This window comes from Microtus oregoni, unplaced genomic scaffold, assembly GCF_018167655.1.
Source record: "Microtus oregoni isolate MIOR12 unplaced genomic scaffold, Mior012 000001F_ref0000356, whole genome shotgun sequence".
NCBI classification, from domain to species: domain Eukaryota; kingdom Metazoa; phylum Chordata; class Mammalia; order Rodentia; family Cricetidae; genus Microtus; species Microtus oregoni.
Genome location: NW_024543060.1, coordinates 85,575,179 through 85,632,901, shown reverse-complemented (window position 1 = coordinate 85,632,901; position 57,723 = coordinate 85,575,179). Strand labels below are relative to the sequence as shown.

Genomic DNA, 57,723 nt, shown 5'->3' with positions numbered 1-57,723 from the left:
TACCAGGCGGTCCCTAATATGAAGGGGACCTCGGGCAGGGAAGGATGGAGCTGAGACGCGGGGTCTTGGTTTGGCGCCTCTGTCTGCTTTGTCCCTACAGCCTTCGTGAAGCATAGGTCTCAACTGTGATCCAAACCCGTTGAGGTAAAATCAGATTTGAACTGGGTGTCTGCCACATCCACTCCACCCTCACCCACTCCACCCGAGTCTGGTAGCCTCTACACACGCTGCGCTCAAGGTTGTGGAAAGCATCTGTTTTTTTTTAATTAATTTATTATGTATATAGTGTTCTGGGCACCAGATCTCATTATAGATGGGTGTGAGCCATCATGTGGTTGCTGGGAATTGAACTCAGGACCTCCGGAACAGCAATCAGTTCTCCTAACCTCTGAGCCATCTCTCAGCTCTCCGGTTTGTTTAAGAAAGGCTGGCAGGCACTTTTGAATCAGATTTGTTCCAATTCACTTTTTAAAAATATTTTCTTTTTTTTTTGAAATTATAATTATATTATTTCCCCTTTCCCCTCCCTCTTTCAAAACCGCCCTTGTTCCCTTTCAAATTCATGACCTCTTTTATCTTCTTGTTACATCCATATGTGGTATGTGTATTTCTAAATACATAAATACAACCTGCTTAGTCTGTATAATGTTACTTGTATGTATATGTTTTGGGGACTTTTTCCTCTTTCTTTTCTTGAGACAAAGTCTCACACTATGTAATCCTGGCTGTCCTGGAGCTTTCTATGTAAACCAGGATCTTCTAACTCAGAGATCCAACTGTCTCTGGCCACCCATCCCCCCCCCCATACACACACACACACACACACACACACACACACACACACACACACACCAGGGCTGGGATTAAAGGCATATACCACCAGACTTCTTTTATTTGGTTTCTATGGTACCTTTCAAGCAAAGACAGGAATGTGACTTCCGTGCTCAGCAAACACGACAATAGAAAGAAAGGGGAAAAAAATGACAGAAAGCTATACCATGAAAACAGGCTTATTCTGCAAAACACAAAACACAAAGGTTGATTTGGGGTCGCCTTAAATCCACTATAAAGCAGTCAACAAAGTGTCTTTACATGAGCAAGTTAGTAGTCAACCTCCTTTAGCTCCACCCCATGTCCTATAATAAAAAGGAGATGGGGTAGAAAACACAAAAAGAAGTTAGAAAATAGGGAGACAATGTGAGAGGAAGGCCCAAAGGCTACTCACGAAGTAGAAACACAACCACAAACACTCATGATGAAAAAAAATTGAAATTAGCCAGGTGTGGTGGCACACACCTTTAACCCCAGTACTCAGAAGGCAGAGGAAGGCAGAACTCTGGAGTTTGAGGCTAGCCTGGTCTACATAGTCTGACACTATCTAAAAAGAAAAAGAAAGAGAGAGAATGAGAGAGAGAGAGAATGAGAGAGAGAGAGAGAGAGAGAGAGAGAGAAAGAAAGGGAGGAGAGAAAAAATAGAAATAATGGAGGAGAGAAACATCGTCACATGCATAGGGAATTACTGAATTTTTATATTGTAAAATTTCTGCCAACTTGTTGCATTTGGCAGACAAACCACACTGGCAGATATAAGCCATTACAGATACAAAGGAAGGGTTCAAATTGGGGTTCAACAAATGTGTCTTGCTCCTACTTTTGTTATTTCTCGTCTGAGCTGACCTCAGGAAATCTGTTTAAAATTTTTCCCCAGGCGCAGTTTTCTTAGCCTTAGGTAGGCGCACCTGTTTCTAGCTTGTGGGTTTCCTTGTCCTTCAGATAAAATGTAAGTCACTTGGGCCAGCACTCACCTATAAAAGAGTTGTGGACATTTTCATTGTTGCTAGTGGATTTTAACGCTGTTTGCCTTGATTGTCAGTGAAGGATTGGACTTCAGGCTATAGTACAGTTTCTCCCCTGGCTTCACAGAGTGTACCATGTACTGTGTTTATTATGGCTTGCGCATTCCTGGGACGCGTTAAAAGAAATTATACAACTTTTCCACGGGTATTTATGTCAAGGGGTCGCTTGAATGTATCTGATTCATAACCATCGAAAGAGGCATCGGGTATTTTTGTCAAGGGGTCGCTTGAATGTATCTGATTCATAACCATCGAAAGAGGCATCACCTGAGAGGGACTTGCAAACATGGGTTTGCAGACACGGGAAGCTTAAGGATCAAAAAGCTGAGCATTAGAGAGACCCAGATGCTAAGAGCCCTTACTGTTCTTCTAAAGGGGCCAAGTTCAGTACCCAGCGCCCTCATCAGTCCGCCTGTCACTACACATAACTCCAGCTCCAGGGGATCTGACACCCTCTACAGACACTGCACTTCGCTGACTTTCCGAAGTTGCTCTCACACCACCTGACACACATGGGGACTCCCTTCCACTAGCCTTCCTTCCACCTGACCCTTAGTTAAGCGTTTCAGTTTGCCAGAGGGGCCATCAGAAACGTCACCAGAAAAGTCCACACACACGAGCACCGTCCTGACGCCAGCGGGCGAAGAGGTCAAGCTGACAGGCATTTCCTCATCTTTCTGCCCCAGTTCTGACCTAATTAAAAGAGGCAGCCCGGGAGAGTCGGCCAAGGACCTGTGGGTCCCTGGCCTCTGGGCAAACAATGAACTGCTGGCTCAGGTAGAGCCACACCATTCAAGGCCACAGTTCACAGCTTTTCCTCCTAGTATTTGCCCAAGGTGGGTGGGGAGAAACCTGGAAAGGTATTGGGTCGGGGAGAATTGATCTGATCCTTATATGAATGTGGGGGAGACACACACAGTGTGTGTCTGGGTACGTATATGTGTATCTATGCTGATACATATGCTTTAAAATACAATCTATGTAATATGTATGCTCATCGTGCACTAAGGGGATCTGAAAATTCATCTTCACTGGGTTAATAGGCATAGTTATGAAATCTCAATGCAGGCTTGCTCCCAGCAGTGAGTGTCTGGTAATGAACCCTCTGGCTAATTGTATTTGAAATTAGTCTAGAACTCTATGGTTGGACCTATGAAACTCACTTCCCGAGAGTCTTTTTTTTTTTTTTTTTTTTTTTTTTTTTGGTTTTTCAAGACAGGGTTTCTCTATGGTTTTGGAGCCTGTCCTGGAACTAGCTCTTGTAGACCAGGCTGGTCTCGAACTCACAGAGATCCGCCTGCCTCTGCCTCCCGAGTGCTGGGATTAAAGGCGTGCGCCACCATCGCCCGGCTCCCGAGAGTCTTAAAAGTAGAGAATCTGCACATGGCTTTGCACTGCCAGTCCAACCGGGCTTCAGGGACGTCACTCAAGGTGTCTCACAAAGGCCTGTTGCCCCGACTCTTCTGAAACGTTGTCAGACAGGGTGCGGCAGAGACAGACCTAGACAATTATCTACATTGGAGCACACATGAGTCATCAGTTCCCACTCACCTCCCACAAGCGCGTGCTGTGTAAGAGCCGTCGTGTAAAAGGATCTACGCGGAAGGAAGGGACTTGGGGCTAGTTCTAGGCTTAGGTTTAAGAGTCCATCTGGAGTCAGACCTCCCGGCCCCCGGGGCTGTGGTTTCCCCCTGTGCTTTTCCGCTGTCCTTGGGAGGCTGTTCATCCAAGAATAAGAATGTGACTGCATGGGATTGTGTGCCGGAGGAGCGACTGGATAAGCCAGCGTGGTGCTCCTTTGAATACCAGTATATCATGTCCCTGTGCTCCTTGGGTGCCCCATGGATGCCTTGAATGGACCACGCTCCAAACAGAAGCTCTGCACTGCCCAGTTGCCCCTGCCCTAATCTTCTCTGTCTCCCTCTGTTCGTGGCCTCGGCTCTCTGTTTGACACAGTACGTCTGTGCCACCAGCGAGGCCGCTAGATGCTTGTAAAAGATACCTAGAATTCTTGCACTTCTACTACCTTCCCAAGGGACCCTGCTGACTCCTAAGAATTCTCTGTGTGAATTGAGCCAAATTTTATGGTTCCTCCTTAGCTCAGCAGTCAGAGTGAGTCACTGACCAATTATTTCCCCATTTCTCGAGGTAAAAATCTTGCCCATGCTTCATAACCTAGAACTTGGCTTCCTTGTTTCTCCCTGGCCTCATCTATCCATCGTCCCTTTGCTTGCTGTGTCCAAGTACCACGGACCTCCTTACACACACACACGCACGCACGCACGCACACACACACATCAGACACACCTGCCATCTTCTTAGGACATTCTTCTCCATGTGCACACGTGTACGTGAGCCTTCGTTCGCACTTGGCTACCACGGACTGGAAGCGTTAACTTGTGAACCCCGTAAGGACGCCACTGTTACCGTCCCTTTTCAGTGGTGGGGAGGTTGGTGAGTGTAAGAAGACTCCACGTTCTTCATCGGCTCACCTGTACCACCTCTAAAGGATGATGGCCCCTCATCCCACTCCTCAGCTGTAAGCGGCAGGAAGTTCTGATCTCTTGGTGTTTCTTAGCCTTTAGAGTCGTGGTTCTCAACCTTCCCAAGGCCACGACCCCTTAATATATTTCCTCGTGTTGTGCTGATCCCCAACCATACAACTGTTTTCATTGCTACTTCATAACTGTAATTTTGCTGCTGCTATGAATCATGCTTCCCGATGGTCTTAGGTGACCCCTGTGACAGGGTTCCTTGACCCTGTCAAGGGGTCGCGACCCACAGGTTGAGGACCGCTGCATTAGAAGTCAGCTGTGACCTGAAGACATGCATTTCCAAGCATTTGCTTTCCAGGGCAGTCAGTTCCCTCGGCACAGAACCTTCGTTCAGCTACCATGGTTTTTCTTTTTACACAGGACATTGCCCTGTTCCTAGGTGGAGCTGATTGGGTTTCTTCTACCTCCCTTTGTTCTTCCTCAGACATTCAGGAAAAAAATCCGAAGGAAAGGCAGGTGCTTTGGGGCTTCCAAAAACCCATCAATTTGCCGTCAATTTTCCTGTATTTATGTGAGATTTAAATATAAATATATCATTAGCATGTTATTAATCTTCACAACTGAGCTGCTTTCTCAATTTTTTTTTGTTTTCACTTTTTATTTTATAATTTTATTTTTTGGCAATTCTTTGACAGCTGAAGTAAGTGCCTCTCACCCAGCCTCACCCTGAGCCTGGCCCGAGTGGAAGGAGAGAGTGGTAAATCCGTTGCCACAGACTCTGCCTCACCAGTGTTAGGATACCCAGACACTACACACAGTTTTCTCCACCCACACCATCCCTACACCTTGGAAGCATATTGGTTGGTTGGTTGGTTGGTTGGTTGGTTGATTGATTTTGCATGTGCACCTGTGTGGAAGTCGGAGGGCAACCTGTGGGACTCACCTCTGTCCTGTCCTATCGTTCCTGGGATTCGAACTCCAGTTGTCCAGCTTGCTGAAAAGCGTCTTTATCTTTTCAGTCATCCCAACTGCCCTATTTTTTTTGACTTAACAATAAGGGGCGCCAAGTGAAGAGTGACCCCAACATCATGCTAAAGATCACGTGACAGTTTAGCTTATGGTGAGCCACAGCTATTCCAAGTTATTTTTTTTAAAGATTTATTTATTAAGTATATAATATTCTGCCTTCATGTATGCCCTCACATCAGAAGAGGGTGCCAGATCTCATTGCAGATGGTTGTGAGCCACCATGTGGTTTCTGGGAATTGAACTCAGGACCTCTGGAAGAGCAGCCAGTGCTCTTAACCACTGAGCCGTCTCTCCAGCCCCTCCAAGTTATTAAATGGTACCAAACACACACTCTGGCGCATATGGCGTTTTTGCTGTCAGGGTTGGTTATTTTCCGGAGTGTGAATTCCTAGAACTGGAATTGCTGGGCACAGGAGTCTGTGAGGTCATGGTTTTAGAAGCCAGGAAAGTTGCTGAGAAGCCGCTGGCAGCTGAATTTAGTCACATCTATGCAGTGTATACAGGTTTTGTTTTGTTTTGCTTTGTTTTTAAAAAATTGTCTTTGCTTTTCAGGTTGGAGGAATGGATCAGTCATTAAAAGGATAGGCTCACAACCTAAATGTTGCAATATTTCTTTTGTTTTTAAGTGTGTGCTTGTGTGTGTGTGTGTGTGTGTGTGTGTGTGTGTGTGTATGAGTGCACGCGTGCATGCGTGCCTGTAAATGAAGGTGGCTAAAGAGGCCAGAAAACGACGCTGGAGCCTGTGACACTGAAGCTCCAGGCGGTTGTAAATGGCCCAACACGGATGCTGAGATCCCAACTCAGTTCTTCTGAAAGAACGGTTCAAGCTCTCAGTGGATGAGTTGTGGGTCCAGCCCCTATAGACAGACTATTTATGACTTTATTCTGGGAATATACATTTTACGTGGAGTCTGTTCGCTTGAGTCTGAAGGGTTTCTAAATGGTGTATTTCGTTTTCTTTGGACAGGACCAGGAGACAAAATGACATCCCAGTTTTTTCAGGCATCGAGTACTGGAGGTAAGAATCAAGCAATCAATGTGTGCTCGCTATATGCCTGGTACTGTTGGGCTCTGTGCTGGCCAGAGGGTAAGGGGAAAAGCTACAGGCCAGCATAAGAAAAAAAAAAAAGGACTTGTACGTCCTGCTGAGAAGTTTTGGTCAGGGCTAGGGTTACTTGTATTATAAAACCCCTTACTTGTTATGTGTATTTTTTATCTGTTACCCCTCCCTCCCGCCTACCAATTCAACTCAGAGTAAGGGCAGAGTCTTTATTTTGTTCACTAGTGTGTGTTGCGTGGTGCATAGCAGACACCCTTCAGGGGTATTTGTTGAAGGAATGACTGAATTAGAACCAGGTAAGCAGAAAGGGAACAAACAAAGAAGGGAACAAGTCTGCGTGTCACAGACAGACTCGTAGTCCCCAAATACGCACACGTTACATTCCTTGGAACCTGTGAATATGTTACTTTGCTTGATAAAAAAATAAACTTTTAAAATGTGGTTAAGTTAAGGAGCTTGACTTGGGAAGGATATTCCGGATTATCTAATGGGTCTGGGATAACCCAAAAGTCTGCACGGGAGGGAGGCAGGTGTGTCTTAGACCTGGCAGGCAGTGTGACAGTGGAACCTGAGGGTGGATGAAGGGGCGGCAAGCCAGAGCATGTGGGCAGAAGGTGTAAACAGATCCTACCTAGAGCCTGCCGAGACACCCACCCCTTGTAGCTCGTTGTTAGGGGTCTTATTTTAGGCTCCCCATCTCTAGAATTCCCAACCAAGGGGTTTTGTTGTCCTGCCACGGCCTCCACGGGACACTAACAGTCAAGCCCCGCAAGACTGTTTGTTAGCCATGACGTGGCTCTTCAGAGCAGCCCAGAGGAAAACACAGCTGAGCTCGGAGTAACCTTGGGTGCAGCGAATGCCTCAGATGCCCAAGTGACAAGCTGTAGACCCAAGGTTCACGTTGCTCTATAGCCTGCAGTAGGATTGGGCAGGAGGCTAAGGGTGGATTCTACTGGACCTTGTGGGTACGGTGTTATTCAGGGTTTTAATCTCGCCCCCAAAGATCAGTCTACCCAGAACCTGAAAATAGGAACATGTTTTCAAAAAGAAAAGGGAAATAAACAAAAGAAAATATTGTGGATTTATGGTCCGTCTCAAATGCCGTTTATGGTGGTGCAAGCCTTTAATCCCGGCACTTGGGAGGGAGAGGCAGGCAGGTCTCTATGAATCTGAGATTAGCCTGGTCTATATGGCGAGTTCTACAATAGTCAGGAGCTGCATTGATAGACTGTCTCAAAAATCAAAATGGTGTCCCCCCAAAAAATGCAACTAGTAGTCTTATAGGAGACCAGAGAGGAAGAGAGTGTGGGTGGCCTAAACCCAACCTGCCAATTACTTTCCTCTGAGCATTCAAATTAGTATCAGCAGGTCCATTGGGTATCTGGGATCCATCCTTACTCTGTGGTAGGGGACACAGGATGGGCTCAGGCAAGCTCATGGTCTTTGATCCAGAATACAGCATCAGTGGGAAGGCAAAGTATGAGATAAAGGGGCTCGTGTCACTATAGAGAGCGCTACAAGCCGGAGACTCAGAAAAGCTGGTGGTAGAGCCCATCCCAGTGTGAAGGCCAGAGCAGTATGCAGCTGCGCTCCACCTTCTCAGAGACCCCTGTGTCCCGTTTCCCTATCCCAGCACATGGGAGACTTAATAAGCCTACTTACTTATTAGATGAGCTAACAAATCCTTCCTTCCCTCCCTCACCTCCTTCTCCCCTCTCTTTCCCTCCTTTCAGATAGAATAAAAGATGATACAATCAAAAAGGAACGACCCTACAAGATCTTTTTCAAAGATCTCTTCCTTTTCAAAGAAAATGAGGTGGCCGCGAAGAAAAAGGTAAGGGTCCTATTGAGCTCAGGGTCCCACAAAGGTTAGGGTCACGTGCTTTGAGCCATAGCTCTTATCAGTTTGTGTGGGTTAAGACACGGTCTTAGGGCCAGGCTGGGTGACACATGTCACTTGAGAGGCAGAGGCAGGCGGATCTCTGAGTTCGAGGCCAGCCTGGTCTATAAAGTGGGTTATAGGACAATTAGGACTTAAAAAAAGATATTGATGTTCCTGGTATGTGGTCATCCGGACCATTCTGGGAAGACTGGGCATGCAGAGGACAGGGGTAAGCAGGGACCTTCAGAGATCGCCACCTAGTGGGGGAAGGCAGCTACGCCGGTACCCGCTAGAAGGACAGGCAGGATCTACCCTACTTCACAGGTCTGACACACACACACACTTTTCATATTATTACATTTCTGAAACCGGGACTAACCTGCACAGATGGCATGTCGTGCATCATTGGCCAGACACAAAATAAAAGTGCGTCTCACCACGGGTGACACCTTAGAACTGACAGACAGGTCACAGCATCAGAGACGGGTAAAGGAGACAGAGCAGTCTGCCCTGTTGAGAAAAGAGAGGACGGGAGGGGGAGAGGCAGAGAAGTCACTGTGGTGACAGGAGTTGACCCTTATGGATATGACCCTTATGGATAAACAAGTCTATACGTGCTTCAGGAAGAGAAGAGAAGAGAGAAAGGGTGGAGAGGGGAAGAGGATCATTTTTAGAGTAATTTGCAGTGAAGTTTAATCAGCAGTGAGCCTGAGGTTCACATTTTCTTCCCAAGGGTCACTGGTTAAAGGACCCTCCTAACCCTACATGAAATGAGTAATCTAGAAACACTGCAGTATCTTCATCTGGTCTGGCTTTTCTCCAGGTGTTGGCGAGCCTTTGTTGAGCGTAACATAATATTAAACTGAAAGAACCTGAAGGAAATCCAAGGGGTGGGCTCTCACCACCTCCGGTGGAGCTGGGTCCCCTCTTGTGTTTCCAGTCCCGACAAGCTAACCTCTTGGGATTTCCCTGGAAAGACGTTTTCCTGTCTCGGAGGTAGTTTATTGAAGGCCCCACCTTTCAAACACGGTCTTCCTTGTCTCCACCTAACAAGGAAAGGGCTTCCAGGGCAGCTCCCAGGCTGCCTAAGGCCAAATGTCTTGGCTGTTTGCCTACGATCCCGATCGTAACAATGTAGTGCTTTGCCATACCAAAGCTCCTTCTGCACTCTTGCGCCTTGGGCAGGAAAGACTCATGAGCCGCAACATGAAAATCCACCAGAAGACGACGTTTTCATCTCGCATGAAGAGCCGCTCGCACCTCAGCCAGCTGACGTTCTACGCGGAAGGAGGCGGCGGCTCCTTCGAAGACCTGGGGCTAGACCCCACTCTTATTCTCAGACTGACAGAAGGTAAGTCCACGCTACTCTTCTCTTCGCTTTAAAATGCGTGCGTCATGGGTTGGGGAGATTTACTGGTGGTTGAGAGACAGCAAGCTATTTCGAGATAAGACCGCCAGAGGGCGCATCACGGACACTCTGTTTGATGGGGAGATAGGGTTCCTCTGTGTGACCCTGGATGTTCTGAAGTTCACTCTGTAGACCAGGCTGGCCTCAGACTCAGAGATCCCCGTCCCCCGCCTCTGCTGGAATTAAAGGCATGTGCCGCCACTGACCTGCCGACACAGATATTCTTTTTTATTAATTAATTTTAATATATGTATACAATATTCTGTCGGTATGCCTGAAGGCCAGAAGAGGGCGCCAGACCTCTTTACAGATGGTAGTGAGCCACCATGTGGTTGCTGGGAATTGAACTCAGGACCTTTGGAAGAGCAGGCAATGCTCTTAACCACTGAGCCATCTCTCCAGCCCAGACACAGATATTCTTTTTTTTTTTTTTTTTTTTTTTTTTTGATTTTTCGAGACAGGGTTTCTCCGTAGCTTTTGGTTCCTGTCCTGGAACTAGCTCTTGTAGACCAGGCTGGTCTCGAACTCACAGAGATCCGCCTGCCTCTGCCTCCCGAGTGCTGGGATTAAAGGCGTGCGCCACCACCGCCCGGCTGACACAGATATTCTTAAAGCCAAAAAGAAAGTGTTTATTGCTGGCCTGCAGCTGCATGGGGGAACTTGCCCAAAGCAGATGAAAATGGCTCAATGAGGTTGAGGCACCCCAAATCTCTAAGCAAATGCAGAGTTCGAGTCCAAGCCTGCCTGACTCCATTGTATAATTAGTACTGCTTTTATGATTGATTGCAAAAACGAAACAATTCATTCCAAGGGCGTTGTCTGAATAATAGCCGCTAATAGTTATCGAGAAACTACTGTGTGTTTTATATTCTGCGGCCCTGTTTTCTTTTCCCAATGCCTCTGTGGGAAAGAGGGATGTTCTTACAGGGGCCACCCTATGCTTTCATAACAAATACAAGCCATGTTGAAATTTCAGGGGCTTCCAACCCCAGAGGTTTACTTCTCGGTCGCTTTCTCTTTGAGTCCCGGCCGAAGGAACGGTCACCATCTAGAATATCACAGGGGCTGCAACTCAGGGCTCATGAAGCTTCTTCTTGAAAGCCACATAGCTCCATGCCTGTTTCATGGCCAGACCATGAGCTGAGGGTAGAAAAACAGTTTTCACACAGACGAGGAAACTGAGGCACAAAGAGAGAGCAGGCTTACTCTTCTCTCCCAGTTAGAGGTGGGAACCAGGGCACCTTTGGAGAGACGTACCCCTGGGCGGTACAGACCCATTGTCTGTTTAGGCAGTATTTTCTGTCTATGTCGTTAGCGAGAGACTTCATTCTGTACCAGATTCCATCGGTTTCACACATGTTTAAAATCCCTAACCAGCCCTCCGAACTGTTCGAAGATACACAATAAGGGGTAGCCACTCTTGTGGCAGCTCTGGAGTGCCAGGGAAACCCTACTGTCTGGATGCACAGCATATATGATGACTTGGCCAGCTCGCGTTCTGTGCGGTATTGCTGAGAGCTAGCCAATGAAACCTATGTCTGTTTCCATGTTCTCTCCAGGTGCGGACAGAAAGAGGACTGTGCATGAGTTTATTAATGACCAGAGAGACAGATTTCTACTGGAGGTATTAAATGTAACATTTTTCTCCCATTAACCAGGAGGCTTCTTGCATAGCCTTGTCAGATACTTAGCCCGGCGCTGTGCTTTTCCATAACATGTTCTAAATCTATTATTGGCTGAACAGAGTGGCTCGTTCCTACGCTTATTCTCCTGAACAATATTTATTGAGTATTTATTATGTGCTAGGTCATTACCAAACTCCCTCCCAGTGGAGAACTTATATTTAAATAATCTATGCTAGTAACTCAGGAAGTGGATTGTATTTCTAGAAGACATTGGGCTCCATTAGCTCTTTCTCCCTTCAGTCCGAGAGTAGCCCCAATAGCCCTCAAGAAGCCTATTTGACTTAGAATTTTCTGATATTCGTGTTGACTATGATGGAAACCAGAACATTCTGGAATCTCCCAGCTGTCTCTATACCCACTCAATACCAGAGAGAAATGACTTGTTACAAGGAAAGGAAATATTAAAGTCAGCTGGAAGAGCCCCCACGAGGCAGGGTTTAGAAGCACGAGCAAAGGTGTTTGGTCAACCAGCCCCTCAGCTCTGTGGAGTCCACCTGTGGTACCAGCTGCAGCTGTAACAATAAACACACAGCCTAGCCAACCAGGGAAGATCTTGAAGCGTCTTATAAAATAACAGAGGGTTTTTATCCTGTCATCAGTAACCTTGAACTGGAACCCAGGTCACATGACAATAATATTCTTTATTAGTCATATATCCATGTTAATTTACCATGGATAGAGCGGAGACACTGTACTCACGACAGTCTGTTTCTGTTAAGGTCTTGAACGCTAATGAGTAAGGGAAAATATATCTGATCTTTCCTAATTTCATAGCACACATTTTGGGATACAGGGATGCTTTCCTATGAGACCAGCTGCAGTCAACAGAGCTCACATAAGCTATATCCTACGGCTGTGACGAGAACCCCACGCCTTTGTTTGCTAATATCAGTTCCTGCCTGGGATCTCATCCTCAGCATGAAACCTTGAGGATGGAGCTAATGTCTTGGCTAGGTACCCGGAGATGGCACTTGGCAGTTTCTCTAGGATTTCAGTGTGGTTATAGTAAATGGGCTTTGTCCACGGCTCTGGTATTTTTTTCTAACCCCCCCCCCCCCCAAGCAGGTTGATAACATGTTCCCCAAGTGATAGAATAAAGTCAACTTATCGCTCAAACCGTTGCTGGGAAAAAAAAAAAACTGACCTTGCCCAAGAAATGTCTGGCTCTGGTCTTGTTTTCTAGAAGGCAGGGCCAATGTCACATCTCCTAAAGATGTCTTTAAGGTGAAGGTGGCCACGCCTACCAGTCTTAGGATGACCATGCCAGAAAAACCAACACTGTGGAGGTTTGGGGTCATACCGAGAGGTCTGAGGACTGAAAACAAGTCAGTCAATCAATCATGTCTGTGGAACGAAGCGTCATTGGAAACTCCAGCCAGTGAGGCTCAGTTGATTCCCTGGTTGGCTATAGCCATGTTTATCGTTACAGGTGCAGGAATGGAACCGGAGGCCGACTCCGTGGGGGAGGGGGTCCCCGAAGAAGCTTTGTATCTGGAGCATCTCTAAAACCGTGGTTCTCAGTATGTGGGTCACGACCCCTTGGGGTCACATGTCGGATATTTACATTACAATTCGCAATGGTAGCAAAACTGCAGTGATGAAGGAGCGTTGGAATAACTCCGTGGTTGGCGGTCACCCCAGCACGAGGAGCTGTGTTAAAGGGCCTCAGCATTAGGGGGGCTGAGAGGCACTGCTCTAAACCTTACCTCAGGGGCCTCTTCTTCGGACCCAGGGGTTTTGTGAGATGTCCCAGAAACCTGAGACTACTTGAGGGGCTCAAATTTGCTGTTGGTGTCAGTAGTGAGGGTGGGCTTGGGGATGAGTAACTAAATTTCCAAAAACTGAATTGGTCCCATGGCATCTTGCCTTGTTCCTTTCACCCCCTTTTCTCTGCCCCCACCCCTTCCTTTTTTAAAAAATATTTATTTATTATGTACACAATATTCTGTCTGTGTGTATGCCTGCAGGCCAGAAGAGGGCACCAGACCTCATTACAGATGGTTGTGAGCCACCATGTGGTTGCTGGGAATTGAACTCAGGACCTTTGGGAGAGCAGGCAATGCTCTTAACCTCTGAGCCATCTCTCCAGTGCCCCCCTTCCTTTTTAAAGGTTTTATTTGTGGCAGACTTAGGGTGTGAAAGCCTCATTTAGAATGTATGTGCTCCTGTATTGTGATTTGTATACTATGATTTTATGTCAATAATTTGACATGGATGGAATGAATTTCTGCAAAGTTACAAGCTAACAAAGCTTATCCAAGGAGAACGTAGATAAACAGCTTCATAACATTATAAAAATTGTGCTAGTTGGCAAAAGAAAGAAAAAAACCCACATTCTCGGGCTAAGTGTACCAGACATTTTAAGAGAAAACCATTCTAATTTTACAGACCCTATTACATAAAATTGAGTAAGAAGGAGGCACATTCCCAGCACTCGGTATGACAAGAACAGGTGCACAGGATGGCCTAGTGGGCTAGGCACATGCTCCAAGCCTGGTGACCTGAGCTCAGTATCTGAGACCTGCATGGAGGAAGGAGCAGCGTCTCCCAGTTGTCCTCTGACTCCCATGTGTCCCTGCCCCATGCACTTAAACTAACCAACTAACCAACTAAATATAATAAATGTTTAAAGAGGAAGAAAGGTAGAGGCAAGCACTCCAAGCAATTTTTAACAAATCCAATAATACACAAAAAGGATAATCCATTATGGCTAATTGGGGCTTATCCTAAGCATGTAAAAGCAGCTTAACATTTGAAAATGGCTAAGTACAATACGTAGCAACAGATTAGAAATGAAAAGCCATGGAATCATCTCAACCAACGTGGAAAGAGCATTTGCCTATATCCAAAATTTATCATTTTCAATAGCATGACTGTTATCCTTTGAGACTTTCTCACAATGGATTTTGATAATGTCACACCCCCCAACTCATTCCAGATCAGCTTTCACCCCCTTACTCCTCCACTTTCACCGTCTTTCCTTTTTTTGCTTTAAACCTGTTGAGTCCGATTTGTTTTGCCCAACTGCTCTTGGATGTGGGGCCTGCCCTGGATATGGTTGACTGATCAAGAGTCACACCTTTAAAGAAGAATCCCTCTCCCTGGAGCTCTGGTCCTCCACGCTGTGGTTGTACTTTGTTTGCATTTGCAAATGTCTTGTGCCTGTTGTCGCAATTGCTGGGAGTCCATAGGTGTGCTTTGCCAGTTGTGTCTGGAAAACACTGTGTTTTTGACATCATCTACACCGCTGGCCCTTACAATGTCTCTGCTCTTGCACAACGATCCCTGAGCTTTGGGAAAATCGACGTCGTAGAGATGCTCTATTCAAGGCTGAGAATTCCATAGTCTCTTGTTCTCAGCTGGTTGACCAGTTGTGGGTCTCCATGTCTATCATCATCTATTATAAGAAGTCACTTCTCTGATGACAGTTGAGAGGCGCACTGATCTCTGGGATAGCAATATGACATTAGGACTTATGCTGGCTGCTTCCATGTGAATTGACACACATGCTAGACTCATCTGAAAGGAGGGAGTCACAGAAAAAAATGCCTCCATAAAATCTGGCTGTAGGTAAGCCTGTAGGGCATTTTCTTAATCAGTGATTGACGTGTGATTGGTGTGGGAGGGCCCAGCTTGCCTTGGGTGGGGCTACCCTCAGACTGGTAGTCCCGGGTTTTATAAGAAAGCAGGCTGAGCTAGCCACGGGAAGCAAACCAGTAAGCAGCATCCTCCATGGCCTCTGCATCAGCTCCTGCCTCCTGGATTCTGCCCAGCTTGAGTTCCTGCTCTCACTGCTTTTAGTGATGAGCTGTTATGTGGAGGCATAACTGAAATAAATCCTTTCTCCCCAAGATGCTTTGGGCCATGATATTTCATCACCACAGTAGTAACCCTCACTGTCTTAGTTAGGGTTTTTATTGCTGTGGAGAGACACCATGACCATGGCAACTCTTATAAAAGAAATAGTTAATTGAAGGGGCTCTTTTACAGTTTCAGAGGTTCAGTCCATTACGATCATGAAGGGGAGCATGGTGGCATGCAGGCAGACATGGTGCTGGAGCTGAGAGTCCTATATCTTGACTCAGAGGCAACAGGAAGTCTACTGACTGTCATACTGAGTGAAGCTTGAGAAAAAGACTCTCAAAGCCCACCCCCACAGTGACACAGTGATGCCACACCCACTCCAACAAAGCCACACCTCCTAATAGTGCCACTCCCTATGAGATCATGGGGGCCAATTATATTCAAACTATCACACTAAGACAGGAGTTTTTTAATGCTATATCTACTTAACAGAATAATAGTAGTAACTTCTCCCCTAGGTCCTATCTTGTCACAAGTGCTTGACCCCAACAGCAGGGCTAGTCAAGGGTTCTCTACCAAGTGAAATAGACCTTAGGTCCAATCAGAAAGTGGTTAGTTACTCAAACAATATCCATGCCACTATTGCACCAGTAAGCATATCTTGCCAGGCCAGTCATTATTGTATCTCCTAGGGTTCATAGCTGGATAAGAGTGGTGGTTGTTTCTCTCCTCTGCTTGCATGCATAGCTCTTTCCAACGTTATGAAAGTTATCTAGAAGGGGTGAAACTTTCGGGTCTGTACCAGCTGAATTTCTCCACAGTGGTGTCTTCAGTGATACTGTCTGAGTCAGGTTTCTACTGCTGTGATAAGACACCATGACCACGAGAAAGGAAAGGGTTCCTCTCACCTTGCTCGTCCAGGTAACTGTCCATCACTGAGACTGAGGGAAATTAGCTTGGGAACTGGGGCAAGAACGGGAGCAGAAGCCATGGAGGAGTGCTGCTTCCTGACTTGCTCCCCAAGACCTGCTCAGCATGTTCTTTTATACCATCCAGGACCACCTACGAGAGGTGACATCACTTACAGTCAGCTGGGTCTTCCCATGTCAATTATTAATCAAGAAAATGCTTCATAGGCTTGCCCACAGCCAATCTTAGGAAAGTTTTTTTTTTTTTTTTTCGAGACAGGGTTTCTCTGTGGCTTTGGAGCCTGTCCTGGAACTAGCTCTGTAGATCAGGCTGGTCTCGAACTCACAGAGATCCGCCTGCCTCTGCCTCCCGAGTGCTGGGATTAAAGGCGTGCGCCACCACCGCCCGGCTAAGCTTTTTTTTTTTTTAATTGAAATTCCCTCCTCTCCGATAACTCTAGCTTGTCCCAAGTTGACAACAACCTAGCTAACACAGGGACTTAGTTCTGGAGGGTAACCAAGGGCAACGGCAATAGCCCATAATATTTGAGGGGTCAATGAGACCCCAGTGATCAACAACTCAAAAAGAGTAGCACACTCCTGGCGTTGGGCTTTTATTTTCTAACATGGGGTGTCTAGCGGCGGGGGTATTAACACGTAAGGCCTTTAGAGGAAGTCATATTGAAATCTGCCACTGTAGAATCTTCCTACAATATATACATGCATCTATTGGGGAAGGGGGACAAGTCCATGTGGCATCAGATCTCATATGCTGCACTAAAAAAAGAAAAAGGTAGTTGTCAAAATTCACACTTGAAAATCTAAACAGATCTCTCTGGGTTTGGTTGAATAACCCACACCCTCAGGCCCACTTGGAGAAATCCATCATTGCACCCCAAGTTGAAACTTACTTCTCCTGTCAGAGGAAAAGATGGGGGGCCTGGGAGCTATAGACAGCCTGGTTTCTTTGTAACAGATGGACCTACTCTTTGAAAAACACCTGTGTTTTGGCAGGTAGGGAGCAGCCATTTTAGAAGAACACAAAGTCTCTTCATGAACACTAGTAAGAAGACTTCACTTCCCTCCTGACTGCCCGCAAAGCAATCTTCCAGCATGAGATAAAGTCCCAGCTCTGTGCACGTCATTATGACTTCTAAAGCAAGTGGCCATCTTGCGGCAGGACCCACTCCCTAGCCTTCTCAGAGGTTCTATTGATGCCTATCGGTAACATGTGACGGAATGTTCTTGACCCGCTCTTGTTTTCGATATTCCTAGTACGCAGTGTCAACCAAGAAAAACACAATTCAAAGGTTTGAAAAGCTCATCGTCATGAAGGAAAATCAACTCAGGAAAGCCGAGAAAAAGCTCCAAGCTGACGCCGTAGCCTTTGAAGAGTTCCTCCGTGAAAATGACCAGAGATCTGTAGACGCTCTTAAAATGTTAGTGTCTCCACCCTAGCTGCCCCCCCCCCCCCGAGTCTTTGCTTGCTTGTTTCAGTTTTTCGGAATATAAATGAATAACTAATAGATGCGCGTTCCCTTTCAGGGCAGCACAAGAAACATTAAACAAACTCCAGATGACAACGGAGCTCAAGAAAGCAAGCATGGAAGTCCAGGCGATAAAGAGGTGAGAGGGGCCGCCTTTTCCTCAGCCTGTTCCCACGTCCTATCGTGACTTCTTGTGCCCAGCAAAGGCCGAGTGGGAATATTATTCCTTACCAACAGGTAACTCAATATGGACAGATTTTAAAGCGAATGACATGGCTGTCAAGGATTGCGCCTGTCTAGATTTCAGAGCATAACCTCTCTCTAAAAGGCTCTCTCACTTGTAGATGCAGAAGTTGAGGAGTTAGCTGAAAAGAAGAAAAACAATGTCAGGAGTAAACAAGGGTTTTTTTTTCTATGTGCCTCCCGTTTGCTCGTTGTAAGAAACCCTTCACCCCCTTCACCCACATTCAACATCTCAGCTGGGATGCAGTTGACGATCAGCTGGCATTCATCGTTGGCAGTTTTTGTCCTCAAACTCCGGAGCAGAATCTCATGGCACTAATAAATGTAAGCTCTGTACTGAGAAAAATCACAGGAGCAGGGATGGGGCTCATATTATTATGTGCTCAGTCGTCCCTTCTCGGACCTTCTGTGTTCAAGGAAACTCGGCTGAATGAGTTTCAATATCTAATATCTAAAAGACTCTTGTGATCACTTGAGACACTAAGTTCATAATCCAAATTATGTGTTTCAAACAGATTCTGGCTCTAGTCGCCTCTTCTACTTAAAAGTTTAAGGTTGAAGGTGCTTCATAATAGGAGACCCCTCCCCACTTCCCCAGGTATGAAATTCTTGGCTACGTCCCCAGCATTTGTTTTTCTTACTTTCCGTGTCTAAATTGTGCCTTGCTTTATTGCTCAGGCTGGGCTGGAACTCTCTCTGTTGTTCCAGCAAACCTTCAATACCTTGCTTCAGCTTCCCAATCAGCAGGGATTTCAGGGGTAAACTACCAGAACCATTTAGATGACCCTATCCATATACATATATGTGTCCATTAATCTATCAATTAATATTAATGTGTGATTATATAACATTATATATTATATGCAATATATTCATTAATAAATAATATATAATTGTCCATTACCCTGTTCATCTGGTTCCATGAGGAACCTAAGCAGTGGCCAGGGTGCTGGTATAACTACTAGGCTCTGCATAGTGCCCATTTGGTTACACCTCTAAACAGCCTTGCCAGAGACCTTGCTCAGTGCCTGGGTCTCACCCTTCTAGAAGAGTAAACGAGATGACGGAGCAGGCACATGGGTAGAACCAGCCAATGGGAGCCCCTTCCTTTTGTGGTAAGATGGTTTGAGAATGGAAAGTCTTTGAAAAGGAGAAAGGACTTTCTCTGGATACCTTTCCATCGAAGGTGTCCAATCCCAGCCAACGTTTACCACACCATCTCTGTGACACTCTGGGAGGAGAAATGAGGGGCTCCCACAAGCTCCCAACTACTGAACGTGAGGAATTGTGTGCTCACCCTTAGAGACTACGGATGCGGGGCTGAAGGATGAAGGGTTGAGGCTGGGCGTTTGAGACGATGCAACCGTGAGAAGGGAACTAATGAAGTTCTAAATGAGGACGGTGGCTTGGGCCTTGCTGTTCTGTTTTCAACTCTGCGTGTGCGTCTGTTTGAAACAAGACTGGAGTAGAGCAGTACGAAGCTGGGGGAAAGCAGAGAGCCCAAGACTCTAGGTAATGTTGGTGAAAGCATAGGCATCTGTCAGACGTCTGTCATTGCTAGAAGGATACCAGTAATCTATTTCTTTTTCCCTAAGAGGAAAATAACAACATCTGTTGTTTAAAGATTTTCAGTTTATTTTTATTTTATATACTTTGCTGTTTTGCCTCGGGTGTCAGATCCCCTGGAACTGGAGTTCCAGACAGTCGTGAACTGCCTAGTGGGGGCTGGAAATCGAACCCAGGTCCTCTGGAAGAGTAGTCAGTGCTCTTAACCACTGAGCCATCTCTCCAGCCCCTGAAGATTTAGTTTTAATTAGGTGTTGTAGTAGTTTGAATATATGTGGCCCCCATAATCACACAGGGGGTGGCACTCTTTGGAGGTCTGTCACCGTGGGGTGGACTTTGAAGTTTCTTAATGCTTGATACCACCCAAGGTGTTAGTTGATTTTCTGTTGCCTGCCAGATGTAACAGCAGCCTCAGCTCCGCCTCCACCCTCATGCCACCATGACCTCTGCTAGGATGATAACCGACTGAACCTCTGAAACTGTAAATGAGCCCTGTTAATTAAATGTTTTCTTTATAAGAGTTGCCATGGTCATGGTGTCTCTTCACTGCAATAAAAATCCAAAGTGAGACAGATTTGTGTTTGCGGATATGTGCACTAGTGCCAGGGTGGAGACGGAGACATTGGATCTCCCTGGCAGGTGTGAGCCACCCAACATAGGCACGAGGAATTAAACTTGGGACCTAACCCACAAGAGCTGTAAGCATTCTTAATCTATGCTCCAGCGCTCTGGTTCCAAGGACACTGTACTGACTGGTCTCGTGTTTCAGCTTGACACAAGCCGGAGTCATCAGAGGAAGGAGCCTCAGCTGAGGAAATGCCTCCGTAACATCAGGTGTAAGGCGTGTTCTCAATTAGTGACCAATGGGGAGGGCCCAACCCATGGTAGGTGGTCCCATCCCCCGGGGCCAGTGGTCCTGGGTTGTATGAAAGAGCAGACGGAGCAAGCCAGGAAAAACAGACCAGTAAGCAGCTCCTCTCCGTGGCCTCTGCATGGGTTCCTGCCTCCAGGCTCCAGCCCTGCTTGAGTTCCCGTTCCTCCAGTGATGGACAGTGATCTAGAAGCGTAAGTCAAATAAATCCTTTCCTCCCCAACTTGCTTTTTGGTCACAGCAGTAGAAACCCTAAGACTAATTTGTAGCAGCGTAGTGGGGTATTGCTGCGACAGACCTGACCATGGTTTTGTTGTTGTTGTTGTTTTGGGTTTTTTTGTTTTGTTTTGTTTTTGGAGGATTTGGAAAAGACTTTGGAATTTAGGATTAGAAAAGTCATTGAGTGTTGAGACCTCAGTGGGGTGTTCTGTGGGAGCTGGAACGAGAAGAACATTGAGAGCAGTGCAGACAACGGAGGCCTGGCCTGTGAAATTTCAGGGAGAAGTTTAAAGACTCTATCCGGGCCATTTGCTATTTTGAATTAAGATTCTATGGTTCCTGTTAGTGGGGGTTGAAGAATGAGCCGTGATTAACAAGACACCAGAAACTACTGAAGCAAATCACGTTACTGGGACCATTGCTGCTGCTCAGCAGGAGCTAAGAAATTAGCAGTGATCGTCTTAATAAGGAATTAAGAAGAGATATCAGCACCGGCGAGGTGAAATCCTCTGGGAAGAGTTTCCTGGGAGCAGAGAGGAGCTGTGTCCAGAGGCGGTCGTGATTGTACCTTATGCTGGCAGCAGGATTTGATAATGTGTCCATGTCACCCAGGTGGCGCTGGTTTTGAAGGCACGAAGGGTTCATGGAGAGCAGCTGAGCCTGGGCACCGGGAGAAGCAGGGAAAGGCCATCGTTGAAGGCCCAAGACTGAAGGGGTCGTGCAAAGAAGAAGTTGAGGCTTAGCACCATGAAGAGAGCCTTTGAGAGGCTATTGGTGAATGTCCAGGCCAGCGGCAGCAGAAGACTTCAGGATTTTGGAGACGCCAGTAGGGTGGGATGATCACCACGAACGTTAGCAGCTCTGGAATGGAGCCAGCCAGAGCCTAGAAGACACGCTGCGCACGCAGCAGAGGGCGGGGCCGGAGAAATGACCCAAGCCCTTTGGCGGAGTCTAGAAGAACCGGAGTGAATCCCGGATAACTGAATATTGAGTTATTTATACTGCTGGAGTTCGGTTTTGCTTGGTTCAGATTGTGACGTTGCCCTGGTTCTTCCCTCTTGAAGAAGGTATTCGATTTACTTTTGGTTTGTAAAGGTTAAAGACTCGAACTTTTAAAAGACTGGGTATTGACGTAGAATGGTACTGCGGGGAGCAGATGCGTCTCGCTGTCATGAAAAGCCTTATGCTACTAAAACATCTTAAATCCCATATTCAAGAAAGATTTCTACAGAATATTTTAAAGAGCCTAAATTTTTTTTTTTTTTTTTTTTTCGAGACAGGGTTTCTCCGTAGCTTTTGGTTCCTGTCCTGGAACTAGCTCTTGTAGACCAGGCTGGCCTCGAACTCACAGAGATCCGCCTGCCTCTGCCTCCCGAGTGCTGGGATTAAAGGCGTGCGCCACCACCGCCCGGCCAAGAGCCTAAAATTTTAATGTGGTTAAATTTGTAAAGATTGTGGGGGCTTTTAAAGCTATTTATGATTTTAATATGAGATCTTGGGGATGAATAAGAAAGGAAGGGTTGTGGCTTAATAGTGATGCGTTTGTGTGTCGAGTTGACAAAGGGTCATTTGTTCTGGCTGGTTCTGTGTGTCAACTTGCCACAAGCTAGAGCCATCAGAGAGGAGGGAGCTTCACTTGCGGAAACACCTCCATAAGATCCAGCTGGAAGGCACTTTTTCAATTAGTGATCAGAGGGGGAGGCCCCGGTCCATGGTGGGCAGTGCTGTCCCTGGAATGGTGGTCCTGGCTGAGCAAGCCAGGGGAAGCAAGCCAGCAAGCAGCATCCTCCGTGGCCTCTGCATCAGCTCCTGACTCCAGGATCCTGCCCTGTGTAAGTTCCTGTCCTGACTTCCTTCGTTGACGGACTACGATCTGGAGGTATAAGTCACATAAACCCTTCCCTCCCCAGCTTGCTGTTTGGTCATGGTGTTTCTTCACAGCAATAGAAACCCCAGCTAAGACAGACCTACTTTTAAATGCTGCGCTGAGTGTGCAAGAACGCATGTCGGGTATTCTGCACACTGCTTCCGCGCGTCAGGCCTCTGTGAAACGGTAGTTCCCTTTCTTCCCCTCATACACCCAGTCTTTTTCAGCTTCCAGTTCCCCCATAGGGCCCAAGCTCACTAGAATATGATGTTTCTGATGGAGACCAGCGGAGCTAGCCTGTCGCCCGCCCGCCCACTCCGAATGTGCGTGTCACTGGGCTGTTTCAGGCAAAGACCAGCCTCTGGGTTTCTTTCCGCTCAGATCTTTCAGAAGGCCAGCGTCTGTGGCTATGTTTACAAGTTGTGCTGTTAGAGGCAGGCGGATGTCTGTGAGTTCGAGACCAGCCTGGTCTACAAGAGCTAGTTCCAGGACAGGCTCCAAAACCACAGAGAAAAGGAACCCTGTCTCGAAAAACCAAAAAAAAAAAAAAAAAAGTTGGGCTGTTGGGCTGTTGTGCCAGCAAATGATGGTGAGAAAAGTGCTTTCGCAGCTGTGTAACCCATCCTTGTTTCTTTTGAAGTGAAATAGTGAAAACCGAATTCCTCCTCAAGGAGTACATGAAGTACGGGCTCTTCCTGCTGAAGTTGTCCCCGAAACACTGGCAAGTGCAGCAATCACAAAAAAGAGCCCAGGCGTCAAAGAGTAACCCCATCCTCCCAAGAATCTTGGAAAGTAAGTCCCGGATCTTAATTCACGCTAAGCGAAAACCCCCTGATTCTAGAGTGTTCTGCCCGAAGTTTGTTATTTATCTCACAGTCAGAATTTAAAAGTCAAAACTTGGACAAGGATTCCGCCTATGTTTTTTTTTTTAAGATTTGTTTATTATTTTTACGTGGTGTTTGCCTGCATGTATGTCTGTGTGAGGGCGTCAGATCCCCTGGAACTGGAATCACAGCTGTGAGCTGCCATGTGGGTGCTGGGAATTGAACCCGTGTCCTCTGGAAGAGCAGCCAGTGCTCTTAACCACAGAGCCCCCTCTTGTTGGGAGCAGTGAGACCCCAGATCCTGGATTTCTTGTAAACAACTTGTTCTCCCCTGATCTGAGTGCCTACAGCTGCTCTGAGCATGAGACCTTCAGGAGTTCCTGATGGCAGGAGAGTGGTTTCTGGTGGGTTTGGCTGGGGCGTGGCTATCTCTACATAGTCTGCGCCTGAACACAATAAAGGGGGCATTCTTGGGGAATTCAAGGATGACCCGTGTCTCTGTCTCTCTGTCTGTGTGTGTTTGTGTCTCTTCTCCCCGTGTAGAGAGGGCTGTCCTCGCCCTCTGCCTTGTAAGATTGCAGAAGACGGGATCCCCGTCTGGGATCCCCATCCTTGGAAGCTTTGATGGCAACTCTGGCATTACACAGAGGCAAAGCTTTTGCTCTTGGGAAGGTACCCCACCACTTCTATCTCCCACAAATACTCTTTCCATTTCTAGGATTCTCGCTAAGTTCAAGTAAAAGAGATAGCCCCAGCTCGGACAGGCTGTCTCTTTCCGATGAGCACAGTACAGGAAAAACAAGCCGAGGTAAGAGCTAAGGCTGGTGATGGCGCCGGCCAGAACCTCCAAAGTGAAGCTGTACTTAGAAGGGGGCTCTGCTGGAAAGTGGGGGTGGGGGAGTGATGCCCACATCACCCCTGATCCCGGAAAGCCAGCCGGTTCTGTTCTTTGTGATGTTATCGCAAAGACATGTCCAAGTTGACAAGAATCTCATCCTAAATGTTCTCTTAGATAAGACCTCCCCCGCCCCTGGAGTTGCCAGCATAGGCATTGAGACCCAGAAGCTATGCCGCCAGGGCAAGGCGGAGCCGGAGGAAACTCTGGTGGAGGTCCGTAGTGGTCCTGACAGGCAAACTGGTTGTCCAACCTGGGTATCGGGGTGAAAGACGAATGGAACCATCTAGTAGCTGGTTTCCCTCTGAAGTTTCCCTCAGGACAGAGGAGAGGGGAGGGAGAATTGCTGTTCACTAGTAGAAACAGGGAATGCATTTTTAGTCTCTTGGACTAAGAAATCCTCGGCAGGAAGCAGACTCAGCCGAGTGACGGGTCCTCGCCATCCTGTGCCGTGAGTCAGGATTTAAGGGTGGCAGCCGCCATTACACCAGGTGGAAGGGGTGTCCCCTTGCCGAGCTCGCTCTTAAAACTCCAGACAGAAAACAGGTTCCCCGCGGGCAAACATGAAGCAGTGCCAGAGTCCTGGTGTGTGAGAGGAGTGCGGTGTGTCGGAGAAATGTGTGCTTCTAATGTGTTGGGAGCTGGAGGCAGAGAAGGCTTCTGGATTGTTCCTAACCAGAACAGTGTGAGAACATTCGAAACTGAAAAATGCATTTGACCTGTGATCGTTTTTAGTAGGTTCCTGTTACTAAAACGACTATCCTGGGTTTCTTCGGTGTTATAAAGGGTTAATCTTACTTAAGGCAGTTACGTAATATGATTTTTTTTAAAAAAAAATATTTATTTATTTATTATGTATACAATATTCTGTCTGTGTGTATGCCTTTAGGCCAGAAGAGGGCACCAGACTTCATTACAGATGGTTGTGAGCCCCCATGTGGTTGCTGGGAATTGAACTTAGGACCTTTGGAAGAGCAGGCAATGCTCTTAAACTCTGAGCCATCTCTCCAGCCCCTAATTTTTTTTTTTAAAGAAAACCCTTTAAAAAGGGTTTTAAAAAGGGAGATACAATTGCGAATGGCACGGAAGTATTTCCTTTCTCCTGAGGAAAAGTGAATTTCTTATCAGAATATCTGGCTGGCCCTGTAATTTAAATTAAAATTAAAAAAAATTAAAAATATTTTAAAAAGTGGGTGGAGGAAGACACCAAGTAGCCACTTGAAGGAGAAAGATGCCAGAACATTGCCAGTGGGCCACAGCCTCGTGGTGATACATAGAGTAATAGAAATGGGTTCTTTCAAGATGTAAGAGCCAGCTAGGAGTACACATGAGTCTTTGGGCAAATGGTGCTATAATTAATATAGTTTCTGTGTGATTATTTGGGTATGGGCTGCGAGAAATGAAAGCATGGTCTCCCTTTACATCCCTCCTCCCCAATTCTTTGGTTCAAGTCTGCCTTCTGTAATGACAGTCCCTTACCCTAGCCTGAGACAGGAGGGCCACAGTGACTGACTGAGGATGCTCTACCACGGTCAACCCTGAGCACTCTCCATCACCACCACACACCAGGGGTCTGGACCCGGCGTTTTAACATTGTTTGACTTGGAAATCAACACTTAAAAACCATCAAATGCCATGAAAATATCTGAATCTCCGTGTTCCCTTGAAAACCGCCAGACCTGACGTCCTGGCTCTAAGGATGTTTCCTGTGGGTCAGTTTTCCCCGCGGGATGGTCCTTCTCTGGGGGACGGTCCTCCCTATTGAGTGATTCTAGTTCCCACCAGGCCGCCTTCCTTCCTGCATCTGGCCCCCTGTGGTCATCTGAGTTTGTGATCCCCAATCCAGGCCGACTCTTGGGACCCCTTTCCCCACTTGATCTTGTCACTAAGCAGTGGGTGTATTTTGGAGTTAGGGCAAAAGCAGCAAGATTTGTCTGCCAGAAATAACCATGCTATATGAGCCTGGATGGCTATGCATTCTGCCAGAGAGTTAAAAGTGGGAATTTTTTTTTTTTAAGGTATGAGCCAACTGGAGCCTACACACACCATATTACTTTGCCCATTTGGGGATCTGGGGTAGTGTGTAGGGGTGGGGGAAAGGAGGGCTGAGTCTCAATGGTACATTCTGAAATGTTGAGTGTAGGTGTTACTCAGTTTGAATAGCACCTCCTAAAAATGATTTCAGTAAAATGTGCTCAGACACTGTTCTAAAAGCAAAAACATTGTATGATGAGATACTTCATCTTTGCCCTGCTTCCCTCCTCTCTTCTTCATTCACTTCATATTTATCAAAGGCAGACAATGAATTTCAGGTGCTATGAAATAATGCTCTTGTGTACTGTAAAGATTTGTCGTTCGTATTGGTTTAATAAATGCTGATTGGCCAGTTGCTAGGCAAGAAGTACAAGCAGGGCAACCAGACTAGGAGAATTATGGGAAAAGGAAAGGGCAGCCAGACACAGAGGAAGCAAGATAAGAATGCCTTACTGAGAGAAGGTACCAAGGCACATGGCTAAATATAGACGTGAATTATGGGTTAGTTTAAGTTGTAAGAGCTAGTTGGTAATAAGCGTGAGCTAATAGGTCAAACAGTTTATAATGTAAGCCTCTGTGTGTTTCTTTGGGACTGAACGGCTGTGGGGCTGGGCGGGATAGGAACGTCCATCTACATTCAGGCACTTCTAAAGACTTAGGGTACCATACGATACAAGGAAGACAGTGGCACAGTAGGAATAGGGAGTGAGGCCTCAGTGGAAAAGGCCCAGCGTGAAACCCCCACCAGGTCACAGTAGGAGCCTGCCAGGGAGTAAGTGGCAAGAATGAGGCCCACTGTGGACTCAAAGCAGCATAAATAAAAAGAATAACGGTGAGCCGTAAAGATGTTGGTGGGTCCCGGGCAGGTGGATGAAGATTCTCCGGGCCAACAGATGTGGAGCAGGTAAGTACAAGAGGCCCACGACCAGGAGGCTGGTCTCTTCTGGTTAAGAAGGGAGCTGAGCATCGTTTTTGTTTCTTTCCTTAGTTCTTTTAAACCCTGTGATCAGAACTAGAGATTGCTAATATAGGAAAAACAGAACCGTGGCGCTCACCTTATTGTTGTCCCTCACTTGGGACTTACAGTGGTCAAGCCCCACTTGGCCACTGTGTTTTCAGTTGGACACTTATGCTTGGAGTCGCATTTCAGTGCAACGAAAGAGCTCCGTTTTCTCTCTATGGTCACCATTGTGATAATAATGTTGTTTTTTTTTTTTTAAAAAAAAAAAAGAACGGGCACAGAGTACCTCACACCAAGAGACCAGGGCTCATCTCTAATAGCGTTCTCCTTCTTTCCCTCTCCCATCACCTATGGCACGGACCTCACCTGGACATTTTGAACAGGACGGGAACAGAAGAAATCTGCTTTTGGCCCAGACACGAAGAAATCCTCCATGTTCTTCAAGTACGGTACAAACTTACTAAACTCTGACGGAAACCACTAAAGGCTTTTTAGAAAATAACTCTTCTTAACCTATGCTCAACACAGAGACCTCGTCTCCAGGCCTGCGGGCACATACAGTGGAGACAGTGGTGGCTAAGTCTGCACTCCCGTGGTGCCCCAAAATTCTGCTCTTTGAGTAGGACCACAGCCACAGAAGCCACCAGATCCCAGACCCCTGGGATGTTCCCCCTCGAGCTGTTCTGCTAGAGGCTGCAGTAGGACCATAAAGCGTTTTCATTTCCTCTTTTGTTTCTTCCCTAACGTGATTGTTAATTCATTTCATACATTCTCATCCCTAACTACCCAAGAGGTTTTGAGGAGATAAATGACTGTCTGAGTCAGACATGCTAGCCTTGAGGAAGGGCTCTGAGCCGAGTGCCCTGTCCATGACACTCCCTGAGGGCCACAGGGACATTTGACTCTGAATTCTGGGGATCCTGGGGCCCCCCACTTCTGTGACATTTAGTTGGCCCTTGCTATTTTTTCTAATTATTACTTTGTTTTGTTTTGTTTGGTTTTTCAAGACAGGGTTTCTCTGTAGAGCCTGTCCTGGAACTAGCTCTTGTAGACCAGGCTGGCCTCCAACTCCCAGAGATCCGCCTGCCTCTGACTCCCGAGTGCTGGGAATAAAGGCGTGCGCCACCACTGCCTGGTTTAAAATTTTATTTTTGAGATGATTGTAGATTTAGACGCAGTCCCTGGCAGGTCCCCTTTGACTCTTGACCCAGTTTCTGGTAACAGGAATCCTGTGCCAAACCGAAGGGCAAAGCCACAGCCAGGATATCAACCTTGGCCCTACCAAATGCAAAATGTTACCCCTGGATTTTTCATGTCTTTTTATCGTCACGCCCACTTCTACTCTCCCCCCACCCCCGCAGCCACTAATCTGTCCATTGCTGATGGTGTCATTTGATGTAAGCAGGGTCATGCTGCGTGTAACCCTTGGGTTTTAATAATAACTCCCAGGAGATCCAGCCATGTTAGACCATGAGCAGGTGGTTCTCTTGTTGTTGAACTGTGCTCTGTAGTCTGAATGCTGTGTACTTGGACTGTTCACCTACTGTAGAATGTCCACCTTGTTTCTAGTGTGGGGCTCTCAGGAATAAAGCCACTATACGTTTTATTTGTTCAACCTAAAAAAGTATTCTACCAGACTAGAGAGATGGCTCAGAGGTTAAGAGCGCTGCGTGCTCTTCCAGAGGTCCTGAGTTCAAATCCCAGCAACCCCATGGTGGCTCACAACCACCTATAATGAGATCTGACGCCCTCTTCTGGCCTGCAGGCACACATGCAGGCAGAAAACTAGTATACATAATAAATAAATCTTTTTTAAAAAAATATTTATTTATTTATTTATTATGTATACAATATTGTCTGTATGTCTGCAGGCCAGAAGAGGGCACCAGACGTCATTACAGATGGTTGTGAGCCACCATGTGGTTGTCAGGAATTGAACTCAGGACCTTTGGAAGAGCAGGCAGTGCTCTTAACTGCTGTGCCATCTCTCCAGCCCTAATAAAGAAATATTTAACAAATATTTTACATATATGGGTGTTTGGCACGTTTTCCCCATGTGCATGCAGGCTCCACGAGGCCAGAAGGTGGCGCTGGATCCCCTTGGAACTAGAGTTGGAGACAGTTGTGAGCCACCATGTGCAAAAGCACAGGGTCTCCTAACTGCTGAGCCGTCTCTTTAGCTCCTCACACAGCGTTCTGTGTCAAGATAGTTCTTATGTCTCCGGATGATTGTCTAGAAGGCAAGAGTGCACTAGACGGTACAAGTCAGTTTGTTTCCAATGTCTGTACCATTTTACACTCCCACCAGCTGTGCGTGTGACGTCTAGTTTCTCAACAGCTTCAGCCTTTGATCCGGCGTGTGTGTGTGTGTGTGTGTGTCTGTCTGTCTTCAGTGCCCGTGGAGGTCAGAAGAGGGCACTGCTGGATCCCTTGGAGCTGGAGTTATAGGTTATTGTGAGCTGCCTGACGTGGGTGCTGGGGACAGAGCTCAGGTTCTCAGAAAGAGCAGCAGCAAGTGTTCTGAACTGCCGAGCCATCTCTGTAGTCCCATCGGCTGTTTCTCATTGTCACTATCCTGACAGGTATGTACCTCACTCTCCTCCCTGCCCTCATTTATTCGTTTTTCTCCCCACGCCAGCCTCCGTCACCACCTCCCTCCCTCTCTCCTTTTTCCTGGTGTACTAAAATTCTAATTGTTTTTGGTTTATCTTTTATAAAGGATTTTTTTTTCCAGAGTCAATTTCCAAGGCCTGTCATTAGTTTTTCCCTACCCCCTCCCCAGAGTGTGTGTGTTCTTCACGACACACATGGGTTGGTCAGAGGACGTCTTTCATGAGTCGGATCTTTCCTTCCACCATGTGGGTTCTGAGGATCAAATCAGATCATCAGGCTTGGTGGCCCTCAGTCACTTCATAGGTCCAACGTCATTATTCTGCAACGTTGTATCTTACCATCCGCCTACCTGATACTTCCTCCTACGAGTAGGAACTATCACCAAAAGCAAACCTTCTCTGTAAGAGGCAGGTAGCTGTCTCACTGAAAAGCATTCTGAAGATGGCGGTCAATCTCGAGCCAGCGCTGGAGCTCATATTTTGACGTCATGTCCACTTTGGTAGTGACAAAATAGACGTGACAAGATAGGGAGTCACATGTGTCTTTAGAGAAAGCAAGCTACGTTTATGGTGCCACTAAATCTGTTTTTGTGTGGTCTCCTGCATGTGTGACTCTGTCTGGGACTGAGTATGATTTTTCTTTGGCACAGTTGTGGAATCGTGGGGTGAGCAGCCCCCTAAAACGAGAAGCCGTCTAATGAAAAGAATCTGTAATAGGGGCTGGCAAGGTGTCTCAGTGGTTCTAGCACTGGCTGTCCTTGCAGAAGACCTGGGTTCGATTCCCAGCATCCATGTGTTGGCTCATAGCTCCCTGTAACTCCCGTCTCAGGGCATCTGATCCCCTCTTCTGGCTTCCGTGGACACCAGGTTTGCATGTGGTACACGGACACACATGCAGACAAAACGCTCATACAAATAAATTTCAAAAAGAACTCCATGGTAGTTAGGGTTCAAAGTCAACTTAGAAACAAAGGCAAACCCTAGTCACAATGTAAAGTGACTCAGAAATAATTTTTCTTTCTTTTTTTAACAGTCAGGATGAAAGCATGGGCTCGGAGGACAGTCTGGAGTTCTTTCTAGAGAACGAGACGCTGGAGTTCGATCTGGTAACCAGCTGTGTCTCTTGGTTCCAGCTGTCAATGCAGATTCGTTTCTTCTGAAATGTCCTATTCCAAACATGTCACACATTTTCCAGAAGGAAATGTGGCTTGATTCTGCTCTCACATCCTGGCTATTGCCTATCTCTGTCATCAAGCCATCTATGAAAAATAGACAAAGAAGGAGATACTGTGCTGGTCCTTTGGAGGGTGAGGCAGAAGAGCCACAGGTGTCGGGCCCAGACGCCCGATGTGACAGAGCAGGCTTGCAATCCCAGCACTTGGGAGGCAGAGGTGCGAGGCTGGGCGGTCCTAGGTCATCCTCAGATGTATAGCAAGTGAGAGGCCAGGCTACAAGAGATGCCTGACTCAATAAAACAAAGCCAAAGCAGCAACAGAATTGAAGGGCAGCTTGGGCTTACCCACATAATGTGTTCCAGGCCAGCCTGAGGTACACAGTGAGCCCGTCTCAAAAACCAACCCCGAAAGAAATCATTTGGAAGCAGATCTGTTATCAAATGCCAGCTCTTAGACTGTTTATCATTGTGTGTGTGGTGCGTGTGTATTTGTTTGCCTGTGAGTAGTAAACACGTGTGTGTCTGTGCATGTGGAGGTCAGAGGTGACACTGGATGCGTTCCTTAATGGCATTTCACTTTATTTACTGAGACAAGGTTCCTGACTGAATCTGGTGCTCACTGATTTTGGCTACCTAGCCAACTTGTCCTGGGAAATCCTCCGGCTCTGCCTCTTAACCGCTGGGATCACAAGGGGAGAGGACTGGGGCTGGGGGGGGGGGGGAGGGGGGCTGCCACACTTACCCATCTTTTACAGTGTCTCTCTGCTTCTCACCCTTGCACACCCAGTGCTTTGTCCGCTGAGCTACCTCACCAACCCAGAATTTTTCATTTTATTGGGTAAGCAGAACCCTAAATAATCCTCCTACAAGACACCCCATTGTTGCAGCAAACCTGACTGTGAGCTTCCCTCAATCTAAATGCAACCACAAAGGCTCGAAAGTAATTTTAAAAAGAGATAAGAGGCTGGAGAAACTGGCTCAGAGGTTAAGTGGATTGGCTTCTCTTCCAGAGGTCCTGAGGTTCAATTCCTAGGACCCACATAGTGGCTCACAACCATCTATAGTGAGAGCTGATGCCCTTTTCTGTCGTGCAGGCATGCATGCAGATAGAGCACCGTATACATAAAATAAGTCTCACTCAAAAAAAAAAAAAAAAGAAAAGAAAACGAAACCACCAAATACCACCCATTATTACACAAGACATACCTTATCCAGGTCATCTTGCTTTTAAAACTGTGCTCAAACACATGGCTGTCGTGTGCGGTACAGCGGTACTGACCATACACACCCTGTTGTGAGGCAGATTCTATCCCTTCTTCATCTGAAACACTGTGTCTGTCCAGCACCCCCTCCAGCCTCCAGCCCCTAGCAACTATCTTTCTACTTCCTGTTTCTTAAAGACTGGTTATCTAAATACTTATTTAAATAAGGAGATCAAACACTGTAAGTGTGTGGTGGCTGGGCTCTTTTCCTTACCCTAATGATTCTCAAGGCTCATGTAAATTGGGCGGTGGTGGCTCTTGCCTTTAATGCCAGCACTCAGGAGGTGGCAGGTGGATCTCTTGAGTTCAAGGCTATCGTGGTCCACACAGTGAGTTCCAGAGCAGCCAGGACTGTTACTCGGAGAAAGCCTGTCTCAAGACAACAACAAAACAATAGCAAACAATGAATGGGTCTGTGGAGTGCGCTCAGTAGGTACTGAGGAAGTGGGAAGTAGGAAGTACAGTGCTTCCTCGCAAGCATGAGGACCCAATTTCCAGCCCCAGAACCCTTTATGAAAACAAAAAATCCAGGCACAGTCCTGAGTAGCTTAGAGCCCTTTCTAACACTTGGGAAATAGAGACAGAACTCTGGGGCTTGCTGGCCAGCCAACTTATCCTAATTGGTGAGTTTAAGGACTGCAAAAAGATTTTGTGATGGATGGATGGATGGATGGATAGATGGATAAGTGGAGAGATGGATGGAGGGATATATAGACAGATAAATGGAGAAATGGATGGAGGGATATATAGACAGACAGGTAGATGGATGGAGGGATAGATAAGTAATAGGAGAGATGGATGGAGGGAGAGAGAGAGGAAGAGAGGGATGGAGAGAGTGGGCAGTACCTGAAAAACCACATCTGAGGTTCTCCTACAGCCCCCAACACACATGTGCACACACATGTTCATAACCACACAAATGTTCTGTAGAAGACAGAATTTCTCCTTTCTGAGACTGAACATTGTTCATTGTGTATATATGTACTGTATTTCCTTATTCAGCAATTTATGATTATTTTTATTGCTTTTGTGTCTTGGCTACTTTAAGTTATAACACATTATATTAATATACAAATCATCTTTGAAAATGCGTACTTAAGGGCTGGAGAGATGGCTCAGTGGTTAAGAGCATTGCCTGCTCTTCCAAAGGTCCTGAGTTCAATTCCCAGCAACCACATGGTGGCTCACAACCATCTGTAAAGAGGTCTGGCGCCCTCTTCTGGCCTTCAGGCATGCAGACAGAATATTGTATACATAATAAATAAATAAATAAATAAGAAAAAAAAAGAAAATGCGTACTTAACACAATGCTTATTCTACAAAGTCAGGGCATATCAAATAGTACTGAGAAGAAACGAATCTCCATCAGTTTCCTATCTCCCTCCCATCTTTCCTTTCTTCCTTCTCCTGCCTTCCCCTCCTTCTGCTGTAGCCTTTCTCCTTTTACCCCCTCCTCCTGTCTAGCCCCCATCTCTCCCCACACCCCAAATCTCACCTCTGACTGGCAGAGGCTCCATGGCGTCCCTCTGACTCCGCCCTCTTCCTCCCATGTTATAGACCAAGCCAGTTTTCTTTATTCATTAGCCAATAAAAACAACACATAGAAGGACCTCCCACATCACCCCAGCCAGGAATAAGTGGTTCCTCCTTAGAAGGTGATTTTCTCAAGGAGTTTGCCACGTGCGTGGAGAGTTGACGAGTATGACAGCTCCCTCCCTTCCTCCCTCCATTGTCTGGACAAGTCACACGGGTGTGTCTGACACACTTCTCTTCACCCTTGGCCGATTAGATGCCGGAGATCTACTTCAAGGAGCCAGAAGAGTTGCTCCAGGTCCTCACCGAGCTGGAGGAACAGAATCTCACCTTGGTCCAGTATTCCCAGGATGTGGATGAGAATCTCGAAGATGTCAACAAAAGAGAGAGGTTTATACAAGATAAGATGTGAGTACGTTTCTCCCATTTGATGGTTACTCACCAGAGGCCACACCCAACTCACTCGGGATGTCTCTGCTCATGGTTTAGGCTGGGGGTTTCATTGAAAATGATTTACGTGGGGCTGGAGAGATGGCTTAGTGGTTAAGAGGATTGCCTGTTCTTCCAAAGGTCCTGAGTTCAATTCCCAGCAACCACATGGTGGCTCACAACCATCTGTAATGAGATCTGGTGCCCTCTTCTGACCTTCAGGCATATACACAGACAGAACATTGTATTACATAATAAATAAATATTTTTAAAAAATGATTTACATGTTGGGCACAAAGAAGGTAAAATTTACAAGTGTACAGAATAGACTGGTTTTAGTTTAATTTTCTTCCAGTTTCTCTCACTTGAAGTATTGCTGGAAGAGCTGAAATGACACCCATTGCTGTCATTCTGTCCAGGACAGCTGTCAGCTGGCCACCTGGCTACCTAGATTGAGTGGAAATAAACACAATTTCCTTGGGTGTGAAGCTCAGCAAAATGACTTTCTGTGACTTAGTACTACATCATGTTACGTGTCTAGCAGCAATACAGGCCTAATACAGAGGAGACTAGATATGAATCATGGAGTCCCCTCCCCTGAGATTACAGGTTTGAGAAAGAGTTTCATTCAGATTATAGAGTGTAAAACTTTATATCCATTTGTGTGCAAAATGTGTAGAATCGTTCGACACAGTTTTCAGCATCAAAAGATGGCAAATGTTTTAAGAAATGGGTAAAACTACATTTAATATCAGAACCAATTAATTTGCCCAGAAGGCAACCCCCCCCTCCAAATAATCAAGGCTTCTCAGCACCCTTCATTGTGCCTCTGTGCCCAGTTCCATCCTTGGTGTATGTGGTGGTAGCCCAGAGAAGGTGAGCATGTTTGAGATGGAAAGGGATCTATGACCAAATATTTCCCTGGAGGATTTTTTAAAAAGATTTATTTATAAGGTACATCTACACAAGTGCTCTATCTGCATGTACACCTTCATACCAGCAGAAGGCATCAGATCCCATTGTAGATAGTTGTGAGCCACCAGGGGTTTCCGGGGATTGAACTAAGGACCTCTGGAAGAAAAGCCAGTGTTCTCAATTGCTGAGCCATCTCCACAACCCATGCTCTAGAGGATTTTTACCAGAATCTCGAGGCAAACTAGTTAGGTATTCATTTTCCCTGAAGCTGAGGCTATTCTGATGTGTCAGCCAGATTTGGGGACGCTCACAAGCTGGAGATAGATGCACAGCTTATGGTCCTGACGGTACCTCCATTCTGCTGCTTTGTTTGGGGTCTTGTGGGGAACCACAATAGCAGAGGAAGGAAAGAGAGAGTCTTCTGATGGAGTTAAAGCCTGCATGTAAGCGTGCATTTGCCTAGTTGTAACTGGAGGTGTAGATGTAAAGATAGGACTAGGGGATAAAACAACTATTGAACAAGCACGAGGATTTGAGTTTGAGCCCCGGAAACCACACAAGGCCAGCTGTAGTAGTGCACGTCTGTAATCTCGGTGCCCCTAAGGCGAGATGGTAGGCAGAGACAAGCAAGAGACACCCCAGCAGCCCAGGGGCCAGACAGCCTGGCATTTGCTTCTGTGAACAACAAAAGAGAAACCCTGGGCCATTGGGAGGCTTCAGTGGGTAAAGGTGCTGGCGGCCAAGCCTGAGTCCATTCCCTGGAATCCACATGGTAGCGGGAGAGAGCTGTGTCCCGTAAGTTGTCTCTGACCCCCACATACACCAAGGCATTCATCCCTGACCCGACCACAACGAACATTTTCCTAAAGGAAGAGGGCCTGTCTGAAAGAAGGTGAAAAGTGAGGATTAGCATCTGAGGCTGACCTCTTGTCCTCCATGTCTCTCTCTCTCTCTCTCTCTCTCTCTCTCTCTCTCTCTCTCTCTCTCACACACACACACACACACACACACACACGAGAGCTGAAGAGGGCTGCATCCCTCAACCTTGAGTTACAATGGTCCCCTCCTTCATTCCTCAACCTTGAGTTACAGACAATGGTCCCCTCCTTCTTCCCTCAACCTTGAGTTACAGACAATGGTCCCCTCCTTCTTTTGCATCAGAAACAACAACATTGCGTTTCTGCTGGAGCACAAGAAGGTGCTCAAGACCAATTGTGAGCGAGAAGAGGAAAAGGCAGCGGAACTGGAGCTGAGGTCCAGGCTCTTCAGTTTCGGAGAATTCAATTCGGATACTCAGGTACATTCTTGGCCTGTGGTAACTTTGTCTCCTGGTAGTAATCTGGCCTCCCTGTGTGCTGGGCACTTGGCAGGGGCAGTTAAGGCGATCCACAAACTGTTGACAGGAATTATTTTTGCTAATATGGAAGAATCAATTTACTAGCTAGGAACTATTGATACTGACTTTGGGGGTCATGTGAAGCGTTGCTCTCGTTATTTCAAACTGCATTTCTCTGCCCGCGTGTGTGTGTTTGTGTGACGTAGTTCACTGCCTTTGACCATTTTGGTGGCAATTCAAGTAGACAGTAGCACAGTGAACACACCATGAACCCACACATGTAACACTGAATGGAAAATCTGCCCAGCCCTGGGCCTAGGACATGCGTCAACTTCTTTGGGCCTAGATGGATTGGCTCATTTCCCAGAACCTGTGACATATGCTAATACCCTTACCTCTTGACAAGCTCATCTCTCCCAGCTGGATGCAAACCCCTCCATACAGGGACAATCCTGTCGATGAGCTCAGTGTCCCCATAGCGTCAATGCTCAATAAATGTTTGTTGAATGAATGACCAGGGTAGCTTTCGGTTCCACAAGAAACTCTGACTACCTCTGGTTTCATGGAAAGACCTCTAGGGAAATAAGAATCCAAAGCTGCTATGTGGGGCTAACGTTACATTTACGATCGCAAACTTTGACTTTTTAGACGGAGGTAGATTTGGGGAATGGGCTGCATTAGAAAACAGGCAACCATCCTCCCTTGCCTAGAGTTACTCAAGGCAAGGGCTGTTTCTGGCTGCTAGGCTCCTGCATGTCCTAAGGTATGATAGTATGATGTCTTAGCAGCTGTGGCAGGGACTGTGTTGACTGGAACAGTTCAGTTGCTTTTCTTTTTAATCAACCATTTTTTTTTAAACTGTGGTACCATATACAGAAAATTTACCATCTAACCATTTTGAGTGGGCAATTCAATGGCATTAAGTACGTTCACGCAACGTAATTGTTACCACGGCCTATTTCCCAAACTTCTCCATCACTTAGGCATACGCTTTTTAATATCTTAACCATTTTTGGATGTACGGTTTGGTGTCAAATATATTCACACTGTTCTGCAACCCATCTTAAGAATGCTTTTGGTCTGTACAACCCATCTTAAGAACGCCTTTGGTCTGTACAACCCATCTTAAGAACGCCTTTGGTCTGTACAACCCATCTTAACAATGCTTTTGGTCTTGTACAAGGTGCTTGCCCATTAAACACGCGCCCCCCATCCCTTCACCGCCCACATCTGCTTGTCGTCTCTTGGTCTCTTGGAAGGTGACTCTTTCTGTATCCTGTGCAAGTGGATATGTACAATACGTGTCCTCTGTCTAGACCTTGTGTGACTTGAGTACAATGTTCTCCAGATTCATCCACATCGTGGCAGGTATCAGAATTTTGCCCTTTTTAAGGCTAAACAATATTCCATCTTATGAACCACATACTTTATTTACTCATTCCTCTACTGATGGACACTTGGGTTGTTCTATCCTTCAACTCAATTCTGAAACCGACTACCCTGTAAGATAAAAGACAAATTATTTGTGACATTATTGGCATCCACACCTCAACCAAACCCCTCTAATTTCAGAGCAGGGGACGATGGGGAAAAGGCATCTTCATACTTTAAATATTGAGTCAATTAAGGGAAGGGAGAATCTAGGGCCAGGGAATGCCCAGATGGTAAGACCACTGAGGACTGCTTTGAAAATTCCTGTTTAAGTCCTGCTTAAGATTATCCACAAAATAAGAGTCTTAAGTAGGGCATTGGCAATTCATGGACAATTTGCAGGCACACTCTGGAGCATGGGATTAGTAACTCATAGTCTTCCAAAAGTAGGAAGTGTGGGATATGGAAGAAGGGGGGTAAACTGAAAAATTAGAAGTGGGTTTTTTGTTGTTGTTGTTTTTGATTTTGTTTTTGAGACAGGGTCACATAATCTAAAGATGGCCTGAGTTTCTCCTCCCACCCTTCCTTGAGGCTGGGATTACAAACATTTGCTACCAAACCTAGTTTCATGCAGTCTTTTTTCATGTTTAGTGTTCTGTCTGTGTGTATGCCTGCAGGCCAGAAGAGGGCACCAGATCTCATTACAGATGGTTGTGAGCCACCATGTGGTTGCTGGGAGTTGAACTCAGGACCTCTGGAAAAGCAGTCAGTGCTCTTAACCTCTGAGCCATCTCTCCAGCCCTTTCATGCAGTCTTTAGGTGCCTCTCAAGCATGCTAGACAGGCACAGGACCAAAGCTACACCCCTAGACACACGAATGAGGCATTATACAAAACATAATCTTTTATGAATAAACATCCTTTCCTAATCTTAAGTCCCCCCCCCCCGATTTATTGAGGACAATATAGCACAAATAATTTTGGTGTCATCATTAGGGACTTCAAATCTATAACAATAACATTTAATTCTTTCAAAACTGCCACACTCAACAAATGTATTCAACCCCTTAAAATTTTTTCCTCAGTATTTTTAAAATAAAAATTTAATAAGAATAACATTGACATTGACAAACAAGTAAGTCTGCCTTTAAAGGAATTTTCTCAAGCGAGCACAGCCCCCAGCAGTCCACAGAGGAGGGACTAAATTGACTCCTACCAGAACTCCGCCCTGGATCTCTCCATCCTTCAAGGCGATCCCTGTTTTAACGTCTCGCCATAGATTTGCTTTGCTGTTTTGAACGCTATAGACAGAACTGTAGCCTGTGTCTCCCCGCCCCCATGTTTACGGGGTCCGCCCACATGACTTTTCAGCAGCAGCGGTTTGTTTTTAGTGGTCTCGGGACGGCATGCTGGCTGAATTTGATCATCTCTGGTTTTATGTGTGTCCGCAAGGAAGGAGATACGGATTAGAAAAATGGAGTCCAGCCAGACGGTGGTGGCAGTACTCGGGAGGCAGAGGCAGACAGATTGGGATTTCGAGGCCAGCCTGGTCTACAAGAGCTAGTTCCAGGACCGGCACCAAAGCTACAGAGAAACCCTGTCTCGAAAATTCACAAAAAAAGAAAAAGAAAAAGGGACAGCTCTCCAGTTTTAAGTACTGTGCTGGTCCCATAGGATCCTGTTCACAGATGACAAGCACCAAGCACCTTATGCTATCCCGGTACTCGGTCTTCGATCCATCTTCCTGCACCCAGCGCCTACTGCCAGGATGGCCAATCCGAGCCGCTGCTCCTCCCACACGCTCTGGCCTGAGCCTGCCCTCTAGTGGCAGTTTAAAAGACTCATTTGCACATCTTGTCGCTAGCTGGCCTCAGCCTGGAAGTTTTCTTGGCTCGTTAGCTGTGGAGGACCAGGAGCTCGATCTCATTTACACAGCTGCCTTCTTTCATTTCCTTCTCTTAGTTCTTAATCTGTTATCTTGTTTTAACAAAGTATTTCATGTTGTATTTCCCTCTGCTGTTTGGCAGGGGGGAACTTGAAAAACACCATGAAAAGTCACCGTCTGTCTGTCCCCAGTGCTCTGTTCAAGGAGCCTTCAGAAACTTCCACTGGAACATTTTCCTACCAGTTTTTCTAAAAACCAGAATTAAATACTTTAAATTCCCATGTACATTAGAGTAAGTTTTTTTTTCTCTCTTCAAGAGAGGATCCATTGGTTGACCCAAACTCATGGCAATTATCTGCCTCAGCTAGGTGCTAGGATTATAGTTATGAACCCCACTTTCTAGCAAAGATTTTTTTAATGTAGTGTGCTACCCCCACACACACTTGGTGGTGTCCTTTCACATTTTTCCCCTTTTATATTTTTCTGCCCTTTAGCTGTCTCCAAGGTTTCTAAAAAGAATGTGTGGGTCTATAACTAGGAAACACAATAAGTGCTATGCTGTGATGGTGACAGATAGACAGGACTCATGGTAAATAGGATTCAGGATTTTCTTTTGTATTGTTTTGTATTTCCCTAAGTTTTCTTTAAAAAAAAAAAAGACGGTTCTTGTAGTATAAATGGAAATACAGTAAGTATTTAGAAAGTGAGACGCTAGGATCTTCAGAACATTTATTAAAGCAGGAGGCGGAGCAACATGCTGTTGGAAGCCTGAGGCCAATGGCGGCTCCGTGAGGCACCTGTGGTCTAGGCTGGGTCTCCCCAGCGGTGCAAGTCCACTGGCCTCGGGTGGGGTTTCCTTGACTGTGCTGTGACTTTCATCTTCTTGAGCAGAAGCGTGCAATCCTGGGGCAGGAACGTACATGGAAAACGATTTACTTTGTTGAGAAGTTTATTGAGTCCCTCTGGAGATAAAGGATGCTATCTTTCCTCTCCCGAGTTACGTTATCTACCAGCTCAAGAGACCGCAGCGCAGTGGCGAGGTACAGGGATTGGCGGGCTTCGGCCTAATTTCTTTAGAGTGGAATACAGCAATGGCGTCCCGTGGAGAGTTCTGATTTTCAACTCCTAAAAGGCTCTGTTTGGTCAGCCTAGGAATCTGTTTGCTTGAACACGCGCTTCTCTGAAAGAATGCATTCATTGATTCAGCAAACATTTATTAAGTGTGTAGCTATGTGCAGGACACTGATTTAGGGGTACACGGTAGCCAAAGCAGTAGCCCCTGCCCTACAATTCCCCCTCAAGAAGGGGACTGAGCACATATGCAAATAAATATCACAAAGCAGTATAGACTTTAGTGAGTGTAATAAAAATGGAGGAACACCATTATACTGCTTGTAGTACAGCGATTTTAGATATTTTGTCTGCTCTCAGAACATTTAGGGAATGTTTTATACACATGCTTGTAAATATTGTATATATTTTAATATAATCCCAGGTATCACTGTAATGACTATAAACTACAGCACAAATATCCCCTGCTACATGTTCTCACTAATCTGTCTTTTAAAGAAGCATTTAGGGAGTCGGGGGTGTAGCTCAGCGATAGAACGTTTGTTTACCATGCCTTAGGCCCTGGGTTTAAAGGACTTTTCATTGCTAACACGGTAGAGTGGAATTTTGCGTTTACTGACAGTGAGTGAATAGTGAAAGAATGTTTTCTGCTTTCTTCCTGAGCTCAGGAAAGGCTGATAGACTCGCTTAGTAAAAAGATTAATCAAGTCTACAGAGTCTGCATCGGAGATGCTGAGGTCGGCAGCCTGAATGCAGTTCAAAAGCTGGTCAAAGTCGAGTCTCGCCTGGTGGAGCTGAGTGACCTCATCGAATCTATTCCCAAAGAAAATGTAGAAGCCATTGAAAGGATCAAACAGAAGGAGCGACGGCAAAAGTATGGTCATACTCTTCTCAGTATAGCCAATGGCTTAGGTGGCTGCTTTTGTGTAACTCCCCCAGCTCCCTACCCCCATCAGCAACCTCTACGTGGCAAGCATTGCAACTGGGGGCGCAGGGTCAACGCATGCTCACCTCCCCAGAGAATATTCTTGAGAAACGAGTGTTATTGTTACTACAGGCAATGAGCACTCCGAACCAAAGGAGCTGGGAAAATAGTTTAGCAGGAACAACTACCCCAACCAGGATGGCTGTGGGGAGGGTCTCCAGTCATATGAGCACAGCTCAAGGGCTGTCATGTGCAGGATCAACACTGTGGGGCAGGTTCTACCGTCAGACCACAGGGTGAGTTGGTGTATAAGGCAGGAATGGCATGAAGCTCAGCGCTGTTTGGTGAGGGGTTCCCCCTGGGACACGTAGCTGGCACACACACTCTGGCTCATTTCCTCCCACGGACAGCCTTATAGGACTGTCATCATCCTCAAAACCTCACCCTTACAAGTTAAAGGTTTTCGTAGTCATTTCTTTTGGAGCTGTGATAGCATAACATCGTTGCTATCACACGGCACGTGGGGAATGCTGATGTAGTCAGTGTTCATGTTCTAGCGAAGGGGCACACGCAGAGGGGCAGGTGAGCACTGTGGCTCTGGTGTGGCAGATATGGGCATGGAGCTTGCCCTTTTAGCTACAACCACTGTGACGTAAGCAGGGAACATCTGTCTAGTCTATCTCATTAAGGCTGCTTTGTAGGCAGCTGTGATATTTATTTCATAGGGCTGATGTATCAAATCAATGTAAAAGCACTGAGCATGTGTGACATGCTAGCCATCGATATTGTTAATATTACTGGTGCACAGGGATACCATCTGCTCATGTAAAAATGAAGGTGACGGCTCTCACAGAATATGAAGCAAACTTATCTTAGCGGAGGATGGCTCCTGACACATGGCCTCAGGTTTTTATAGTAGCAACAGTCTTGAGAGTAAATTATAACTTATTTCCTACAGTAACATGCACACAGTCCTAGTTTTCAAAAGAACTTTTTCTCCTCAACCTTCCTAATACTACGACCCTTTAGTACAGTTTATACTATTTAGTTCCTACTTCAAAACTGTAATTTTGCTACTGTTATAGTAATGTAAATATGATATGCGGTATTTGATGTGACCCGTGTGAAGAGTGGTTTGGCCCCAGGTTGAGAAACTTTAAAGGCAGGTGAGGGAGGTAGCTGGGAGCTAAAGTAGCGGTGGTATAAAGGACTTCAGTGGGATGGAGAGGGGAAGGCATGGCCTTGCTTCCGACCAGACTGGGAAGAGGGACTTTTCCAAAATGATGAAATCAAATGCCTTACCATTGCCAAATATTCAAAGCCATCGCTATGGGAACCTTACACGTGGATAGTTCATTATCAAGCAACACAAATGTAGATGTTTAGCCGTCCGGAGAGATGGCTCAGCGGTTAAGCACTGTTCAAGGCCCGATCACCCTTCCTGCCAAAGGCCCCAAGTTCGATTCCTGCTGAACGCACGGCTCGCAGCCATCCGTCCTGAGCTCTGGCGCCCTCTTGTGGCCCATGGGGGGGGGAACAAATGTAGATGTTTTGCTTTTTATGAATTAGAGAATTTCTAATAAGAATGTACCTCCTTACCTATGACAGGCTGCGTGAAGAGAAGATGAGAGAAAAGCAAAGACACCAGGAGGAGCGGCTAAAAGCTGCTCTGGAAAGAGCAGTAGCACAGCCCAAGAAGAAGGTTTGTGTTCTGCCAGCATGGTCCCTAGTCCAGTCCACATGAGAACTGCCCAACCTTCCGAGGCACACTGGGGATTCCGATCATGATCAGCACAACATGGCAGTTCCCTCACCCAAACACCTAAGTTATACACATTCACTAGAGAAGGGAGAGGTATGAATCACAGGTTTCCTTAAAAGCTCCTAATGCAAACACTTCCAAGACCCAACAAGGATTAAAATGGTTTTCTCAAACAGGCTCAACAACGCACCTCGCAGCCATTGAAGGGAAACCCAGGTAGAGCACTAGGGAAGGCAACGTTAGTGGCCAACACGGTGCTCTCCTAGCCAGTCGTATTTGAGCTACTGCTCCTTAACTTTCTGTTCATCACTCCACCGTCTTCGGTATTCTAAAGGTGCCCCCATTTGCCAAGCATGCTGGACATCTATCCATCTCCTATAACTCCTATTTTAAGCCATTTTATTCATGTAAAGAGTTCAATATTGACATTCTACATACTGCAACAGAAACGTTATGCCAAAGAAAATTATGTTTTTCCTGTTTCAGCTGGGAAGACGACTGGTCTACCGTTCGAGACCTCGATCTGATAGTAAACAGGAGTTACTTTTAATTGGTGATACAAGAACAAAAACACAGGAGGAAGAGTATTTTTTTAGTTCAACAGGAGCATGAAGACATTTAATCAGCAAATGTTTTATACGACGTTGGCATTCAGTGATGCAAGGCTGACGTTTACAGGAGTAGGCATGGCAGCTGTTGTCTTCTGCAAAGCCACTGCTCAGTGCCATCACCCCATGAGCTAAGAAATACTGTACTTTAGGTTGTCCCCTTTGGAGACACATCCAAAGGACTTTATTGATAGAATTATAGGAAGCATGATTTATAGCAGAATGACCTCCCTCCCTCAAAGCATGAGAATTTTAGTCATATTTTCTAAAGCAATAAGGAAGTTCATTGCTACGAATGTACATTTTAACAATGTGCTATTCTGAAAACAACTGGACAGGCTTAAAATGTACAAACTATAGACTATGGCCTCAGATTATGAGACTGGTTACCTCACAGTAAGCTCCGACAACTCAGTGAACAAACCACACACCTTTAGCTTGAACGTCGGTTTCTGTTATGCTCTATCTCCGTAATTATTTCAGTTTTCATTAGTCTATACTGATATATAATTTATTAATACAATAAATATAAATACTAAGGAAATGTTTAACTTTAAGCATGTTAAAGTGGTTTGAAAACCTTAAACGACACAGCTAAGTCTCAGTTAATACAATTACCATGGCTGAAACTCACCTTCAGAAAAGTTCTAAAGCACAAACTTATTTATCCTTTATAGAAAAAATCAGTGGGCTTACCAAAAAGTCACCCTGAATAAAACTGGGGGCTCTTGAAGCATTAGTTCTATGATTATCCATTGCTTCAATATTTGCGCTTTGCATACAAGTGTCTGCATAGAAATAGTTCAAAAGTCAAGTTGAAAAGACCCAAATCTTTATTGTATAGAAATACATATATATAAAAAAAAACCTCAAAGATGCTATTCTCTCATTTCCCCATCTTCCTCCTCCTCTTCAACGCCTCGGATATAAAGAACATTATTACACCTGTAAACAAAACAAAGGTCCGTTTTGATTCACTCAAACCACGCACAATCATCACTGCTCCATTTTCAAATTGGATACTAAACTCAGCTTGTCACCCTCCTCTGTGGTGCTATACAGACATGTTTAAAAGCACACGGCACATGCTTCTAGCACTGTCATCACAATTTCACCTGCAACTTATCAGGATAGAGATATCATACTAGAAAATGAATACAACAAATCCTCGGCAGCTAGACTTCAAAGTTGTGTAACCCAGGACACTGAGACAGGTTACAGCTCAGGACGGGGAAATGTAATCAACAGTAGGAAAACCTTGAGGATGAACTGAAATCTCCCAACAAATTTAGTAATTTCAAAGGCTTCTAAAGTCTAGATGCAGAGAACTGTTAAATCTTTTGGCTTTTTTCCTTTAAAGTAATTCCCAAACTAAAAGACTGATGTAAGCAGATTGAGTTTCACCAGTAACTCCTCACACACAAACGCGCTCATTACCTTATTAGAACTTCACCCAGATGTCCAGACAACGCACCGTCTATGTATTCTTCTGTATTTGCAAGCTTTAGATAGAAAGAAAGATGTTAGTATAACTGCACAAGAAGAGAACAGTGTGGCACCTGCTGGTGAGGGCAGTGACTGAGATGAGACTTCACCAACTCAGACTGTATCGTAATTAGTAAGTAGAAAATTAGCTTTCTGTTACTCTTGTATCTGGATCTTCTGTATTAAGACATGCATGGTACAAAACTAATATATAATAAAGCTTGTTTCAAAGCTGTTATGCCTTCTAGATGTTATTTCTGATTATCAAAGAAAGCTTCCATTCCAATATGAGTTATAACTTTTCAAGTTTCTAAAAATCCAAAGAATCAGACATTAACTTTTTCTCACAGCAAAACATTATGGATCATATTAAGATGGGTGTACAAAACCTATGACTAAAATATATTAACCAAACCAAAGAAGATTTTGAAAAATTCATGTACTCATTTGGGAGGAAAAAAAAAATCAAGACAAGAATCATCTGTAAAATTATTTCAGCCAAACTCTATTCCAATTTTAAATTTAAAATGTTTAGCTGGCATTCTCATATTTAAAAAAAAAAAAACAAAAAACCCACTACCAATGCCATATGGGACCACCAAGGGCAAAATAAGAGAAGGACTCTTCCTTCATAAGCAGGTGGTGGACATGAAAAATAGGAAGATGTGGTGTAAGGCATTTAAAACCCGCTAGGTGTTTCTTCTCTGGAGGAAAACAAAACACCTAGAGAACTTATCACCAAAAACACGTTTGTGAGACTACTCATTTTGTATAATTGCTATCAGATGTAATACATGAAGAGCCACTGATTTTACATGTCCCAACACTTAACTGGCTTCTAAATTACAATAATGCCCCAAAGCTTCCCATCGTGTATTAAATCCAAACCCCTCACCACTGCTGAAGAAGCTCTCTCTGACCCCGACTCTGCTGCGTGCACCCTGAACACACCGAGCATGCCTGTGGACGGACGCTTTGCATCTGCTGCCCTTTTCAACTGAGGCGATTTCTCCGGGATGCTCATGGCGTGTTTCTTACTGCATCCTCTAGCCCCTTGGTTTGCTTTATCATGGTGCTGTGTATCATACCTGATTATCTCTTACATTATCATCTCCCACCACCGAATCAAGAACCAATCAGTACCATCACAGCACCAACCAGACAGTAAGTTTTGGCTAAATGAGGCAACTCAGAAACTAGGCTTACTCAGATACATTTTGTAACTTGGGGAAGCTACATTTAGGAAATGTAGCCAAATATAAGGTGGTCTCATGTATTCTGAGCTGGTCTTTAACTCTCCATGTAGTTGAAGAAGATGCTTAACTTCTGGTCCTCCTACCTCTTATCACCGAATGATGGAATTACAGGCTTTCATCACCACTCTGAGTTATGAGGTGCTGGGGTAGAACAAAACTTACTTTTAAAACACCACTCTGTGGTTTGTCAGCATATTCATAAAACTGAACTTTCCTCACTAATTCCACAGTATTTTTCACTGTGATTTTTCTATAGCCTTTGTGAATGACTCATTTCAAGAATTTTCCAGAACAAAAACTTTCATATGCTTGTTAGCTACATTTCTGGTTAAGGTATCCATGTAGCTAACCTTTAAGACCTGGACAAAAACCACAACCAAACCACCACAAACAAAAAATAAAAATAAAAAAAACAGACAAAGGCACATGTCTTTAATCTCTATACTAGGGAGGCAGAGTCAGGCAGATGACTATGAGTTCGAGACCAGCCCAGTCTACATGGCGCGTCCCAGGCTAGCCAGGGATACACCATGAATCACTACATAAGCGAAGGCACAGTCCATTTCCAGTTCTTCTGTTTCATGTTTCTGTTCCATGACAAAATGCTGTCAGCGAATCGCTTTCATGCTGTGTTTTTAGAACTCATTAAAACAATTTAAAATTTTCTCTTATAGATTCTTTGAAAAAGGAAGTGCTGGGAGGTTTTGGTTTCTGTAATAAAATGGTATCAGAAACCAGACGCCAAAGCTCTTCTTTCTTTGGCTGTCATAGTAAAGTTCATGGTGGGGTTCTGGTTTGATTCTGGGTCTTAGTACTAAGTAAATCAGTTCAACATCTTCCCTGCAGGGCACTTTAATCCTCAATTCTGCTTTCTGTTTGTCAGTTTAATTGTGTACTTATCAGTCACAGTAAACCTCTGAGGAGACGGTGAAATAAACAGTCTTACTGTTGCCGGCACTCCTGGGCTTACCTGCATGTTCATGTAGCCATCGACAGAGACCAGGTAGCCCTTATATTCCATCCCCCACTTGAGTTTCACCATCACTGGTTTTCCTGTCAGTCCATTGAGAAAAGGCTTGGGATTGAGGGGTAAACTCTGCAAGAAAACAAAAGCACCATTTGATCGTTTTTGCTCAGCTCGGCTTCCACCTCTACCAAACCATCAAGCAAGACTTCAGGGGCATCTAGTCAGGGCCAACTTGATTCACCGGCACGTTACAATTTGTTGGAGAGTGTCAGATATATTTAAATACCCATTTAGTCAACTTCACATTTAACTCATTGACAAAGCAATCAAATACTGAATACTAGGTGGGGGTGGAGAACGCACAATGGCAAAGCACTGGTCTGGCATGCAAGAGGCCACTGGTTCTATTCCAAGCAGTGTTGAGACAACAAAAACCCCCAAATACCTACTCACTACCCACGCTCTAAAGAAATAAAGGCACTCGTCTGAGGAGATTGCTGCAGACATAAGAAGAGTGCCCAATGCAAAACGACAGAAAGATGCAGAGGGCAAATCAGGTTCACTTTCACTGTGGGAGGCAGGACTGGGTCTCCAGTTTTTATCATGACCAGTGCCTCTCAATGCAACTGTATCAAGCTTATTCTGCAAAAATCAATAATTCCCTTTAAATTCAGGACCAACAATCCCAAATCTACTCATCCATCATCCCAAAGAAATTGAGAAGTTTGGTTAATAAACTGTAAGATGAGGGGATCTTGGAGGGCAGGATCTAAATCAGTAGCCAATTTCCACTGCCTATAATTTATCATCCACAAAGCAACCACTATTTTTAAAGCATCTATCAAGTCATGTGATGTCGTGGCTTAAAAAACGCTCCAATGTTCTCCAACTGCGCTTGAAGGAGACAAACTTCCTAACAGGCCTTGAGAGACCTAGGAATCGAGCCCAGGTCTTCTGCAAGGGCGAGAAGCCAACACTTCCAGCACGTGTCAGCATGAGCGGTCCTTAATTCAAAACCACTATTGCAAGCACCTGTTGGCTCCCGTGGATTTCAACTGGTCAACCTACTTTCTGGTTAGGGCTCGCGCGTGACACACTCTTCCACCTGCTCTTCCTGTCACTTAGATTTCCGGTGAAGTGCCACCTTTTAAAGAGGGGTGCTTCTCCTCGGCGCTCTAACTTCCCAAGGCGCCTTCCCAGGGCATCCTGTCAGCTTCCCGCTTAGCGATGGCCACTACGCGCCAATTGCTTACATCTGGAACGGGCTGTTCATCTGCCTCCCTCCCTCCCACACCTGAGAAACTGCAGGGTCTGCATGAGTCCCTGGCGCCCTAAAAACAGCATCAGATGAATGGAGGGGTGGCCCGGGCCTTCGGTTCCAGGGAACAATGAGCTTGGGGTGTCAACCTCACGGAATGATGAAGGCGCACTGTGGCGTATGCTCGCGGGGAGCGAAACCCCGCTTCAGTTTACCCCTTCCCTGTGGCCCCAAACAACGCGGCAAAAGGCGGCCGGGGGACTCGGGGACGGGAAGGGGTCCGAGGCGCGCGCTGCAGGGCTTCCCTCCGCCGGGCGGGGAGAAGGAGCGAGCGTGCAGCCGCGCGGCGCCTCATGGGGATGAATGGACGGCGCTTGCCCGCCGCAAGCCCCGCCAAGCCGGGCCGTCCCCCTCGCCCTGCCCACAGGGCTCGTCCTCCTTACCATCGCGAACACCCGCGAGCGCTACACCCCGCTCGCCGCCGACCCCGCCGCTGCAAACCCCTCGTGCGTGACCGGAGCAGCAGCCGCAGACCCGGACCGCGCAGCGCTCGGAGAAATGGCCGCCAAAAGTAAAGGCGTCACCTTTCACCTCCCGCCCGCGTTCTCTCGGCTTCGGTGATTGGACTCAAAGAACGCGCTTGCTGATTGGAGGAGATGGCGAGCGCTGTCTCCTGGCAACCAGAGGAAAGCGCGAGTTTGCATCTCAGTGCCAGGCAACGTCTAAAGTGGGGCAACTGAACCGCCCCGGGTTTTTCTGCTTCGCCGCAAGGATTTTCTCTGTTTCTCCCTGGAGAGCCGACGGTTTTTTATTTTATTTTATTTTATTTTTATTTTTTATTTTTATTTTTCTGTTTTGTTTTATTTCGTTGTGTTTTGTTTTTGCTATTGCAAGTTTATTACTCTGTCCTTCAGCGGAGAGAACGAGTTCGGGTTCTGGAGGTCCCTGCTCACCTTCCCACAGATGCAGCACTTGGGGAGCGCCCCTGGCGTGGTCCCCTTTAACGCGAGAGGACTCTATTTTAGAATGCCCACTTGCCGGTTTTTAATAGAAGCTGGGGAAGGCGAGACTACTTGAGCGCAAGAGAAAGGCACCGAAGTGGGGTCAGTACAGAGGTTGAGACCGGGTCAAGTCGAGTCGGGGTGGCTCTGTCGTTCTGATTTCTAATCTTAGCCAGTTCCAGAGACCAGGGCGGTCCCTTTACATGTGTTTTTAAATAAGAATATAGGGAATTAACCCATCCAGGGTTAATCTAACGGATGGAAAGATATCGATCAGAATCCCATTTAATTTTCCCATAATCCCAATGTTTTAGATACCGGTTCTCTTGTGATAGGAAGCCCGTGTAAAAACAGTACCTTTTTTTTTTCTTTATCGGGAGACCTAACCCTATATGAATCAAAAATTGTTCCCGAGTAACTGAAGATTTCAGATTGGCCTAGGCCTAAAGACTATCAATTATATTATTAAAATATGCTGACAACGAGCTGGAGTGTTGGTTCCACTTGCAGGAGACCTGGGTTTGATTCTCGGTACCCACATTCACAACCATCCAAAATTTCATCTCCAGGGGAATTCATCTCTCTTTCTCTCTCTCTTGACTTCTGTGGGCACCAGACACTGCTGTAATGCAATACATACTTGCAAAAATAAGATTGCAAAAAAAAAAAAAAACAAATCTAAAAAAATACATGGTAATAGAAGAACAATTAATTACTGGTCCTGGCACTCAACTACACTCCAATTATTAATTCTGAATTGACAAATCATAAAATTTAAGCTCAGAACCCTGGGGATACCTAGTCTGACTTCTAACTTAATTCTGTAGGTGATGAAATACCGTGTATTAGACCCATAACAGATGCCTGTTAGTGTTTTTCTCCTTACAGTAAGTTATCTGTTGCAGCCTGCAAAGGTCTTAGAGAGCCTTGTAAAACACACGAGATGATTTTCCATGCTCGTGGTATACTGTGGGGAAGGGGGCGCTCTGTTCTTACCCACTTGTCCTGGATTGTGATTAAACCCGCATTAATGCAAACATGACTAATTTGGAATTTATGAGAATTCCATTGGAGCTGAACTTAGCCATTGTTCTCTGAAAAAGAAAAACATAACTAAGAAAATGACTTGCATAAAAAAGCATCCTAAATGACTCCCTAGCAAGCCACAGAGACTTTCTGACTTGGAGGTGACCCAGAGACCATCAAAAAGGTGCATGCTTAAACAAAGGCCATGGCTTCCAGGAAGATCGAGGTAAACGAATCAGCACCTCGCTTTTCTATTCCTGGCGCATCACTTGGTAAGCCAAGCCAAGCCAAGCTTATGTCTCGGAAAGCATAAAGTGAGGTTTGTTTTTTCAAAGGCTACCTTTATCTTCCAACACCTGATTGCATCCAAACCAAATCTCCCCTCCCCTTCCCCCTGGCACCCTCAGCACACTCCTTCCCACTCCACACCCTCTTGTTTTAAAAGTAACCCACTGAGTTAGATCCAGGCTTCCCGCTGGGATGCTGACTGATCTCGGACAGAACTACAGCTACTGTAAGATCCTAAGGTCAATGGACACATCGTCAACGTCATAACCAGAAGATGACATTGCAAGGCGCTGCTCCCCATCCACCAGCTCTTATTGTCTTTCCACACACCCCTCCCCTCTTCTACTGGGACTGCCGATCCTGGTGGGAGGTCTATGTCCCTTTTAGGGCGTGAGCCTAGCTAGTCACTAATTCTCAGCACTTTTGACCAGTTATGAATGTCGGCATTAACGCTGACCAACGCAGAGAGGAATGTCTCTGACCAACAAAGAGGGCAGCACTAACCCATATGTGTGTATACATACATACATACATACATACATACATATAAACACAAATGGGCAGCATACCCATTTAGCAAAACCCATTCAGCATACCCTGGACAAAAAGTATCAGGTCCCCCACTCCCACTCCCCACCCCCAAGGGCCTGTGACCTCCCTAGCTGTGATGAATCTTTTACCATATTTACAATACCAGGCAAGAATTCCCTCTTGTGATAGGCCTCAAACCTGACAACCTGGGTTTGATCCCCACAAACCCAGGACCCACGTGATGGAGGAAGATACATGCACACATGCCGCAAAATGAATAAAGATATAACTAAAATTTATATTAAAGAATTACGTTTTTCTAGCACTAGAGATGCTGAGGCAGGAGGATTATCATGAGTTTGAGGCTAACCTGGGCAAAACCGTAAAAAGAAAAAAAGAGTATTAATCTCACCATGACCAACACATAGCGCAGTACCAATGAACAAGACTTTATAGATACATACTTGAGAGATATACTCACTGCGTGACAGAAAGCTTGTGGGATTTTCTAGAATATCACCCGAGTGTAACTCCCCAAGACATCTAACCTCGGGGAGCCTGGGTGGTGTTTTAATGTCCAAGACACTAGAAAAAAATGTCCCTATGCATTGTAGAAATGAATTGTACAAGGAATTGTAGAGACACAGCATTTGATCTTAACTGCAGTGTTCCAAAGACCTGGTATTTGTCTTTGGGTGTTGAGAACCAGTAAAGACAGAAGTTGGGCTGGAGAGATGGCTCAGTGGTTAAGAGCACTAGCTACACTTCCAGAGGTCCTGAGTTCAATTCCCAGCAACCACATGGTGGCTCACAATCATCTGTAGTGAGATCTGGTGCCCTCTTGTGGCCAGCAGGGACACAGGCAGGCAGAACACTGTATAATAAATGAATAAATCTTCAAAAAAAAAAAGATAGAAAAAGTTATCATTCTACAGCAATCTTAGTTCTGTTATTACTTTCTGCTAGCCTCCTTTATTATATAATTATTTTTTGGTTTTTCGAGACAGGGTTTCTCTGTGGCTTTTGGTGCCTGTCCTGGAACTAGCTCTTGTAGACCAGGCTGGTCTCGAACTCACAGAGATCCGCCTGCCTCTGCCTCCCGAGTGCTGGGATGAAAGGCGTGCGCCACCACCGCCCGGCTGCATCAGTATTTTCTTGTCCGTGCTTCTACTTCACCCCTTAGCCGTTGTTCGCTTGGCAAATAAACAGAACTCATTTTTGCGGGACGTGGCCAGTGTACCTGTCTGGGAGCTGATAAACTGTGAACGCAGGTAGCCCTGTAGGACATTCTCGGGGGAAAGTAAAAAGGTTTCTTTCATCGTAAGATGGGGCTTTGGTTTGGTTTGATTCTGCTGAGGCTGACTCTAAAGGTTAAGAAAGAACAAAGATGCTGACAGAGGCTACAGCTGGACAGAGGGTGTTCTGTATTCTCCTTCACTGAAGGCATTACCCCTGGGAAGAGACATTTAAACTCTCCTTTTCCATGAGGAGGTTGGAGGCCACATACTGAAAGCATTACTTTGCCATCTTTGCTCAGTGATCTTAACTGACTTCTCATCCCGACCACTGAAAAACAACTTCTCAAAAAATGTCCTGCTTGGAGCCATGCTAACTATTGCTTTGAGTATTTTACTTTGGTTAAAATAAAACAGTGGCATTAACACTTGAATTGAGGTTACTCCAAAATCACGCTAAACATATAAAAGCTTAGAAGAAACAAACAAACACCAACCATTTTTGAGAATTGGCCATTTAACAAAGCCAAACAATATTATTTTCAAAAATAAGAAATAAATCCAAATGGCCACTGTCTTGACAGAGTGCAGTGACACCTTGCCAACACTAGATGTCGTCTTACCTCCAGAATTGGATTTAGCCTGAGATCTTTCTGGCAGAAGTGAGCTGAGTTGGGCTGTTGTTTACCTGTTTCTCTGGTTGGTAAGGAAAATGAAAATTTCAGATTTCACTAGCAGTGTGTAAAGACACTAGGAATCACTACAACACTTAAGATTTACTCAATGTCTTTCCTTCAGGTTCTGTGTCCCTACACACTACTGGTGACATTTGTTGTTGCTTTATTGTTGTTGTTGTTGTTTGTTTGTTTGTTTGTTTGTTTTTTGAGACAGGGTCTCTCTGTCCTGGCTGTCCTGGAACTCACTCTGTAGACCAGGCTGGCCTCGACTTTATAGAGATCAGCTTGCCTCTGCCACCCAGAGTGCTGGGATCAAAGGTGTGAACCATCACCGCCCGGTGGGCATTATGTTTTGACAGGACTTACTGTGTAGCCCAGGTTGGCCCTAACTTGAGATTCTCTGCCTATCTATGGCTTGTGCCACCACACCCAAATCCCAGTCACTAAAGTAAGTATTGGCCACAGTCTCACGCCGAATCATCCTGACAACTTTTGCTTCTTTAATAAAATGTTCTGTCTGCTCGAAAAAACGGTACTCAACTTCATTTGGAAAAGCAAAAAACCCAGAACAGCCAAAACAATCCTGGGCAATAAAAGAACTTTCTGGAAGCATCACAATCCCTGACTTCAAACTCTACTACAGAGCTACAGTACTGAAAACAGCCTGGTACTGGCATAAGAACAGATAGGAGGACCAATGGAACCGAATAGATGACCTGGATGTCAATCCACACTTCTTTGAACACCTGATCTTTGATAAAGAAGCAAAAAAAAATATCAAATGGAAAAAAGAGAGCATATTTAACAAGTGGTGCTGGCATAACTGGATATCAATATGTAGAAAAATGAGACCCATATCTATTACCATGCACAAAACTCAAGTCCAAATGGATCAAAGACCTCAACATAAAGTCAGCCGCACTGAACCTTATAGAGGAGAAAGTGGGAAGTACACTTGAATGCATTGACACAGGGAACCACTTCCTAAATATAACCCCAGCAGCACAGACACTGAGAGAAACATAATAAATGGGACCTCCTGAAACTGAAAAGCTTCTGTAAAGCAAAGGACATAGTCAACAAGACAAAACGACAGCCTACAGAATGGGAAAAGATCTTCACTAAACCCACATCAGACAGAGGTCTGATCTCCAAAATATACAAAGAACTCAAGAAATTGGTCATCAAAAGAACAAATAATCCAATTTTAAAAAATGGAGTATAGACCTAAACAGAGAACTCTCAACAGAGGAATCTAAAATGGCTGAAAGACACTTAAGGAAATGTTCAACATCCTTAGTCATCAGAGAAATGCAAATCAAAACAACTCTGAGATTCCATCTTATACCTGTAAGAATGGCCAAGATCAAAAACACTGATGACAACTTATGCTGGAGAGGTTTTGGGGAAAAGGGAACACTCCTGCATTGCTGATAGGAATGCAACCTGCTTCAACCCCTTTGGATGTCAGTGTGCCGATTTCTCAGAAAATTAGGAAACAATCTTCCTCAAGACCCAGTATACCCCTTTTGGGTATATATCCAAAGGATGCCCAATCGTGCCACAAGGACATGTGATCAACTATGTTCATAGCAGCTTTTTTTGTCATAGCCAGAACCTGGAAACAACCTAAATGCCCTTCGTTCGAAGAATGGATAAGGAAAATGTGGCACATTTACACAATGGAGTACTACACAGAGGAAAAAATAATGACCGCTTGAATTTTGCAGGAAAATGGATGGAGCTAGAAAACATCATTTTGAGTGAGGTAAGCCAGACCCAGAAAGACAATTATCACATGTACTCACTCATAGGTGGTTTTTAAACATAAAGCAAAGAAAGCCAGCTTACAAATCACAATCCCAGAGAACTTAGACAACAATGAGGACCCTAAGAGAGACTTACATAGATCTAATCTACATGGGAAATAGGAAGTAGAAAAAGACAAGATCCCCTGAGTAAACTGGGAGCATGGGGACCTTGGGGGAGGATTGAAGGGGGCAGGGGAGAGACAAGGAGGGGAGCAGAGAAAAATGTAGAGCTCAATAAATATCAATTAAAAAAAAGAAAAAAATGTTCTGTCTTTCTATGTTAATTCCAGATGTCAGACTTAAGAGATCATCTTGCCATTACCTTTGACAGCTGGAAAGTCATTACCATCTAGAACTCCTCACTCAGGGAGAAGTTCAGTGTGGCCTGCAGCCGCTCTTCAGATCAAGGGATTTCCTTTCTCTTATAGTTTCAGTAATGATTGTAAAATACATGAAGATTATGCGGCTCTTTCTCTCCTTGCCCCCCCCCCCCTTTTTAAAAGAGACAGAGTGTCTTTCTATTACTCAGGCTGTCTTGAAATTCCATATGTAGCCTAGGCTGGCCTGGAACTTGCTATGTGGGCCAGGCTAGCCTCAAACTGATAACTGTCCCATCTCTGAATGTTGGGACTATAGGCATCCACCATCACACCCGCCTGTAACAGAATCTGTAAGGCCTGTTCTTCATATTAAGCAATAACTTGGTGGCAGTATTTTGATAGTTCTAACTCACTGGGATCCAACTCCTTAAGGCCGTACAGCAGTATTTGCTTGAAATCATTTTGTGTAATGCACGTGCCCACCACTTATCTACTGAAGAGCAGGGGAATTTTCCACAGCTTTCCAGTGTCTACCTGGTATCTGAGCTGGCGAACAGCAGAGGAGCCAGCAGCCCCAGGAAATGGTGAGGACCTGGGCCAGGTTGCGAGCTCAGCCATTAGAACATCGGCTGAGAGACCTGGAATGAGTCAGTTATGAACTCCATGGCCTGGGGCAAGTCACTGCGACCTCTCTGCTCCTCATCTGTAAAATGGGACTAAGGACAGCGTGTCTGTCATAAGATTGTTGTGGAACTGGTCTCTCTTGTCAGTGTTTATTTAGACTTTACCTCAGTACCTGGAAGATGGCATTCGACAGTAGATATTAAATGATTATTTGCTAGCTATGAAAATGTTTGCGTGTTTATAGAAAAATTAGTTTAGGAGGCCTCTTAGGCTTATAGTGATAAATTCTATTATTATACTGCCTTAGTGACGGGTCTTTCTTGTCACTTTTTAGTCTACTCAAAAATCCAAAACCATCTTATCTACCCCCATTCCCTTAATCGCTCTATTCCCTGGTGTAGTTTGCTTTATGTGCAAGGTTTTTGTTTTTATTTGCGGGGTTGTTTTCTCTTGTTTCGTCGAAGACAATGTCTTACTATACATCCCAGGCTGGTCTTCACCGTGACAGTTTTCCTGCTTCAGCCTCCCGAAGTGCAGGGATGGCAGGCCTGTGTCACCATAGCCATAGACAGTATATAATATGGTATACAACACAGTATATAATACACGGTGTTATATAGCCAAGTCACACAGCAGGCCTCAAAAGAACATTCCGAGTTTTCATACACACTTCCCAGCACTAGGGCAAATTCTCACGGGGCGAATAAACAGTATAGGAGAAATTAAAATGGAAATCACTCTTTAGCTATCGTTGAAGGAAAGTTAAGCCGATATGTTCAACACTCACACTGTTACTAAGCGGTCTCTACTTGGGGGTTCTATCCCACCCCCTTCCAACAAAAGCAAGGCGTTTGTAGATGAGCTGGTTCCCCTTCATTCCTTCTCTCCCGAAATGTGTGGTAAGCAAAAATGCCCCCCGAGCGATCATGTGTGGAAGGAAAAAAAAAAAAACAACAGCTGCATATGAAAAATAATTGATGTGGTTTAAAAATGACTCGGAGATGGAGAGTCAAGTGCCCTTTCCAACTGAAGTTGGTTATTTGCTAGCTATGAAAATGTTTGCGTGTTTATAGAAAAATTATAACCAGTGTAAAGCTAATTCCTTGTAAATCCCAAAATGGAAGCGGAGCAAGACACATTTTTGGAAAGTCGCTTGATTTTCAACAAGTAAGGCTTTACAATTTGGTCTAAAAATTAGAAACTATTCAGTGTGCTGAGGAGATATGGTGGGGGTTTTAAAATGCCACCCTTGGCAATCTGAGTTCTAC

The 57,723-nt window shown here is 45.5% G+C and overlaps 2 protein-coding genes across 2 annotated transcripts; one reads left to right on the top strand and one right to left on the bottom strand.

Annotated features, from left to right (window-relative positions):
- The first annotated feature begins 7,858 nt into the window (after window positions 1–7,858).
- Ccdc38 (coiled-coil domain containing 38) lies at window positions 7,859–43,980 on the top strand. The gene is given in 18 exon segments (XM_041676156.1): window positions 7,859–7,917; window positions 8,139–8,274; window positions 9,508–9,673; window positions 11,290–11,354; window positions 17,403–17,566; window positions 17,673–17,753; window positions 23,021–23,172; window positions 23,923–24,012; window positions 24,217–24,314; window positions 27,000–27,037; window positions 30,740–30,812; window positions 33,932–34,083; window positions 36,181–36,316; window positions 40,502–40,577; window positions 40,580–40,650; window positions 41,350–41,555; window positions 43,215–43,308; window positions 43,855–43,980. Coding segments are annotated over 18 exon segments (1,983 nt in total).
- Window positions 43,981–44,786: 806 nt separating this feature from the next.
- On the bottom strand, window positions 44,787–49,532 carry Snrpf (small nuclear ribonucleoprotein polypeptide F). Its single transcript, XM_041671099.1, has 4 exons — window positions 49,386–49,532; window positions 47,688–47,813; window positions 45,414–45,478; window positions 44,787–44,921 (listed from the first exon to the last, which is right to left on the bottom strand). The coding sequence occupies exons 1-4, from the start codon at window positions 49,386–49,388 to the stop codon at window positions 44,855–44,857; spliced, it is 261 nt and encodes an 86-aa protein (XP_041527033.1). The 5' UTR covers window positions 49,389–49,532; the 3' UTR covers window positions 44,787–44,854.
- Window positions 49,533–57,723: the final 8,191 nt, after the last annotated feature.

Bases quoted from the DNA above. Each gene is read 5' to 3' on its own strand.
- Snrpf (XM_041671099.1), bottom strand. The intron at 45,479-47,687 runs GTAAGCCCAGGA...TTCTATCTAAAG, and splicing joins ATGGCTACATGAACATGCAG to CTTGCAAATACAGAAGAATA. The intron at 44,922-45,413 runs GTAATGAGCGCG...TTTTGTTTACAG, and splicing joins CTGGGTGAAGTTCTAATAAG to GTGTAATAATGTTCTTTATA.